Source organism: Hippoglossus stenolepis, chromosome 12 (assembly GCF_022539355.2).
Source record: "Hippoglossus stenolepis isolate QCI-W04-F060 chromosome 12, HSTE1.2, whole genome shotgun sequence".
NCBI lineage: Eukaryota > Metazoa > Chordata > Actinopteri > Pleuronectiformes > Pleuronectidae > Hippoglossus > Hippoglossus stenolepis.
In genome coordinates, this window is record NC_061494.1 from 595756 (window position 1) to 653520 (window position 57765).

General features: G+C 39.3%; 4 protein-coding genes across 7 annotated transcripts; 2 read left to right on the top strand and 2 right to left on the bottom strand.

Annotated features, from left to right (window-relative positions):
- Positions 1–5327: 5327 nt before the first annotated feature.
- borcs7 (BLOC-1 related complex subunit 7) lies at positions 5328–6825 on the bottom strand. Of its 3 annotated transcripts, none has more exons than XM_035172936.1 (5): positions 6652–6825; positions 6160–6222; positions 5983–6026; positions 5758–5774; positions 5328–5629 (listed from the first exon to the last, which is right to left on the bottom strand). In XM_035172936.1, the coding sequence occupies exons 1-5, from the start codon at positions 6781–6783 to the stop codon at positions 5595–5597; spliced, it is 291 nt and encodes a 96-aa protein (XP_035028827.1). In that variant the 5' UTR covers positions 6784–6825; the 3' UTR covers positions 5328–5594. The 3 variants fall into 3 exon arrangements, with proteins under 3 accessions (XP_035028827.1, XP_035028824.1, XP_035028826.1); XM_035172933.2 differs by having other exon boundaries at positions 5758–5778; positions 6652–6824; XM_035172935.1 differs by lacking the exon at positions 5758–5774 and having other exon boundaries at positions 6652–6824.
- A 1332-nt stretch (positions 6826–8157) lies between these two features.
- Positions 8158–15809, top strand: LOC118119196 (steroid 17-alpha-hydroxylase/17,20 lyase). The gene is made up of 8 exons (XM_035172926.2): positions 8158–8588; positions 8684–8822; positions 9626–9861; positions 10325–10411; positions 11158–11376; positions 12123–12292; positions 14047–14150; positions 14955–15809. The coding sequence occupies exons 1-8, from the start codon at positions 8193–8195 to the stop codon at positions 15233–15235; spliced, it is 1632 nt and encodes a 543-aa protein (XP_035028817.2). The 5' UTR covers positions 8158–8192; the 3' UTR covers positions 15236–15809.
- Positions 15810–21944: 6135 nt separating this feature from the next.
- On the bottom strand, positions 21945–32445 carry LOC118119199 (E3 ubiquitin-protein ligase RNF166). 2 transcript variants are annotated; one of them, XM_035172932.2, is made up of 6 exons: positions 31844–32445; positions 29487–29643; positions 28210–28322; positions 27793–27859; positions 26595–26702; positions 21945–24113 (listed from the first exon to the last, which is right to left on the bottom strand). In XM_035172932.2, exons 1-6 carry the CDS (start codon positions 32032–32034, stop codon positions 24048–24050), a joined length of 702 nt encoding a protein of 233 aa, XP_035028823.1. In that variant the 5' UTR covers positions 32035–32445; the 3' UTR covers positions 21945–24047. The 2 variants fall into 2 exon arrangements, with proteins under 2 accessions (XP_035028823.1, XP_035028822.1); XM_035172931.2 differs by having other exon boundaries at positions 27793–27907.
- A 5889-nt stretch (positions 32446–38334) lies between these two features.
- ctu2 (cytosolic thiouridylase subunit 2 homolog (S. pombe)) lies at positions 38335–52518 on the top strand. Its single transcript, XM_035172975.2, has 16 exons — positions 38335–38562; positions 39471–39545; positions 41561–41639; positions 42384–42443; positions 43469–43529; positions 43764–43873; positions 44121–44362; positions 44817–44952; positions 45114–45245; positions 47534–47625; positions 47856–47953; positions 49974–50066; positions 50394–50499; positions 50990–51056; positions 51811–51869; positions 52285–52518. The coding sequence occupies exons 1-16, from the start codon at positions 38507–38509 to the stop codon at positions 52343–52345; spliced, it is 1527 nt and encodes a 508-aa protein (XP_035028866.1). The 5' UTR covers positions 38335–38506; the 3' UTR covers positions 52346–52518.
- The last annotated feature ends 5247 nt before the right edge of the window (positions 52519–57765 follow it).

Here is a 57765-nt window from a genome sequence, read left to right on the forward strand (position 1 = left end):
TCTACTCCTCAGCCACAGTCGCAGCTAGAGTATGTGCACACTAAAGCAGAACGTGGCGTGTGCTGTTGGATTTATAAAACTACGCAAGCACACCTGAACGCAATGTTCCCTTTATAAATCACAGTCCACGCGGAAATTTGTCTGGGTTGAGTCAGATCCTGAAATGGAAGTTTGAAGGCAAACACTTTTTTTTTTTTTTTATATGTATATAAGTTTATTATGTGCACTCTGTGTGCCTGACAGCAGTGTCGACTTTACTGCACCAATTTCACACACACAAACTATATGATTGTTAAAGTCGTATACGTACTTGGTGATACAGGCACTGTTAGAAGATATTGTTTAAAACAATTAATCACTTGGTTCTGCAACTCAGCCAATTTATTGTATCTTTGCGTGATTTGCTTTAAGTTGTTTTATATATTTTACAATTGAAGGGTCTTATGGAACAGTTGACTACTGATTTAATGTTAATGATGAAGTGGATTTATAATCTGGCTCTTGTGAAGCACTTCATTCTGGTGAAATTCGCCTAAAAGGCATACCCAAAGTAAATTGAAAGCTGTTCTTGAACCATTTGGAGTACATGCATGGTTTTGGTCTTTTTTGAAAGGTAACACTCTGAATTTTGTCCCCCAACATTTATTTCCGCCTGAATATTTTTTGTTAAACAGATGCCTGCAGATGACTCTAGCTGGGACTTATGAGCTGGAAAACACAATGGGACCACAGCATGAAGCCTTACCTAGCCCATGTTCAAATTTGATAACAATACCACATAAAATGAATATTTTACACATGTTTTTCTAAGGGTATGTCTAGGCGTTTTCCAAAAAAGGCCATTTGGAGACTCCAAAGGACCCTTGGTAACCATGGTCACACACATACACAGTGAAAGAAAAGGGGCACTCACACACACACACACACCACCCCCAGATCAGAAGTAACACCTAAAGAGACACACACAGTGAAACAGAGGGCCATACACAAAAACAACAAAAACAACACTTTTTTGCCTTTTACGCACAGCTGTTCGTCTTTACAGTGATTTCCTCGCTGTGGCTTTAACTTTATCCCCTGAAGCGTCATATGTGCGTGTTCGAAATTTCATTGGCTATACGAAGTGCCAGTCATCAGAACAATTGGTTGCAATTGGCTCAGTCTTTACACGACAGAAGAGGCGCAGGCACATTTTGTTATTGTTTCGTTTTTGTTGGTGGTCTGACAGAGGCGTTGATTGTACCTGCTGTGGTGCTCGTATCTTGAATGATTTGCTTCAATCGAATCACAAGAATCGTAGCTTTCCAAAGATATGTCGCATCAGCGGGCGGGCCTTCAGACTTCAACTGGTTTTAAGGTGTAAGAATGAAATATTTCAACTGTACGGTAAAGAGGAGGAAATGCAGAGGGTAACAACAAAATAAATTTCATTGATACAATTTCATAAGTTACAGCACACAGCCTAGGCTCTAAGCCTTCCCTCAGTCACTCACAAGGGCGGAAAAAGGTGAATGGGCATTTGCCAATCCAGATCCCCCACCCCAACACCCTGCATCTTTAAGGCACTGCAATCCAATAACAGCGCATTTTATAAGCTCTCATATCTTTCTTTTTTTGTGACCAATTAATCCGTTAAAATCGATAACAGATGCACAATTTCGTGGCACTAGAAATTGTTGGGAGTGACCGATCAATTATAGGCCAATAAACAATTTAACAAAAGCCCAAACTGTTACATTTCAATATGTACATTCTCATATACTCTTTTGTAAAGTAAGTCAACTATCTCAACTGGTATATTGAGGATTTAAATTATGACGGAAAATTATGAGGATGAAAGGGTGTCAATTTCATGGTTATTTAATACATTTGGTCAATGCATTAGTAAATTAAATTATTGTTGTCTATTAAAGTTTTTTTTAATTTAAATAAATTGAGTTTTAATTTAATGTACTATGCATTTAGTTAAAAGGGTGTTTGTTTATATTTTCTAGGACAGGCGGGCCTTCATCACTTGTGCGTACGCATGGTCTGAGGAAGTTCTAAATTTGTTTCTACAGTATGAACAAATTTAGATAAGAAATCATCACTGGACCCTCTACAGTTTGCCTACCAGCCTCATCTGGGAGTGGATTGATGCAATTATCTACCTGCTGCAGAGAGCCCACTCTCATCTGGATCAGGCTGGTCACACGGTGAGAATCACATTCTTTGATTTTTCCAGTGCGTTCAACACCATCCAGCCAGTTCTTATGAGAGAGAAGCTGCAAACGATGGGGGTGGACACATCCACCGTCTCCTGGATTACTGACTATCTGACAGGCAGACCAAAGTTTGTCCAACTGGGCAGTGTTGGTGGTGGTGGTGGTGAGTACTATAGGAGCTCCGCAGGGGACTTTACTGTCGCCCTTCCTCTTCACACTGTACACCTCTGACTTCCAGTACAACTCAGAGTCATGCCACTTGCAGAAGTTCTCTGATGACTCTGCAGTGGTTGGGTGTATAAGTGATGAGAGGGAGGGTGAGTACAGAGCACTGGTGGACGGTTTTGTGGAGTGAGCTGGTAGAAATCATCTGCATCTGAATGTGGCCAAGTCCATGATGCTGGTGATTGACTTCAGGAGGAAGAGGACGGTTTCACAGCCACTGTGTATCCTGGAAGAGGATGTTGTCACAGTGAAGGATTATAAGTTCCTGGGCGTCCACATCGACAATGGAATGAAGTGGAAAACCAACACTGACGCTGTGTACAAGGAAGGGATGAGCAGACTCTATTTCCTGAGGAAGCTGAGATCTTTCAACATGTGCAGCAAGATGTTGGAAATCTCTATCAGTCTGTTGTAGCCAGTTCACTGTACTTTGCTGTGGTCTACTGGGGGAGCAGCATTGGAGCCAGTGACACCAACTGTGGTGGAGAGGAGGGCTTTGAACAAACTGTTATCAATCATGGACAATCACCCTCTCCACCACCTAGTGGACAGACAGCGTAGCACTTTCTCCAACAGACTGGTTCAGCTGTCTGCAAGGACAGATACAGGAAGTCTTTCCTGCACGCAGCAATAACACTGTACAACTCCTCACCTCTGCCAAAAGATAAACTCTCACAACCCTGAGCCGTATAGTTTCTGTTCACACCAAAACTCTCTGCTTACTCCTGTAATAACTGAAGTTATTTTTTTGCACATATTATAAAATAATATTCATATTTTACTACACATCGTATAATAATATTTATTTATTTGAGTAATGTTCATAACTTTACCTTTCAAACAACTACTGAATTTTCAAACAACTATTGGAATTTTTTTTTCACGCTTGTCTGTTTTGTCGTCTTTGTATTTAGTCTTTTGTTTTTTGCTCTTTGTGCAATGCCCTTGACATGCTGCTGTGACACAATAATTTCCCAAATTGGGATCAATAAAGTACATCTATCCATCTATATATCTATCTATATATCTATTGATGAATCCCAGATTTGTGCATCAAATGTTCGTGCGCACGGCTTAATCACAGATTTGTGTGTATACGCACTGTTTGTGAATGAGATCCATTATCTTGTTATTTGAGTACGGGAACAATAGAAGACGTTATTATGCTGCTACTGTTGAAAAGCTTGAAAAGGGGATTTGTAAGCTAGCTTCACCTGTAATTATCAGATATATCAGTTGCAGGTTTTTTTTGCCAACAGCAGTTCATACATGTTTTCTTAAAGATGTTGCCTTTTTGTTGAAAAATGTTGGAAAGATGATTTGAGTCAAGCTAGATGTTTGTAATTTTTGCTGGCCTGATATTTTAATTTAGATTTTTCAGTAAATGTTACTTAGAAAATCCCACATTCTGTTTTACCATTTATATCCGTGGTATCATTGTTGTTCTATTATGTTACTCGATAATGTGCTGAGAATTGCATCAGATAATATGATATATTCTATTAAGACTGAAGCAGTAGATAAAGAGGCTCATGGAGGATCAACTAATTTAAAGCTCTATTTTCCTTTCAGCAGTCTCCTGCCAGGAGAACACAGTTTTCATGAGATTTAAATGAAAGTCTGTGGAGGCAGGGAGAAGCACCATTGTGTGAACTGAGCAAAAACAACTTCAAAGTCAAAACAGATTCCCAGGTTAAGCTAACCTGCATGACAAGTGCTCATGTTAAATTATCAAAAGCACCAGAGAAATGTTCAATTTAAGTGTTTAATGATGACATAAATCTCACAGTCCATTCCCCATTCAGTTCAATGTTTTCATGTACCTTTCATGTAACCCTAACCCTACCTGATTTAAGGATGATACAAACCAGATCAGATGTGTTGTCTAAAGTAACTTGGAACAAATTTGGTAAAAAGAAACCGCCATGTGTCTTATCTGTGGATTGTTGGAACTCAATAACAGCCCTGGAGCTCTCAGCCAGCTCATCAGCTGCAAACTCTCCATGTCTTGGTGTGGAACACGTGCAGGATTAGGTTACAAGAGTCAGCAGCACAGAATCAGGGATATTGTCAGGGTCAAGCAGCTGTTCAGCCTTCAGACTGCAGATAAGTTTGTCCCTTTGCTCCTTATCATGAGTCTGAGGTGATGCTGCATCCAAATACTGGCTGCACGAGAAGGACTCTTCATTGTAAGGCCATGCGAGACTGTCTTCCTTTTCAACTACTTACAAAATGAAAACTGTAACTGTTAAAACAACAATCTTTTAATGCCTCATTTAAATTTAAATCAAACTACTTTGGCAAGCATGGATATTTGGATCAAAGCATCTTTTGCATCTCTGAACAGGGGATGTGTTGACCTGCGGAGACCCTATTAGGTGATGTCACCACACAGTTCTGAAGCAGTGTGTTGAACACATTTGCAGTTTGGATAGTGATGAACTCCAGCAGTGCAGTTCACCAGGATCTGCTATATCTTTGAACCACAAGAACATTTGATTTGTCCCTACCAAAACTTTGTACAATTAATCATTTTTCACCTCATTCAAAAAGAGAAATTTCCTCTTGTTCAATTGGATTTTCTGAGAACCTGAAAAGAAAAAACGATTTTCCCATGTGTGAATCAAACTCTAGTGTAATGAAAAGAAATATTGAACATGGTCACAATTATAGTAAGAATTTCATATACTTGTTCCACCGAAGCTTTAGATGCAGCAAGAAGACAGTCTTAACCTCCACCACTGGAGTTAAGTGTTAGACTCATACAATTAAAGGAAAGACAAGTCTTATTAAAGATATATAGCTGTTCTTTTTAACAGGTGTGTATTTGATCCTTGCCCATTTTATAGAGTTTGATGCAGTGTGTGTCATTTGGACACGCAAAGATGATACAGAATAGGTCGTCAAAACAATACTTTAATACAACTGTTGAAAATATTTTACAAATGATCAATGGCTGTTGCTTTGCAGAGCAATTCTTACAACACAGTACTGTATCTGATACAGAGCCGTACTTATTGGTGAGTCCCACTCCCTGCTGAACCAGTCAGCCCACAGTTTTAAGGTATAAATATGGTAATAAATCCTGTGGATGTTTCAGTCCTGCTCAGACAGTGTTGACTTGGGTTGAGGTTGGCCTGCGTCATTGTCACTTCAGCAGGTGTCTCAGCTGGTCTTGCAGGTTTTTAGAGTGCTCGACACTGGAGGACAGAAATAAGCGTGCACAGAAGAGGCAGTTCATGTCATCAATTTATGTTATGGCTCACGAAGGAGACAATGACGTCAGCTTGAGCCACTAAAGCATAAACAGGGTGGTGTTAAGACTTACTTCTTCTGGATAGCCTCCTGCCTTAACGACACACACACACACACACACACACACACACACACACACACACACACACACACACACACACACACACACACACACACACACACACACACACACACACACACACACACACACACACACACACACACACACACACACACACACTTCAATATTCAGTTTGAACAAAAGTCAGTGAGCTTCAAGTTTGTGACTGATACTCACTGGTACTGTAAATGTGTGGTAATGATGGACATTTTTCTCAGACTCTGGAAGACAAGAATAAATCACTTTACCTCTTGTTACTTCACTGAGTTGTCACAAGCACTCGTTGAAGACTAACACTGAGAAACTCCTGTGTTCTTTCATCTCTGTTCAGTTGAGTGTAGGTTCGATACTCACATCCTCAGCGTGAAGAATGGCGTCCTCCTGAATCACCATATTTCTTGCTGCTTGACCAAGAAGCTGAAAGACACACCAACAACAATCAGGTGTGTGTAGGACTAAAAATGTACAAGTTAACAGTTATTCAGTATTTTTGTTGTTTCGTCAGACAAACATGTCCAAGACACAAGTTACAGAAAGGCACTCCAACTTCAGAATGGGCTTTGTCTTTGTATTATACAAACGCTGACAGTCAGATGCATTTTAACAGCACAACTAATCGTTATTAATTTAGTTCATAGTAGCCTTCAATCACTTTAACAAGTTTACGGACACAAAACCTTTAATGCAGCTTTCAAAATAGAATTCACGCCGCTGGGCTCGGTACTGGGTGTAGTTGCGGTGCTTTTATTTTGAACACACTCGCAGCTCTGGTGGTGTTTCCGGTTGCTCTCTCCATGTAGCTACGTCCTGATGAAGCTTGTGATCAAATCACTGGTTTCACTTTACCTCCTGACTTCGGGATCCTTTCAGCACCTGGCGGGTCAGCGCTATCACATCACCGCTACAGGAGCCCACCTTGTCGGATAATAAACCTTTGACAGACTGCCCGAACCGCGGCTGCGACTCAGCTGACGCCATTTTAAGTTGTTGTTAGCGACGGTGCGCAGGCAGGTCCAAAATACTCGGGTTCAAGAAGCAAATGAAAAAACTAAGCAGTTTCAGTATAGTCTCATATTGTTTTAGTCAAATTGTCTTTTTGAATGTAAAATGATTCATAAATTAAAAACAATCATTGTCTATTGTTATTCATTATCACATGCATGTAAGGTTGATATCTTACAAAATGATAGAGAAATCCAGCCGTTTCCTCAGAGAGCAAATACTGGCCACTTTTTAACAGGAAAAAACCTCTCACAAAACCAGACTCAATGAGGGCAGCCATCTGCCCCGCCGGCTGGGGTGAGGGGAGACAACTGGGGAAGAGGAGAGAGGAGAAAGAGATCTGGAACAGTTGTGTGAACAACATATTTAAGCTCTGTCCGACTGGTTGAAATAATAAGAGTGATATTTATAGATGTAAATATGTTATTAATGATAGCAGCACCAGTTATTTATAATAATAATAATAATAATAATAATAATTATTATTATTATTATTATTATTATTATTGTTTTTGTTCTTGAGTAGTTACAGTTCTAGATTCAGCAGCAGTCAGTGAATATGAGCAGAATATGAGCGAGAGCGCGGAAAGTATGGGACAGAAAAAACACAAAGTTAGTGACACGTAGTAAAATAAATGGGGGTGCACAGAGAGAGGCAGAGAGAGAAGTGCTAACCATCAGCTTTATCAAAAAGGAATGTTTGAAGTGTGACCTTAGAGATGGTGTCTGCCTCCTGAACTCAGAGTGGGAGCTGTAGACATATTTAGATCCTTTACCTCAGTTAAAGTAAAAACACAGTGTAACAAATACTCCACCATAAATTGTACAACTAATCCTTTGAAGGTAAAGGGCGTATACCCAATCTATCAAATGGCTGACATGGAGCTCACCTTCAACCTACTGTGCTGTGAGGAACAGGCAAATCATGGAAGAACACAGGGAGAACATGCAAACCCCACACAGAAAGGCGCCAAGTCATACCCACCAACAGCCCTCTTGCTGTGGGGTGACAGTTAGGCAACTAACCACTCCAATGTGCTTGATATTAGAGACACTTAAAAGTACTCAAGGAAAACTGCCCAGGTAATAGTGTGACATATTCTTGTGTCAAGATTTAAGGAGTTCTTTAATAACAGCTGTTAGTCAGAAGTAGCTAACTTGTCGAAATTGAATAGTCCACTAAAGTTCCTAAAATTGTACTCCAATTACAGCAGTGTGGTTACTTTCCACCACTGTTGAACACACTTTCACAGTTTTATGTGGATAAGTTTTGTCATTGTTTTCTGCAAGGATTGAATAAATCAAGTGTTGTCTTATCTTGTTTAAATTGGCACAGTGTTACATATTCAGAGTCAAGGATTTGGCATTGAAGTAACTGCATAAAAATGTGGCTCAGCCGTCCTGCACAGCTCCTCTGTGATGCTTGGTCGCCGCTGAACCAGACCCCTCTGTCAGGGCCTTTATCTACGCATATGGCTTGGTTTCTGTGTCTGTGTGCATTTTTGGCTCTGGCTTTGTTAGCAGTGCACTTAAAACTCAGATTGTCCATGCATGGCCCCCAGGAGCCCCCCCACCTTCCCACACTACCCCTGATCGGCAGTTTGATGAGCCTGCGAAGCCCACAACCTCCTCATGTGCTTTTCAAAGGACTTCAAGGGAAATATGGACAGACGTACTCTCTAAAGATGGGCTCCCAGAGTGTCATTGTTGTCAACCAGCACAGACACGCTAGAGAAGTCCTGTTGAAGAAGGGAAAGACATTTGCAGGGAGACCCAGAACTGTGGGTATACCTCCTCTTTAACGTCTTCTTCTTGTGCTAGTCAGCAGTTGTCATTTATGTTTTTTCCTTCTCTATCTTTGCCCTGTGTGATGAAGGTGACCACTGATGTTCTGACCAGAAATGGGAAAGATATTGCATTTGGAGACTACAGTGCTACTTGGAGGTTCCACAGGAAAATAGTCCACGGAGCTCTCTGCATGTTTGGAGAGGGCTCTGCATCCATTGAGAAGATCAGTGAGTACACTTCCCTCTACACTCCTTTCAAATTCCTCTCACTCAACATCAAGTTAATTTAAATTAATATTTATTTAATATTATTTTACTGACCGGCATTCATGTAAAAGCTTTAGTTATTGGTTCATTTGAAGATTAGGTTAACATTGGTTATTTTTCATTAAAAAAAACAATCAGTTTAGACATATCACAAATATGATGCATTGTTTTACTATAAACTATCCAACAGTATACAAAGTAATTACACCAGCCCCAACATCAAATAGTGCATGCACAGTCATTTCTCTCTCTCATAATCTACTCATGTTACCCTGAGAGTGTAGAGTCATTCTACATAATGTGTACTTTTACTTTTGACATTTAAAGCACTTTTTGTAGGGGGTTTGAATTACCATGTTGTATTTTTAAATTTACTTAAGTAAATGATCTGAGTATGTATTCCACCATGGTTGACAGCATTGGAAGGTGGCTGCATAAAAAATTACAGAATTTCAATCTCTAATGGGTTTGCTTAAAACAGTAGGAAATATGCTACCGATTTTTTTATCATTTATATATTCACAAGTTCATAAAACTTTCAAACACCTCTCAATCACACACACACACATGCGCCGACACCCATATTTTGAGTTAGTAGTTTTTGTACAACAACGGTGCTCTGTATATCGAGCAACATTACATCGGGATAAATGTGTTGTAAAAATAAGTGAACATTTCTATACGATTTTTTTTAAACTAAGCATTGTGAACATGTCAGTAAATAAAGACGCTCTGTCCCCTTCACCCACTGCATCCTGCCTCAGTCTGTGCAGAGGCCCAGTCTTTGTGCTCTGTCCTGTCTGAGGCAGCAGCTGCTGGACTAGCTCTGGATCTGTCTCCTGAACTGACTCGTGCTGTCACCAACGTCATCTGTTCGCTCTGCTTCAACTCCTCCTACCACCGTGGAGACCCAGAGTTTGAGGCCATGCTGGACTACAGCCAGGGCATTGTTGACACTGTGGCAAAGGACAGCCTAGTTGACATCTTCCCGTGGTTACAGGTAGTCAACATGAACACTGAGGAAAAACTTTGGCACACAATATTAATATAGGGATATAAATTAGAGTATACATAGGGACATACAGGAGAAAAACAGATACATGATTAAAGGTGCTTTCTAAGTATTTTTAGACATCAGTGTGTTTCACCATCAGTATGCGAGTAAGAACTTCTCTTAATGTGGACTTGTGGGTACACAGTTGTGTCAAATTGTATGTTTTTTACAGCAGTTATACTGATTCAAATTAATGTAGTTATTTGTTCATGTTGAATAAAATGTTCCTTACTGCTTCAACACTGAAGCAACACTAATTTCAAAGATGAAGGATGGAAGAATACCCAGTTTCTTGAGATTTTAGTCATATTTACATTAAAATATCTACAATAATACACACACACTAATCATATACTATATCATAATGTATGTAAAACCTAGTCCATGTCGGTCTCTTTGTCTGTCACAGATGTTTCCCAATGCAGACCTGTGCCTTCTAAAGCAGTGTGTTTCAATCCGAGACAAACTTCTACAGAAGAAATATGATGAACATAAAGTAAAGTATCCCATTTTAAAACGATACCGTATTATCTGTGTTATCACTAACCACATGGAGATGGTTTATGGATGATATACTACAGTAGGCAAAGAGCAATAAATGCACACAATATGCTCTAGAAATTACTACTGGGATGTAATTTGTCAGTGACTGAAGGGAAAGTGGAAGAAGTGTTCAATTAATTCTGTTTACTTGGCAGTACATGCCTCTTCTATCTGAGATAGAAAAAAAATATGTGCAGCACAACTAGCGAACATATAAAACTTACTTTTTAAAAACAACTTAGATACTTGTCTTTGTGTATCAAGTCAGTCACAGGCCAGCCGACTACACAATTCAAAAGATATGAAGAATAAGGTTAGCAATAAGTACATTTTATTATATTAACTTGGGTTTAAATGGGTCTTTTTAGTTTGTGATTTGTAAGGTTATAGAAGTTTTATCAGGATGTTTCTCTATAAATCAACAGCTGTGTAATTGTTATGTGTCATTACCTGGTTCTTTTTTAAGGCAGAAAAATACTGGATAGGAACTTGTAATATTATGTATAGGCCATCAGTAACCCATTCAACCAATCTAACTCAACATACTCTAACATCTATTTGACATGTTTTTGCTCCAAATGATTGTTATTGTGAAAAATACTGTGGATAGTGATATAACTCACCGTAGCAGTATCAAGTCAATGTATCTGTTAAATGAAATACAATTAACAACGAGACAATACATGGTGACCCCTTCAGGCAGATTACAGTGACCATGTGCAGAGAGACCTACTGGACGCTCTGCTAAGAGCCAAACGCAGCGCTGAGAACAACAACACAGCAGAGGTCAGTGCAGAATCTGTGGGCCTCAGTGAAGACCACCTCCTCATGACTGTGGGAGACATCTTTGGAGCCGGAGTGGAAACCACAACCACTGTACTCAAATGGGCTGTCACCTACCTCATCCATCACCCACAAGTAAGGTTTAATCAGCAGCAAGGTGCCATCCACTTATGATGATCTATGTAAATAAACTCATTCAGTCGGAGTTTGGTATATTGTAAATGTTTTTTTGTTTTTGTTTTCAGATTCCTTTTTTTTACTTTACAAATTGGAGAAAACTGTCGAGTGATTTAAGTTGTAGTTCCTCTGAAATCCACTAGATGGCCCTCTAACTCTACTATAGTTAAGGGACGAAGGTTTAATTTCCACAATTGAGGATTTTGATTTTATAGTTGATGTAATATGAAGTAATATCTTTAAGAGATAATAAAGCTAAAAGAGAGGTATTTTATCTGAGTGACAGATACTTCAATCTATCACAGTTAGCCATTGTGGTTGCCATCCCCAAATCAGTGGATGGTAATCTAGACTTCAGAAACCTGTGGGTGAACTCACAGATGCTAAAACTCAGCATAGTAACTCACAAGATGTTCAAGCTGATATATTTCATGAAAGTGATCATTAACTTTTGTTAGAGAGACACAGCTACAGGAAAGATTGACATTTGAGTAAATGAAGTGTGAAATTCATGCAGGGCTGCCTGAATCTTCACTACATGTCACAGCACTCCGTCTCCCCTTTTAATAGCCACTATCCATTAAAGGTTGAAAATAACAAAGCATATTTGTTTGTTTTTTAAGTGTAACATTCTATGAACCAAAGCTTTTCAAAACCATGACTTAGGGCTATGGATCCTTCTGACTGTGTTTCTGTGAGTGTAGGTGCAGAGACGTATCCAGGAGGAGCTGGACAGTAAGGTGGGACGGGGGCGGTCACCCCAGCTCAGTGACAGAGGCAGTCTACCCTACCTGGAGGCCACCATAAGGGAGGTGTTACGCATCCGCCCTGTGGCCCCTCTTCTCATCCCCCATGTGGCCCTCAGTGACACCAGGTACACTTAACACTGCCAATGAATAATAAATGATCTGGGTGACAGATGTGTTTCAATAGTGAATCATGGCATCAAGCGATGAGGTGAAGAAAGTAGGATGACTTGGTGGCCACAGCAGTGGTATCACTAATTTAAAAAAAATGCACTTAGTGGTAACATTGGTGTGTCAGGGAACTTGTTGTATGCCTATATGCATTTCAATAATCCTCTTAAAATGGCATGCATTATTAAATTCAGAGACAGCTACAATATCCCCAATCTATGAGATTTAATATCAATCAATCAATCAAATTTTATTTGTATAGCCCATATTCACAAATCACAATTTGTCTCATAGGGCTTTAGCAGGGTGTGACCTCCTCTGCCCTTAACCCTCAACAAGAGTAAGGAAAAACTACTTAAAAACCCTTTTAACAGGGTAAAAAGAAGGTAGAAACCTCAGAGAGAGCCACATGTGAGGGATCCCTCTCCCAGGACGGACAGAAGTGCAATGGATGTCAAGTGTAAAGGAGAACATCAAGATAAAGGTTTTAGCAGCATTGATTAGGGTAAACATTTTGAAGTATAACTGAAGGTCAGTGATTTGGTGGATTAATGTCATTAATGGTCAAGTGTCTGTGGAGAAATACTATGTATCGAGCAGTCCTGCTGCAATCATAGTCTATGGTCAGCAGCCAGCAAGATCATGATCCACCATCAAGATCGGATGCCACTATAGTCCACAGTCATTGTCCACTGCCGCCATTAGGATCCATCATCAGCTGCCACCTCGGTTGTGGTCCACTACCAGTATCTGATGCCAACACGATACAATTATTGTATTCCCAAAAGGAGCTCTAAGGAGAGTGGCTATCAGTGTTAATCATATCACACAAATACCTGTCGGCTAAGTCAACCAGAGTGGTCAGTGCTTGTGTTTGTACTGGGATGGTTTGTTTTTGACAGTCTGTGTAATACTGGACTCAGTTCAGCACAAAGATAAATCAAAGATAAACAAAGATAATCTAAATCAGCTGATGAGTCAGTCATTGTCATGGGACAATAAATCTTTGTGGTCACTTTACACTTGTTTTCTCCTAATCTTCTATCTGCTTATACTCCTCCAGCAGTGCATCCAGCACGCAGCATTACACACTGAAGTATTTATGTTTACAGCAATTGCACTGATTTCTTCACACAGTGGTATCCTAACCTCCACCCTCGTTTTGAAATTGAAATTTGAAGGTGAACACAGTTTATTTATTTTTTGTGTGGTCTCCAGTGTGCTCTGTATTCCTGACAGCACAGTCGAGTTCACTGCAGTGATTTTACACACACACACTCACTTTATGAAAACTTAAGCCGTACATGTTGATACAAAGTAGTAGACGATATTAAAAACTACTAATCTCTTTTTTCTTTATGGAACACTTATGTTGCAGGAGCACAAATAACACTGCTGGTTTAATGGTGAGTTTATGAACAAGTGCACACATTCCCTCATCAAGTTAGTTTTTATAGATCCCAACTTTTGCGTGTGGTGTAGATACAAATAGGGTCTGAAAGGTGTGCAGGCTATAGTCATAAATGAGGCCCCTGATCATAAACCAATTAATACAGCATGAAATGTTATGTTGTAGTGACATGAGGCCGATTCTGGAAGATTTTGCCCATGACCTTGTTCCCATGAACATTTTTTTTCAAAAATGTTGACATTCATTCTGAGAGAACTCTGTTAATATTAGCTTGTCCTCTATCTCTGTGCTGCTCTGTAGCATTGGGGACTTCACTGTGAGGAAAGGAACTCGAGTCATCATCAACCTGTGGTCTCTGCACCATGATGAGAAGGAATGGAAAAACCCTGAGCTCTTTGACCCTGGTGAGAGGAATCTTCTGTGTACTATGCCATATTTGTTTTTACCCTGCAATATGATGAACTTAAGTCAACTGTCATATTTGGAGCCAGTAGCTCTTGCTATTCTGACCTTTGACAGATAATTTAGTCTGTTTGGTGTTTTACGGAAGTCAATAAAGAATCAAATTAATGGTGACACAAACAAAGAAGCAATATCCACTGTTATTGATGTTAAGGACATGCTGTCATCCTTATGACCCTCCTGAGATATTTTTTATTATACTGGGATTATGGTCTAAATGCAGTAAAACATATATGAATCCTGAGAAGATTAAAATTCTGGGTGAAAAGCAGAATATGTTGAGGACCCCTCAAACTTAACTAAAAGTTGAGTTAAGTTTGATAGTGTTTCCCAATACAATTTAAGAGAATGACATTTTATCTGTGATGCTCACAACGCTGAAAAACAGCAATAGCCATGTGTCTTTATAAACAAAAAATCGTAATTTCTCAAGACAATCCAAACCTTACCTACTGGAGCCATTGTCTCTGGAAAAACAAGTTGATGTCTTAGTTCCATTCATCTGGACTGTTGGGGTGAAGGCAGATGTCAAATCCTGGACAAATAAAACCAACTATGAATACCTAGATGCCTTTAATAACTGGCCCTGCAAGATGGCACGGTTGCATGATTCTTAGACAATTAAGTATTTCTTACACATACCCAAAATATGATCACCCAAGAACATCAACACTGCTGTTGGTAGCATCAGTTAAACCCTGCCTATGAGGTATGTTGATTCTAACCCCAGAATTCTCCCTTTGCAGGTCGGTTCTTAAACAATGAAGGCACAAGTCTGATCATTCCGTCGTCCAGCTACCTGCCATTTGGTGCAGGGGTCAGAGTCTGTCTGGGCGAGGCCTTGGCCAAGATGGAGCTCTTCCTCTTCCTGTCTTGGATCCTACAGCACTTCACCCTCTCTGTCCCATCAGGCCACTCTCTGCCCAGTCTGGAAGGCAAGTTTGGTGTGGTCCTCCAGCCAGCCAAGTTCAAGGTGAACGCCACACCTAGAGCAGGGTCGGAGAGAAACAAGTGCCAGGCATGTTAAGACATGGCTTCATGTTCTGGACAGCAATTGCTCTCAGTTGCGAAATGAACATCCCACAGTACATCAATCATGCAATGGTGAACTTGACATATCAGAACATCTCTTTGTAATGCATGAAATTTATTATGTGTCAACTAACTGTTCCCAAAATTATTTATACATACGGTTCTGTCTGATGCTGCGAGAAACCTGAAATATTGGCTAGACAAGGGCCTACTTATCAACATTTAACAGAACACCACAGTCTTTCAATTCTAGAGTCGAAAACTAAATATATTGATTCTGCAGGTAAGAGTCATATGACCAGTGTCCATTAAGCAGCACTGATTCTAAGCAGCCACATATATACAGTATGATGTACTGACATTATTATTCACTCCACCTCCACAGCAAGGTATGACATCTGTACCTATTCTTAAAATATATTTCTTACTGTTTATCCATTAAAATGACATTGTAAATCATAATAAAAGAGCTGTTGCATGGCTGGCGTGGCTGTTTGGAGAAACATATTTTTTCACCATATACTTAATAATATAACTCATATATGCAACTATTAAAAAGAAAACATGTTGTGAATTGTCCAGTTTACCTCTTTGGCAAAAGTTAATATTCACATTTAAGACCCTCTGTTTTCAATATGTCAACAAACATTCAGTCTACAGAATCATTTCCTTTTTATAAAGTTCCACCTCCTGTAACATCTTTTAGAATCAGTGGGTCATGTGAAGAACTTATCAGTCTGGGTTGTGTGAGCCTGATTCTCCAGCTTTAGCTGTGTTTCTGTGCCTCTATAGCTCTATCCATTCAAACACCTTGTCTTGACTGACACACAGAGCTCGCCTCATTGTAATTGGTTCGACATTGAAAATAGAAACAAGAAACAATAACAGCCTGAAGTGAGTACTTTTCATTGCTCTGCAGAGCTAATATTATAAAAGCTGATAACTAACTCAGTCCCACATGCGAATATAGAAACTGATACATTGTTATTGTATTCGACAACAAACCAATTACCCCTGCTAAATACAAACAGTATCAAATAATCAATCAATCAATTTTACTACTTAAAAGAGTGACTGTAGGATTTAAACTTACACTGAAAAAGATTTGGAGTGACATTTACTTGACAGAAGCTCGGTAACAATTCTCACGCAGAAATTCTTTGTAATTTTTACTTGGGAAATCCTCAAGTAAAGTTTACTTACTAGTAAGACTTGGTAGATAAAGAATACTTAAGTAGATTTTACTGGCAATTTTAACCAGTAGGTATAAAATATACTCACATTTTGCTAGTAAATTGTACTTAAACTTATATATATATATATAAGAAATCGCCTGTGTGCCAATGATTATGGCGCGCGTGCCAATAGTGGCATGCGTGTTTAAGGTTGCTGACCCCTGGTCTAACCTATTGTGTGAAAGGAGCGCAAACTGTCCTCTGACGTTACTGGCTGAGCAGGAAGAGGGTTTCGAATTTCACTCCCGTTACCCAAGTAAACTTTACTTCATTGTGTCGGTTCGTGCAGTCAATACAGAAGGGTAGTTAATATTTCTGGCGTGAATGATAAAATTACTTATCAAAATGATGATTCATAATTACTAACAAACTTCAAGTAGCAGATTAAATATCACACAGCATTTTGAGGTAAAAGCACTTAAATAATATGTTATTGTAGAATTTAAACAAACAAGCCACATAAACATTACAGGGCCAAAAAAATAACTTTTCTCAGTGTATAAGTAAAATGTCTCCCTATATTTATAATGTTAAAATTGTTAAATTGTAATAATCACATTTCTACCCTATATAGATTTGATATAGGGTAGACTAGGCCCTGGTCATCTCACGCCTAGACTATTGTAACTCCCTCCTGGCAGGTCTACCTGCTAGTGCCATCCGACCTCTGCAGCTCATTCAGAATGCAGCAGCTCGACTGGTCTTCAACCTACCTAAGTTCACTCACACTACTCTGCTCCTCCGCTCCCTTCATTGGTTACCGGTGGCTGCCCACAACCGTTTCAAAACATTAGTACTTGCGTACCGTGCTGCGTACGGATCAGGTCCAGTCTACATCCAGGACATGGTCAAACGTTACACCCCAGCCCGTTCACTCCGCTCTGCTTCGGCCAATCGGCTTGTTGCTCCCTCACTGCGAGCTAAACACTCATCAAAATCACGACTGTTTGCTGTCCTGGCTCCTAAATGGTGGAATGAGCTCCCCAATGACATCCGGACATCAGAAAGTTTACACATCAAACTAAAAACACACCTCTTCCGACTATACCTTGAATAACATTTTTAAAACTAACAATTTAGTAGCACTTAAAATGGCACTTACTTATAGCACTTTGTAGTTTTGCTTTTTTGAAGAAATTGTACTTTCTCTATTCTTGTTGTTCTGGGTTTGTACCCTCATGGTTGAATGCACTTATTGTAAGTCGCTTTGGATAAAAGCGTCAGCTAAATGAAATGTAATGTAATATAGAGGCACTTTTTGTTCTAAATACTCTGTGGCTCACAGGCAATTACAAATATTGTTTCATGGAGATAAAAATGCCACAGTTTGAGCACACTTTGGAAGTAGTAGTAGAAGTCTTTGGAAGAGTTCTTTACTCATTCTGCCTCATGTTATAAATCAGCACATAGTTTAATAGTTTAATATGGCTATTTTCTTCTGCTCTTTGCAGATAACATAAACAAATGAATGCTGCACAAAGGATTTTTATTTTGTCCCCAGGTCCTGAAGAGACCAGAGAGGCCCCATCAAACAGCTCCAAGTGGCTCTGTAGTTGTCCTCCATGCTCCTCTCACCAAATCCCTCTTCTTCATTTAGTTCATTGGCGGGTGGCAACCAACGTCAAACCCTTCCTTCAACCTTTGTATTTGTTTCCATATAACTTTTTAAAGCAAGCTTGAGCCTCCCCCTCCGTCTGTATTGACTTCAATAACCATCAGAATAGGACCAAGACAGAAGAGCTGGTAACACGGAAATCATCTTCAGTTTGTGTGTGTGTGAAAACATTTCTTGTTTTTATCTCGACCTTGAGTGCCTTTAAAGGTACCTATAAATAAAATGTTATATTATTATTATTATTACAGCTCTTTGAGACACTTTTACTCTGTCTGGTTCTATCAGCTCCACTGCAGCAACAATGCTCATTCACAAGTTCTCCTTGTAAATAAGATTTCAGCTTTTTAGCTATTATCCCACTCACCCCTACAAGTTGCCAGTGTAAAAAGTTGCTTGTTGGGCACCAATCTTTAATAAAGAGCATTAACTTTATACAAGGGCATTTGTGTTTGTTCTTCATCCAGTTTAGCTGAATGTTTCCAGCTGTAAAGATCCACAGCTTGACTCAGGCTTGTCTTCAATTGTTTGTCCATTTATCTTGATATTACCTGCATACAGCTAAAATGGACCGCCTTGAATGACATGTTAGTGGACTGTTTTGTTATGTATAAAATTAAGTATTTATGTTCTATTGCAGAAACAATTACTTTCCTAATAGTTTTGTACCATCTTACTATGAATTTACTTGATTTTGGTCCAGTCCGTCAGTGACAATCTGTTATCTGGTGACTTCAAGTAGGCTACAGTTTATCAAGGAGGCTCTAAGCTAGTGACAGGCTTTGGGCAACAGCGGTTTAAATAATGTAACTAGCATGTTGGTGCTAAAGAGCCTACTGTAGAGTTAGTCATTTTCTAGGGTTAGTTTTGGATTTTTTCTATCACAAAATAATATACTCACATGTCATATATACATGTACACACAGTTTGTGGTCGCTGTGATCACTGTAAGGCTCTTCTCTATAGTAGACATGTAGCATCCACTAAGAACATTTGATAATATCCAACAGAGCTTTTTCCATTTTCCATGCCTCTTAAAACTAATATGAAGCTTGGGTTTAAGTTCGCCAACTAATGTAGGGATCTTCCAAAGTCTTTTTTTTGTATGTGTCCACAGGCAGTGTTTCCTTGTTGAGGAAACCTAGATAATAAACCAACAAGTGAATCACCAGAACAAAGATGCCCACTTTATTTGGTTAACACAGACTGTTGGAGCCTCTTACCTTTAATTGACCTTGAAATGCATGTCAGCGATGTAGCAAATTGTTACTGCTACAAGTATGTGAGTATTGTTTTGAACGTAAATTTCAACCACTCCTTTACAGATTTCATGTTATTCTGTTGTTTGTATTTTATATGGTTGAGAAAATCTTTGCAATCCTTGTGCAAAACACCCACTATTACACTTAGCTCTTGTCCTTCAGTCTTCCTCTGCATATGTGATGGCTGAGCAGTCCAGGTGCCTTTAAACGTCAGTAGAACCAGTTTCACAAGATATAAAATGCAAGTTCACAAAAACAGATTGCTGACATTTCTCCGGGAAAAATATTTAACTGGGGAGTTGAGAAAGACACTGGTAAATAGTACACAAACAGAACAAAATAAGAATGCAAGAGTTCTTCTATAGAGGTAAGAGTGCTGTGAACAAGCATTAGGTAACAAACATTTAGAAAAGATTGCTTTTATAGCATGAATGTAAAAAAATGAATGGAAGAAATAATTGTGTTTTGAGACCTACTCGATTATTCAATTTTATGCAGTTTATGGAAGAGGAATACTAACGAGTAGTGTACAGTGAATGTTTTCACTGTGTACTGTATGTGCTAAAAGTATGAGTTTCTTTATCTGAACCGTATGATGGTTTTAATTTTGAAGAGAAAAGGTCAGATTTTAAGTAAATAAATAAATAAAACCTAATCAGATCCCGTAATTATGACTTTTTTCACCAGAATTCTTCAATATTTAAATGTGTGTTCAGGCTGAACATGAAGTTGTTGTTTTTTAGTTTTTTAGCAAAGATGTGATAATTCACAGATTTGTCCTGGTGGCTCAAATTCAAGTGAAAAAAATGCATCCATGTGAATAAAAACATTAACAGATGATATTTTCTGGCTTATCCCCACATTATCTTTGATAATATTATTCTTATTTTATTATCCATGCACTTACAGAGATGAGAAACTGAGGGAAGTATGTGTGTACATTTTCATCTTTTTGGGGTGAAAAAAAAAACAGTTTGCATCAATAATGAAAAGAGTATCAGCTTCATGTTCAGTCTGAAGACAAGTCAGTCATACCGTAATCCTTGCATTTATATAGAATAATAGAGATAATGCTGCAATCATGTTATATTAGTTTAGTTTCAGATGTGGCATTCACGTCAACACTGAAGGTAACATTACAACTTAGAAATTGTTTTAACTATTTTTGAAGTTTGGATCTTTCGCACGTGATATGTTTGTCCCATTAATTAACCATGCAGATAGACCCCTGTTGTCAGCCAAAGTCCATTGTTCAAAGAAATGAAATCCAATTTTAAAGAACAGGAATCTATGTTGTCACACAAACTCATTCATCAGTTGAATGCTCACAACATTGGAATCTTCCCCACCTTCAACATAGAAGGACGTGAATGTGGGAAAACAGGGATTCTTCACATAGCCTCCATTGCAGAACTTGTCCTGTTTTTAGTGTTGGTGCATGTCAGCTCTGTTGATGCATAGCGAGCATTCCCAGTAATTTCTAACTATTTTGATCACAAAAACATTATTGGAAAAAAAAAATGGCACATGCTGCCAATTTAAATTCAAGAAATATTTGAAAATGTTATCATACATAAAAACAATGGTACATTTTCTATCATCCAAACTAACCCCTGATGCTTTTTTAAATTTAAAAGATCGTTGTCAACTTTTTTTAAACAAAACAATTCTGCAGTTACATTTTATAGTAAAAACATCAAACAAGGGTAAATATTATACAAAAATATTATTTAAAAACTGAATGAATTAAAGTGCAAATGATGAATGCATCCTTCTGTGGAAACATTACCCAAATTTCGCCTTTCCATTTTGTCCACAACCTGGCTCTATAAGAAAAGAGCCACATCAACATGTGTGTCAGCTTCAGTGTAGCTCAGCATGCTCTGTGGGTCTGGAGAAGGAATGACATCTGTTGGTTAAACTTCAGGAAACATCTCTGTTCAACTCGTCCTTTTCTATCTAATTATGTGTGTGTGTGCGCGTGCGTGCGTGCGTGCATTAACAGCAATTCAGATTTGTAAATTTACTGCAGAGTCCCACAAAGTTTATAGACACATATCTGACACACGTCTTACATTAGTCTGCAAATATTTTCAAAAAATATATCTTCCTACACTCATCTATCTTGGCAGCTGCGTCATAAAAATATTCCTTTCAGCAAGAGTTGAAGAAGCAGGTAACATTGAAATGGAAGTTAGACCTCAATCCATCTTTTCAGATTTTTTCCAGATAATATCTACAGATCAGTCTGTTAGAAAAAAATGTGTGACATGAATGGGCTGCTTATATCTGTTATTGTAAGCTTTAACCTACTATGGAGATGATGATGGTATTTTCATTCTGAGCTGTTAGGAATATGACAAGTTATATTTCCTTCATCAGTGCAGCGTAATGTGTTCAAGCTACACATGCAGTCTGTCAATTCGCCCGTTGTCCTCAGTGAAGCTGGGATGGGCAGTAATGGATAAACTAAGGCTCAGCTTCCAGGATTTGTATCAGATGACCTGTGAAACTTCATTTAGGTTTTGCTGTGTCGGAATTGTGAATAAAATAAATATCAATTTATAATGGAAAAACTTTCAAACAAGCTCAACATTACATTTCATTTAGCTGACGCTTTTATCCAAAGTGACTTACAATAAGTGCATTCAACCATGAGGGTACAAATCCAGAACAAAAAAACTGCTAAATTCAACACTCCCATATTTTGCTCTTGGGGTTACTTTACTTTTCTTGGTTCTAGTTAGAGGACCCTTACATTTCTTAAAGCTCTTGATGCCAACTGCTGCAGTTCACTGTCAAAGAGACTTAAGTGTGTTGTAATGAATGTTGTAATGAATTCAGTTTTTAATCACAGTAATAAATGATTATAGAAAACCTGATTAGTCTGACAGTGCTGGTCCGTTTGGAAAAGCTTTTCTTTTTCTCTCTTTTGTATAAATACTTTAACAACCACTTCTCCATTTATGGGTTAGGGTTAGGGGGGTTAACTTTTTTTCCAGTTGCTGAGGTTTAAGGGCAGAGAAGGGCACATTGTTAAGCCCTATAAGACAAATTATAATTTGTGAATATGGGCCATACAAATAAAATTAGATTTTAATTTTATCTTTCCAAGTTTGCTAACCTGCCTTTAGCAAATAACATCAAGACTGACCAATCACATGAATGTGACAAGTGAACTCTCTACACTGATATAAGGCATTTTTTACTTCTTTTTTCTACATATATGCATAAGCTTCCAGTTAAAGCAGAGATGACTACACTACACTCAGCACTACAAGACTAAAAGATTTAATATAGTCAAAAACAGACGTGGACGTGGATGCATTTCTCTTACTACTTTGAACTACATTTAGTGTCTGCATACACAGTTCGACATTTATTGGGAGGAACTAGCTAGAACTAATGTTTAATCCTCCAATGTGTTGTTGGAGGATGGAGTTTGTGGTGTTGTCAAATGATATTGTGTAAAACGGAGAGGTGTTTATCCACAGTTGAATCAACACCTCTCTAAAAACAGTTTCTTAACAAATTGAACATTTAAATCTTCATTAAGAAGGAGTTATTACTGTTCTTCTGATTTAGACTGGACTTAAGTTTAGCTGGTGTTCCTAATAAATTGCCAGCTGAGTGAATATGTACGTTGGCACAGACTGTACATGCAGACCCTCTTTGACTTTCTATCAGGCAGATGTAGGAAGTATAAACTGGGCTTGAGTCTGCCCTAACTGGCAATATTACGTAATTTAATTGATTTTCAGATCATTATTTTTTATTCAGTAGTGAAATATTATTTTGAAGGGAGAGGGAGCAAGCAAGAGAAACAACAGAGACAGAGGCCTTCAGTAACACAACAGTGTGGTACAGCAGTACATGCAAAGCTGGCAAGCACAAACAGGGAAATTCCCTTCGTTTGTCTGTTCTACCAGATACTTTGAGGCAAGAGTATGGGAGGAGAAGACAGTATGATTTTGAAATTATGAAATGTTATTTTTCTGTCTTAAAGAAAATTTGCATGTCCAAACTTTATCACTGCAGACTTCTCAGTAGAAGAAACTGGAGCCTGCGCTCCTGCTCAATGTTTCTCAGACTGAACATAAACAAAGTCACTCAGAGTGAGTAGCAGCAGTCAGTCTGGACTTTGTAGCAAGATACTAGTGGTCAGGGACCTGAATCACTCCTGAGAGTTTCAGGTAGTTTAAAACTAATTTCCATGAAGGTAGCCTACCATGCGGTGGAGATCCAGATGATAGTTGACAAGAGAACAGAGGCTCGGAGAGGATGGACTGATTCCAAGCAGGTCGCCATTTTTATAGCCAGTGGATGATGGGTTTTGTTTAGGTCCAAACAAGTAAACATAACTTATGTTGATAGTCACTGAATCCATTGCAAACCCAACAGTTATTTTTTTCTTCAATGATCAGATCCAAATGAAGCCAAACTGCCTAAGTTCTCTAACAAAGCAAACTAGAATAAAGAATAGAGCCAGTCTTTGAGTAAAAAGAACATAATCTCATGCTGGCTGGACTTCTATGTTGTGTGGATCCCTGCAGACAGTGTGTGAACTTGGCTGGGTCACGTTGGGTCGATGATACCTTGAAAGCCAGGGAGGAACAGCAGCCGTGAGGTGGGATCAGGTACAGAGCTGTTATGGTGGAGTTTGTGATAACAGTGACGGGATAGTGGTGGTGTGACATGTCAGTTTTCAGCCAGTGACAGTGCCAGAGCTGCCCGCAGTGCTGCCTCTTCATCAATGCTGTAGTCCTGATGAAAGGCAAAAAGAAAATCTGCAAGTCAATGCAAACCATATGATGCAACCTTCATCTAATACACTCATATATATAATCCATTATTTAAGGAGGCTGCTCACCGTCAGTTTGTGTGAATAATTGTGTAAACAACCTAATATGCTTTATTATAGTCAGTGAAGCCCAGGTGATCCAAATCTTACATTTACATTAATCAAAGATATATGCCCTGATTCTCTGATTCCCTAATTCAAAGTCCCAATAGTTTCTTTGAAAAAGTAAAACTTATCTGTCTCTTAAGTGAAATGTTAAACTTCACATATCAACTTGTGTCGGAATATTGCCAACAACTTGTTATTCATGAGAGGTGGTACCCCATTGTTCTTTTGTCAGTTTACAGACTTCAAGCCCTGAAGGGGCAGAACTAACTCATAATGTTCATAAAACAAAATCAGCTTAAGCAAACTTAACCAAACTTGGTACAGGAGTTAAAATTCAAGTTCACTACAACATCTTGAGATATTCTGCAACGAGGGGCTTATATATATATATTTTTAACGGTAATTCCTTAGTCAATGCATAAAAGTAGATAATGGTTGCTTGATGTGGTAATTATATTTACAACAAATCTAAAGTTATAGACCTCACATTCCATATTTCAAAAATGGAAATAAATCCCCTGTCTCTCATTATATATTTTTAAATATGATAAATCAGTTACCTGCCATAACACGACAAGTCTTCATTCAAATGCTACCAAAATTAACACAGATTTGGATACTTGATCACGTGTTTCAAATAATGTTCAGATGTGTCAAACAATGACGGTGGTGACATTTAAGTGTATTTTGTATTGTATGCCTAGCATTTTCTATTTCACCAATTTTTGATCAAACTATTTGACAATACAAAAGAAGCCAGCAGAATGATGTCTTTTTTTTTTTTACATTTTATCAATAACATTTTGAATGTTTGAGAATTGACAAATACAAATGAAATTAAATAAAAAACAACATATTTTGCACATGTCATGTCATTGCCTCAAGACTTTGGAAGATGTGAAACTGTGGCTCCCCCAGTGATGCCCTCAGTGCAAGGAAAGAGAGATGTTCGATACCAGACTGGAAATGCCTACACAATTACTCTGTGAGTATGCAAGTACCGATCTGTTCACACATCTTTAAAGTATATTTATTTCACACAGATAGAACTGCACTTTTCTTTTTGCAGAAATCTTCCAGCTCCAAAAAAGCAGTTGTGCTGTACTACCACTGGCAATAACTGGTTTTTGAGCGGTGAAAACGAAGTGATTTCCAGTAGCATAGCATTAGCCAGCGCTAATAATGTCAGCAATTTGGCAATATTTCATGCTGGAAAGGCTCACAAGTAGAGAGGCTATGTAAAGGAAGTAATAAGTGTGAATTCCTATATTTATTTATTTGTGTACTTTTTTGGTTATGACATTTTAACAGCCCATTTTAATAGATGTCAGTCTTTCAACCTTTTAAAGCTTTGTTCTGCTTCAGAATTTAACATTATATATGTCATTGATTATCATTTCATTTATAGATAGATAAATAGATAGATGATAGATCATATATCATATATCATATATCATAGATCCTGATATTAACATGAGAATTTGCTTTGACTCTATATCAAAACATCAATATCTATGTTTTGTGTAAATAATTGTGTATCTTCTTCACTCATCTAACATCCTCATTTCTTGTTCTGCATGAGATGCCACACAGGGAGGCAAGGAAAGGCCAAGGAGCGAGAGGGGGAGACAAGTAGAAGAGGAAAAGTTGATTATCTTAGTTACATTAACCGTGTACATAGTAGTAAAATACAAGTTTGAGTAAAGATCTTCTATCATGATGCTCCTACATGGAACCTGATGCTTTATCAGGTTTTCAAATTACTGTATATGGGAGCATATAATTAGCCAAATTATGGCTGTATATTATTGGCATCATGATCATTTTAAAAGATTGAGTGTTGATTTTATAAAATGCATAAATAATTACTGAAAGGTTACCTGAAGAGTTCTCCCCCATTTCTCTCCGCTTAACCCAACCAATCAAGACAGACATGCCTCAATTGGCCCCGCTACTCACCAACCCACCCTGAGTCTAGTTCTGTAGGAAGCTCCTTCAAGTTGAAAGGGAGTTTTCGGAAGGTCAGTGGTTTGATCCCCTGCTCCTTTAGTCTACGTTTTGAAGTGTCGAGACAATGCACCCAAAATTGACAAAAGTGTAAAAATGACATGTTTGAGGGATAGAGAAGCACTAGCCTATATATTGAAGCACCAGAAGAGAGTGTGTGTGTGTGTGTGTGTGTGTGTGTGTGTGTGTGTGTGTGTGTGTGTGTGTGTGTGTGTGTGTGTGTGAGAGAGAGAGACAGGGACTTGTCAGTGGTGACAACTAAAAGTAGACATGGAGAGATACAGCTCGAGATGCGATACTAAGAAAAATCACAACAGCCAGGGACTTACAACAAAGGTGTCATAGGAGAACTTGTGTCTGTGGAGGAGATGCTGGAGGAAGTTGGAGCTCTTATAGCTGGGGTCTCCCCACGGCATGGCTGAACACACCGGACACACCTGTAGATAGAAACACTGAGCTTAGCTCATTTAATGTCAAGTTACTGCCTCATATCCTCACGTGCAAGTGTATTAGACAGTGTACTAAACATCACACATGTCCATTTGTTTGTTGGATTTTTGTTTGTTTGTTTGAAAGCAAGATTACACAAAACCAACTGAATGAATTTCCAGTAAACTTGATGGAAGGATGTGGTATGGGTAATGAAAGAACTTTTGCTGCAGATCCAGTTGAGGGGGCGGATTGTGTACATTATGAGAAGGGCGTTTTTTCAACATTTTCCCAGGGAATACTGCTTGGATCTTGATGAAATACATGGGCACAGATAGGGAAATAATATACGAGTTTGTGAAATTTGGTCCAGCTTGATTGAATTTGAGGAGACTGTGGCCTTGGGTGAGGTATATGCTCCACTGAGTGTCATTATAGTTTGGTTCTGTTCGTCAAGGATCCAAATCTGGGTGTTTAAAGTAGAAGTAGCATCTGTCTTTCTTTCAGTCATAGTTTACACTCATACATGGTCACGGACCTGAGGAAACTGAACTGCAGTCCATGGCAGAACGAGAGGGTTTAAGTGAGAAGATGAGGGTCAACACGCTAATCAATGATAACGCTTAACTACACTGCAATAGTCCTTTTCAACAAGTCAGCCACTGATTTCGGGATTAAATACACCACCTTTAACTGTAAGTATGCAAGTGTGTGAGCACTTGTGTAAGGTGTGTTTCCGTCGGGTTGATCTATCTAATACTGAACTCGGTTCAACACATAGATCCAAGATCACAGCTCTGGGGAATCTAAATTGGGTAATGAGTGGGTCATTATTATGGGCCAGAAAATCTTCATGGTCCCTGAACACTTGTTCCCTCCTAATCCTTCCATTCGGATAGGCCTCTATTCCTGCCAGTGCATCCATCATGCAGCATTACGCACAGTGTCATCGAAGTATTTATTTTTACAGCAATCAGATTGATTGATTCACACCGTGTGAAATTGATCTTGACAATCAGTGGCTTCAGCCAAGGACACTTCAGACGAGGACCCACCTAAATTACTCCAGATATACGAAATGAGTGAGAAGTCTCTTACCACTTTATTAGGGTCATTACGGTGGTTGTCCATACAGTGCTTCACCAGTTCCTGCTGATCCAGGTTTCTGGCCCCACAGAATGGACACACAAATGTTGATCGATTTGGAATATTGCTACATAAGGGAAGAGAGAATTATCACACCCCTAGAGACTCATACTGTACACTTTGAACACATGTATATGTGAAAATATGAAATGTTTTATCATCTATAATGGGTTTATATCATTGTTCTACACAGGGTAGTAACAGCCTGTGTGCACTGCATGTGGTATGTACTGTAGGTTTCTCACAATAACATGAGCCTTTCTGTCCAGATAAGATAAAAGATAAAGGAGGATGTAATAGCACTCCTTATGGCTGGGACTCAAAGAAGGTGTAGTTTCAAATGTGAACATGTCTTGTTTTGCAGTGTACCTTGGTATAGGCTGGGAGGTGGGTACCACAGGGACAAACTTGGGACAATTGGCTATCTGCTCCTGTACTTTGGAACAGGAAGCAATATGGGACCTCATCTTTACCAGAGCCACCTGAGAAAAGTTATGACTGTATTTCAATAACAATTATTGAAAAATAACAGTTAGTAGTTTTTAGCAAGATCTTTCATTCCAGCACTCAGAATTGTACTAGTGTTCATAAAAAAGCGTATAAAAAGATTCCTATCTCTCAGCAAACATAAACAACAAAACAAAGAAGTCACCTAAGCTGCTTTCAGACATGCACTGAACTCGACAGATCCTCCGTATTTTCGAGGTGCATGTGAAGGCATTATTATGGAGTAGCCGGAAGTTGATCTGAGGGGGGGGATGACAGTTCTAACAGGCAACAGATGCAAAACTGAATAAAACTAAAAGAAAACAAACATCTCCCAGTGAAAAAGCGGTGACACATACGTAGAAGACAACGACGAAGGCATTAAGAGAGTTTGTGGTGATAAGAGTTGACAACTGTGTTGGGGTGCTGTAAATATCACATGATCTCCACAGCAGATAAAAGGGATGTTTTGAGGCGGAGTTTGAGTCCAGAGGTTCAGGGGTAAACAGTGTTGCAGACAAATTCAATACAAATGAAGTTGAAGCTTGTGCAGTGTGTTCTCACGAACATGATCGCAGTTCCGGGCTAGGAAGATAACAAGTGGATATTTAGGCTAAAAACATACAGACACTTGGATGACACCACAGGAGCAGTATGGAGGCATTTTATGTTTTTTTTCCTGTTGGTTTTTCACACTTGAAGAAATGGTCTCCATTTACTTAAATTGTATTGGATTTGGATGCAAAACTGTTTACCCCTGAGACACCTGAAGTGTTTAATCGACACTTCACCCACCCCTCCATCTGCATAGTGGTGAGTAGATAATGAGGGAATTTTCCTTTTTGGGTGAACTATCCCTTTAATACGTTACTACCTGCCTCTGTCTGCTGCACCGGCTGCTCCCCATCTCGCCTGAATAATGGGGGATTTGTTGCTGTTGTGAACGCGTCTGTGCAGAGACCCTTCCTCTGTGTTGTGCATGTGTAAAAGGCAATGTCCGGATGAAGCGAGTACCTAATTCTCCTGAACATTATGTACAGTACCATTTTGTTTTACTGTATATAATGGAAAATAAAATGTTTCTTCTTGTACCTTCTAATATTTTGGAGCAAAGTCAGTGACAAAATGATTTACTTATAGGTAAGTAATTAATCGTCTACCTTCTTGTTACAACCCCTGCAGGGTGCTTTGTATGAGGCCAGCTGCTTCTCCACACTGGAGGAGCGCTCCACTTTCTTGGGATCAAAGGGCACACGACACAGAGGGCAGAGGGGTGAGGTCACCTGAAGACATGGCTGCAGACACTCCCCACAAAACCTGGAAGGGCAGACAACAGACAGCAGGGGAGGAAATGTTAAGTCATTACTCCACAAATGCAGCTTGTTGGATGGTTGGACATCTGAGACCCCCTTCAAAAGTTCCATTCCATCAAAAGTTACCAGTAGCCTAAAGATGTATTTCGCTATCTCATCCACAATAAAAAAAAAAGTTCAAGAGCGAAAAACACAGGAGCAAAACAAACAACAATAACAAACTTTGGAGATGCTGTTACTGACAAATGTTTAGGTCTTTATGTTGAATAATTAACAATTAATCAGTTGTGAAATATTAAATGGTGTTTCTTGCTGTTAATTAATGGTTGAATAGTTTTATAATCTGGGCACTAAATGGTGATAGGTTATTTTATGGCTATCATTTACAAAGAAGAGACAACACACACAGAAAATGATCTATTCTATGGGTCGATTAAACACACACACACACACACACACACACACACACACACACACACACACACACACACACACACACACACACACTATAGAGGTGAGACTGTCAATAGCCTGTACAGTTGTGTGTAAACCAAATGTATGGGCTGGCATCAAGAAAGCATTTGACACACAAGTTTCATTATGGTTTCATCTCAGCGCATATGCAGCAGAAGAGAAGAAATAGCTGCATTTTCCCTTTAACCAGAAATAGAACTAAGGCTTCCTGAGATCTGGTTTCCTTTTCCTTGTCTTCAATTCCAGAATGAGAAAGATAAGAAATACACCTCTCTGACACATTAGAGATTAAGCAACAGGGCTCAGTTGATAATGTCACTACTCTGCCATTTACAATCGATAGTTACATATTTCACAAGTCACCATTAACTTGATTGTAAATGGTCAAAGATGACCTCGGTTTTTGGTATGTTGTAGCCTGATGTCTGCCATAGGAACTTGAAGAGTTTTGATCTGTGTGCTGACTGTCAGCTTGTTTTCTGGACACTTTTGCAGAACTGTGCCCTTGGGTTGACTGGGGAGACTTGTGGAGGGCCACACAGACAGACCACCTCCTCAACACATGATGTCATGATCCGTGAGGACATTCTCACTATTGGTATAAACACCAGGAGTAAGGATGGAGCCCAGGTCTCTGTGTATGTGGGTGGCATCTTTACCCCAGCACTCCCCCAAATCTGTGTCTGACTAAATGTTTGTCTCATACCCAGTAAATGACAAACTGTTTGGACAACTGAGTATTTTGAATTATCAGTAATAGAAATAATTAAATACTTCACTCGCTCTCTCATTTTCATTAGCACGCTGCACCACTCCCACTGACTGCTACAGAGCGCTGGCCACCGGTTTATTACATTTTTATTCATATTGAACGTATTGCATGTCCAAACCAAACCATATTTGACACGGCATTTCCCTACGCCCCAAAGAATACATATACCAAGCCGATAAGTTGAATGGTTTGCGAAATATGAGTTCCACATACAGACAGACAAATAGAAAGACATTTGTGGAATTAGTAGGTAGATAAATATGAAGTTTACATTGATTAAGTAAGACTCACTGTCACCATGTATGTTTTTGTATTTTATTATTAACTATTGTTTTCTGAACAATCCAAGCATCATGAAGGACTTACATTACTTTTTTTCACCTTTACACTGCCACATATTTTTTGATACAGAATACTTTCATGAGTTTCCCCTTTAAAATTCTATATCAGTTCATAAAAGCTGCAGCAACTGATACTTGTTGAGAGCTCTAGCTGAAAGATAATGTAAAGAAATCCACAGGTAAATCTGACTTCAGACATTTAAAGGTCAAGATTATAACTGGCATCAACACAACATTACTGATTTAAATTCCACGTAAAAATCTACTGTACACTGTTAGACACCGTTTCTAAATTACATCAGATACATCTACAGTACTGTTAATATGATTTAATTCAATTATTATATTACGATTGAATTATTAAACTTACATGTTAGATGTCACTGAACATCTGAATACAGGAGTCTACTGCTGCTTCAGAAAACTTACTACGTGCTTATAACCAGAGAATATACGTGAGTGAAGTACAGTCACAGCTGTATGACAGCAGTGCTACAGGTTCTATAGCAATAACAAACAGCGTGGCTCTTACACACAGCACATCGTAGATCTTGATGAAAGGAAACCCTGCTGCATGTCTGCACACAGTAACACATACAAACAAGTAGCTACTTTACGTGTGAGCACAGCTGGCGATGCTGACGGGTTTATGGTAGACCTCGAGGCAGATGGGACATGAGAACTGGCTCTCGATGCCCTCAGCCGGGGATGCCGGTGAGCAGGAGCCGCTGGTGGGCGGCTGCTGCTGCTGCTGCTGCTGGCGGAGCTGGGTGCTCGCTGAGACAAAGCTCCGAAACATCGCCATCATGGAGCCGGAGAGGACCCGCAGCTGTCGATAACAGCTCGTTTCCCGAGAGAAGAAGCTGTCCAACTGTTCAAACTGCAGGTAGCTGGTGCATTATTCGCAAACCATTTTCAATATATGTCGAATAAACATGATGGCTACTCAGTGTACTCACTATTAAACCATTTTCACTACAACAAAGCGTTAGGATACCCTCCCCTGGAAGACATGCCGGAGAAGTAAACATTGGGCGCAGGCTTGTTGACGAGTGTCAGCTTGGTGCTACGACGGTGACCTGAATAAAAGCATCGATTTATAACCTCATGCAGAGCATGTGAGGCCACATCCACTTGGTTGTCAGATTAGCGCGTATGAAAACGCCAGTGAACACTTACGAATAGCACGAGAGGCTACAACAAAATCCCCCTACGCGCTTAGCTTTATGGGGATTGTAGTCCAAATATTCCTCAGGACTCTACCTTGAACTACAAAACTTCAATTCCAGAGTCCACTTCTCAGGTATCAGGTGAAGAGGAAAGAAAGGATGCAACAACTACGCAAAACAGGACCAGTAGAGAACACTGTTAAAAGCATATTAGAACATGGAGTGTCAGTGACTTCAAAATAAATGGAAACTGAGAAAGAATTATAAACTGAAGGGGGCAATAATAAAGAACTTTGAATGCCAGCTGCCGTAAAACCTCATAGAAGAAGAAGAACACTTAACAGGTGTATGGTAATTTACCATAGTCAGAATTCCTGAGCTTCTTGTCGTCAATATTTTAATTAAGTCTTGATAACAAATTAAAGCCCAATACTCAAATGCTAGATGGATCAGCTGTGCATGTGTGAAAGGCAAACTCCAGAGAAAGTCTTGACCCAATTCTCGACCCAATTCTCCATACATCCACCGGAGGTAATTACTTTTATTTAAATAAAAATAATAAACATAATATGAAAAGGATCTCACAGTGATTTTGACCCAGTTCGACCACTGCAGTAGTTTATCTGAGGATGTAGAAGAAGCCATGTTCAAATTGGTCTGTGTGTGAGTGTAAGCACACTGCCCCGCCCCCACTGACTCCTGCAGAGCGCTGGTCACCTGTTTATTCAATTCTTATTAATATTGATGGTACTGCGTGTCCAAATCGCACCAAACTCACCATTGCACTTTCTCTGGCAATTCACAATGGACATGCACAATGTGAAACCGAAATTAGATTAATGTTTGCGAGAGTTTGTGGCATTATGTTGATACTTCAATGGAATGGCAAATGCTCAAGAGTTAAATACATACATTAAAAACAAAACCACATGCATGTATACAACAAAAGTAGCTTAAACTAGCTCTAAATTTTACTTTTGAAGGATATTCCTGTTTTCTTATAGAACTAAATGGTGGCAGGTGTGAAATATTTATCAAACAAGGACTGAAGTACAGACAACTAACAACAGTACAAGAGTTAGAACTAATAGTTATCGAAGTACGGACCAAAGAAGGAAAATAATTAATTTCTATAACCCACGTAATTAATTAGAGAAAAATAAATTAGAATGAACATTTTAAAATTGGACAGCGAGATGTACACAGCACAAATTGGGGAACCTAGCTGGAAGAAGTTGGAAGGTGTTTAAAGGTAGCACTGTGGGTAGTGATTACTATCCAGTGTTAATCAATATAAAGTGAAATGGAACAAGAGGAAAGAGAAGGCAGAGGGAAATTTGGTAGCAAGTTTAAAGTAAAAAGTGAGGGGAAATTAAAAAATATAAATTTGAATCAGCCAGTCTGATGACTTGGACACGGGAATCAGTAAAAATAGTAGCAGCAAAAGACTCAAACCTAATGAGAAGTGGTAGTAAGAAGGAAATGTTGGTACTGTGGTGAAAAAAAGTGTACAGAGTGGAAATAAGCCTTTCAAAGTTTTGACTAAAACATCAAAACTTTACTTTCGTAAATAAGTTACTTGAGTTAACTTCCGCTGCGATCTGACTGGCAAATATATGGCGACTTTAAGTGGAACTGTGGCAAATCTGGTAATTTCTTTACAAAAAAAACCCAACAATAAAAAAAAAAGATGTCGGCACAGGGGTACTGTGGTCAACCACAGGGGTGCAAGACCTAAAACCTGCAGCAAAACTAGACTGTCTTCTCTGTACTAGCACTGTCCAGGTTGTTAACAAAAGAGGAAAACTATCCTACAACTTGTTTCCTTTTGCTGAGTTATCATAAGAGGCATTGTGTATCATTCCTGCTACTGATTAGAAAGTGAAAGGTCCATGTTTAGTGATATTTACAGAATTTTTTAATGGTTATACTCTGGTCTCTTAGTGTTCTTAGGCCGACACAAGAGGCACTTGTTTATTCTGTTGTGTTGGTTCTTTGTTGTCCCTAGAAGTTCAGATGCACTAGTCCAATACTATTTGAACCTCAGCATCTGGGGTTCAAAATTTGTAAAATTATACAGTATATGTATATTTTTGTTATAATTTTTCAGTCAGTTGAAATAAATCCTGAAGAGAACAATTTTGGGTTGTTTTGTGTCTGTATAGGCCTACTATAAAAAGCACTTTGCATTTTTATTTTGGTACTTGTACTTTTACTTTTGATACTTAAGTACATTTCAACACCAGATACTTTTGATACTTAAGTACATTTAATATGAGCTACTTTAAGACTTTGACTCAAGTCATTTTCTTACAGGTGACTTTAACTTTTACCGGAGTCACTTTCAGGTAAGATATCTGTACTTTTACTCAAGTATGGCTTTCAAGTACTTTATACACCACTGCTGATATCTGACGGACTCGGATACTGACTCAATGGACTCAGAAGTGAATCCATGACAGACTTGGCAGCAGTGGTAAAGTGGCCAAATGTGATATTCTGTGGGTTTTTTAGCTTAGTTTGCCAATCTGGTGGGTCCGGTGGTCCTGGTTTTGTATTTGATTTCTATTTTTAGACTCTCCAGACATGATAGGAGACAGGGTAAAACATGGGTACCCGGTTACGACGGCCCATTCTGGGTTGGACTGGTGTATCTTCCCATCTTTTGTTTCATGCCTTTGATTGATGTCTATGATATAAAATAGTTTCGGATTAGGTGAATCATGTATACTTAATACGCAAATTTAAACTTTAACCAACTACATTGATTTGATAATATGTTTTGTGTAAAGTTTAAGTAAACAATAAAATATGTTGGTGAGATTTTGTTGAAAGTATTGAAAGTATTGTGGAGTGATTTGTTGACAGATAGTTTTGGGGTCTAAGGATCCCAAAAGGGGGGAATTATGTGTGTAGCTGGACATCTAAATGATAAGTGCTTTTTGACAAGATATATAACTGTTAGCTTAACCTAACTTGTGTTGATCAAACTTGGCTGTAGTCACAAAACAAACACATACAAGGATGCACACACCAACGTCAACTGGCAGCAATATTTCCTCCCAAATGCATCCCTCCTTGTGTCCAGTTGACATTGTTCCAACCTCTCTTTTTAAAGATGTTTATAGCTCCTTTGGACCCGTTTTACTCTCCATCATAAATTACTCTCTAAGATCTGGCTATATGCCTAATTATTTTAAACATGCAATAATCCAACCAAAAAAACAAAGCCTCGACCCTGTGCTTCGCAGTAACTACAGACCTATTTCCAAACATTTATTTCCAAGTTTTAGAAAAATTGGTTTATAAGCAACTCGTACAGGTCTTGGACAGCAACAAAATCTTCAATATATTCCAGTGTGGTTTTTGTTTGAGACATAGCATTGAAACTGCCAAGGGTTACAAATGATTTTTTGATGCATTCCGATGCTGGGGAATGTCCACTTCTGTTGCTGCTTGATCTTAGTGCATGTTAGACACTGTAGACCACTCTATCCCCCCTTACTAGGCTTCAGCAATGGGCTGGTGTAATAATTTTGTGTCCTCATCAGCTAGGCTGACGTGCGGTGTACCTCAGAGCTCAATTCTTGGCCCTTTATTTGCCCCCTGCACATGCTCCCCCTCTGTCACTTAATCAGTCAATTCAAGTATATTCTTATCATTGTTATGCAGATGATACACAGCTGTACTTTTCCTTCAAACCCAACGAACTCTGTAAGCTCTCCACCATTCTAGATTCCCCGATAGCTTTCAAAGACTGATGTCTCACAATTTCGTCCAACTTAACCAGGATAAAATAGAAGTCCTCATCATAGGCCCTGAGTGTGTGTCTGACAAAAGTAAACAATGTTTCAGCCCTTTAGCTGGAAATGTTCAGCCTGCCTCTAAAAACATAGGTGTTTTATTTGACCAACATATGAAGTTTAAGGGTCACATAAAGAAAGTGGTTCAGTCCAGTTTCTTCCAATTAAAAAACACTGCTAAAATAAAGTGTCTTATTCTTCCGAGATCTGGAGAAAATCATTAATTTTGTTTCTTCTTGTCTTGATTATTGTTATTTGTTATTCACAAATTTAAAAATCACTCTTCGGTGTCTCAGCTGCAACCATTGGCCAATCTTCATTGGTTACCCATACAATGTAATATTGATTTTAAATTCTTCCGTGCTTTATAAATAAAATGTACTTACTTAAAATTATGGATTAACAGGGTGTGGCAATGCTCCTTGCCACGGGGCTCTCCCACACACAGCCAGAGACACACAGGTTGCTTTTAAGCATCTTTTATTAAAGCACCAAACATAAACTGAAATCAAACATAAGCTCAGTCCGGGCGTCTCTCCGGGCATCTCCCCAGTGTCCCAGTGTCCCTGTGTCCCTGTGTCCCAGTGTCCCTGTGTCCCTGTGTCTCTGAGTTCCGCGTTCCTCCGTGAGGCAGCGCAGACGCTGCCTTTTAAGCACGAGGACCAATCAGCTAACAGCTCTCACCTGCGCTGATTGATCCTCTATGAGCAGGTGAGGGTGCTCTCCCAGCCCCCTCACCTCCACACAGGGTTTTAAATGATATGATGATTTCAGCAAGCGTAGGTACAGATTTTAGTAATAATTACTTGGTAGAAAATGGAACCCCTTAACGTAGCATAGTAAGTCCAATATTGTTCTCAATATATATTTCCATAACTTATTTAATAAATGAATTATGATATATGAAATGTAGATCAGACTACTGGCATGTCATTATTAGCAGGTGATGAGGTGATGTGGAAAAGAGAAGTATATAACAAAGAAGTTGGAGCAGGCAAATGACAAAAGTGGGGCATGGACACTTGAATGGGTTTTAAATTTTGAGGTGAAATGACAAAGGTCGTATTTTTTTACAAAAAACAAAGTAGATATTGAAATCAATACAAAACTACATGCAGAGAACTTATTTATATTTCTTGGGTATTTGGTTCAACAAGAAGCTTACATGGAAAATACACATTGTAAGAATGACAGGGAAATGTAAAAAGATATTGAATATTATGAGACATGAATATTATCAGATGTTTAAGGGGCAGAGTGGGAACCAAATAGGTTTGCTCTGAAAACTATTTACATTGTTCTGATCAGGTCAGTTCTTGATTGTGTATGTATGAATTGACATAAAAAAACATCATGCTAAATGGATTTTTTTATATAATGCTTTTCTAATCTTATCAACCACTCAAAGCACTTTCCAGTACAACTCACATTCACCCATTCACACATACATTCATAGAGCACTTTTCATGCAGTTAAACTTCGTCATACAAACTGGAGGAGCTGGGGTTCGTACCTTCTGGTCAGTGCTCTACCTCCTGAGCAAATTTCGTGCATTGTGGACTAGGCATAGTCCTTTACATTTAGCATTAGCCCAAATGCTAGTTGGAATTAAGAGGGTAAAAAACAAACTTCATTTAACTTTCAGTGAAGTTTTCAGTTTTTACTGGAAATGAGCTGGCAGATAAATACACATAAGGAGCAACTAGGATAAGAGATGTAAATATGATAATATTGCAAAACATTGCAAGACTGAGGTTAAAAGTATAATCAGTCAGAAATGAAAAAAGAAATGGCAGGAAGAGTGGGACAGAGAAAATAAGGGCCAATATTATTATAGTAGCCTATTTAAAGAAACATAGGGAACGAGAGAACAAGACTTGACCATAGTGGTCTGAATAGTACATAAAAAGTTATGAACAACCATGCTGAACATGCTACAAACAGAGGACAGCAATTCAAGTCACTAGAAACAGTGGAGCATTAAGTTGTAGGGTACAGGGCAATTATCAGATTTTTAGTAAACGACGGAATGTCTGGTATATACTCCAATCCAGAAGGTGGGGGTAATACACCTAAAAGCTATTGGCCAACCGCCGTCAAACAAGAAGACGAAGAAGAAGAAGAAGAAGAAGAAGACGAAGAAGAAGAAGAAGAAGAAGATAAAGTTCTTCATTTACGTCATCAACAAGTGCCGCGTTGCAGGCACGTGACGTTGGCGCTTGACAACCAAAAGTGAATTTAGTGTAATGACCACCACCTTTTTACAACAACAATTTTCGTGTACGAGCAGCAGATCACGTGCGTCACAATGTGCCAGGTGGATGAAGACTATCATGATGGGCTGGACCGCGCGGAGGTGCCCAGGTAGGGAACTACATTGGGGGACCACTGATCCGCTGTGCTCGTCATGTGTCCCGTTCACTTGTGTTGGTAGTAGCAAGTGGTCTGTATTTATACGGGACTTGTCTCGTGTCTCGTCTGGATAACCACTCAAAGCGCTTTGCAGCACAGTTTGACCATTCTCACTTACATTCATACAGTCCTCACTGACGCTGCTCCAGTATAACTGGTGAGCGCTGTTTATGCCGCGCTCCGTTACACCTTCGAGCTCGTAAGGACGCCCCCCCCCGAATTACCAGAGTTGATAGCATTCCAGTTGCACAGGAACAATGTATACGTTATCCAGCCAGCCATTGTTAGCTAAACCAGTTCATAATAACACATTATGGGCCACTTTACTTTCACTGTTTCCATTCTCAGATGACTCAACCCTACTGATCATCGGGAACATCCACCTTTATTTAATATAGAAGCAATGAGTGGAGGATACATGAAAGCTCCCCGCATCCAATAAAAAACATGTTCGCTTACTTTAGTCACAAAAACTCTGGGCCAATGATAAAGCTGTCATGTGTAATCACATGTATGCACAAGACTCAATAACAATCTGGAAATAATAGAGGCTCAATACATGTGTGCTATAAATCTGGCTGTGGCTAAATGTCACGTCCTATCTTGGTTTAAACAAAACATAAAAAAGACAATAAGATAATGACTAAAAAGAAAGACCTACAGCATTAAAAGTAAAAGCAATCTAAACCTTGAGATGAAATGCTCATTGTAGATGCTTCCCATTACTGCTGTTGTGTAGCTACTGGGGCATCCTTGTCAGTTACACCTACATTTTCATGTTTGTTTATAAATGTCAGCAAAAACATGTCATAACATATGAATGCATGATTAAGATGTCTGTTCTTCTTCCATTTATTCAGTGTTTTCAAGAAATGTGTTAAATGCAAAGAGGCGAGTGCAGCTGTGGTCATCCGAGCAGGAGATACCTTCTGCAGGTAAGGCATCCAGCACTCTGCACTGTTCACCTGCTGTGTAAAGTAACAACTAACAATTGTTGGGTCATGTGACACAAACTCAGGATGCAGTTTTGGAGGCTGTGAGTAAACTGACTGCAAACGGCCAAAAGCACTGTGTCAATTTGTGTAGATTGCCTTTGTGGTTATAGCACAATTCTGAATGTCCTGATGGTACTACATCAGGTGAAATCTCTCTGAGGATTTCATCCCGGTACCTAACAGCAGTCAAGGTACCGTTGGCTTGACATGGAGGTTTGTGCAACCCTCCAAGGATATGCCTCCCCAGACCATCACTGACCCACCGCCAAACCGGTCATGCTGGATGATTTTACAGGCAGCATAACGTTCACCACGACGCCTGTCACATGTGACAGGCATCATCTGTAAAATGCACACCTGCAGCCTGCTGGAGGTCATTTTGTAGAGCTCTGGCAGTGCTCCTCCTGTTCCTCCTTGCACAAAGGAGCAGATACCGGTCCTGCTGCTGGGTTGATGCCCTTCTGCAGCCCGGTCCAGCTCTCCTTGTGTAACTGCTGGTCTCCTGGTATCTCCTCCATGCTCTTGAGACTGTGCTGGGAGACACAGCAAATCTTCTTGCGACCACATGTATGGTTGTGCCTTCCTGGAGGAGCTGGACTACCTGTGCAACCTGATCGGGCTGCAGATACCGCCTCATGCTACCAGTCAAGGACACTAGCAGAACACAAACCTAGAGAAGAATCAGTCAAGAAGCTATAGTGCTCAGTCTATTTCTTGCCTGTTTTGTTAAAATACTTTCATTTATTCTTGTTCCTCCCTACTGACATGTAAAGCGTCCTTGGGTCTCTTGAAAGGTGCTATATAAATTCAAGTTATTATCATTATTATTAAGGATAAGGAGAGAGCAGCTGTCTGTAGCCACAACATGCAGAGCCATTCCCTCTTTGGGGGTTGTCTTGCTTTTGCCTCTCCATTGCTCCTGTTGGTGAAACTGATTCATTATGACTTGTGCTTCCTATGTGGACAGATTGATATCCCTGAGGTTTAACTGACTTGGTGTTAAACTGTAACGATTAAGTGTTCCCTTCATTTGAGTAGTGTATGAGTTTGAATTCTTGATCACCAGTTGCTCTGCTGCAGGAAAATACACCGTACAGGTTTTTGTGTCTTTTGGGGACATAGCATCCTCTTTTCTACAATCAATTATTCAGGGCTGCATGCACATGCCCAACACAAGACTTGCCTGGCTAAAATTAGCCTTGATTAGACCTGGCTGAATTGTGTTAGTTGAACGGATTAAACCTCAAGTGGAAGTTGAAGCTGATTCAAGCGGGACCTTTTCAGTTAAGCCAGGGTTAATTTAGCTACTTTGATAGAATACCCTCCATGTCTGAACTCTGGGCCCTAATTATAACAGGCTGTCTCAAATACAATTTTGTTTTGCTGCAGTAGACTGAATTGAAGAGAATTTACAGTTCTTTAGTCGTTACTAGTCAATGGTTTGAATTCACCCAATATCTTACATTGTGAAACGTTTTTAGACATGTCCTGCGGAGGATCTCCAGAGAATTTGGTCCGGACTTTCTCTGCAGTTTGCCTTTCACAACGCAGGTGCACTGCTCAGACATGTTCACAACAGCAACAAATCCTCCTCAGAATTCAGATGAGGGGTGGTGCAGCAGGCAGAGGCACGACATAACTTATTTATTTTGCTGCGGAGATCATTTGAATTTGTGAATTCGACATTTGCGTTGACACATCTCCTCCGGAGGAAATGAGGAGGATGTCCGGAGTTCAGGTCTGCAAGCAGTTATAGTAATACCAGTGTTCACACAAGAAAAATGTAATGACAGGGTGTGTGGGAGGACTGGTTTTAACTCGGGTATTGCTAGAATTTCCCAGCTGTGTTGTTGGAGCTGGGGCATTGCTGAAAGAGATTATTTTACAACCTTAACATGGCTTTTGAAGATGTTACTGTGTTTACCTGACTCAAATCATTTCTCTGTTTGTGTTAGGGGCTGTTTCAAAGAATACTTCATTCACAAGTTCAGGGCCATGCTGGGAAAAAATAGGATAATTTTCCCTGGAGACAAGGTAAGCAAAAAAGAGACTCCACTGATCTACGCTTGGAAATTTACATTTACATTGCTTTGTATGGTAAGGCATACAGGTGCTGACAGGGACTTCGTGGTCCATTCAAGTGCACCCCTGTAAACTCAGAAATCTGTACTTTAATGGCCACAAAGGTTGCTATGCTACTTTCCCTTTCTTGTGAAGTCTCTGTCCAGAAGAGTGCAGTATAGGAATAGCTAAGATACTGCTCAAGATACTGAGCAGAACCCTCAAACTTCCACACCTTTGATAGAGGACAGAAGCTTTAACTCGGGATATGTATTCACCTCCCCCATGGGCTGGGAGTGAGAGAGAGTTTTTAGGTGCATATCTGTAAAACAAAGAAAGGGAACTGTTGAAGTAACAGTTCAATCTAAATTTTTAATTCCTAATTCACCTTTACAATAATTTAGTACACGTTACCAGTCAGGTAGATAAAGTATTAAAATAAAATGTACAATATATTTAGATCAGTCTATATGATTATTTGAATGCAAAGTTTTTCTTTGCTGCTGGACCCCTCTTGCTGGCTTTTCTATATCGTTGTGTGTTTGTGCTTTATTTGTAGACTTTAATACTTAATCCTCAACTCTGTTCTCTGCTGACACAACATGACAAAGTTCACTGCCTGCAATTAAACTTCTGAATTTGTTACACACAATTATTTTCATAGACTAAGGCAACAACTGTGGGACAGCTCCATAACTGTGTGTCCTCTGCTTGTAGGTGCTGTTGGCTGTATCTGGAGGTTCTTCGTCCTGTTCAATGCTCAGTCAAGTCCTAGAGGTTAATCTATTTTCTCTCTGTCCATCTTTTTGTGTGAACTTGACAGTGCACAGGTGTTACTATAAAATAAATGATTTTTAATAGTTGTGGTAGATTTTCCTTTTTGAAAAGAACTTTGAAACCCCAGTAATTCACATGTCTATAGATGTCGATACTGGCCTGCAGACATCTCTGCAACTAAACAAAACATATGCAAATGGTGAAAATATCTTAATTATTTGACCCATGCATGGCATTTAGAATGAGTTGCAATTTCTCACAACCAAATGCTCACAGCACAACTAAATAATCAAAACACAAGATGTTTCTAAGGGACACTAAAAAGTGATGAACGTGGCTGGGACATGCTTTTTTCTGCCATAGCTTCTGACTCAATTGTTGAAGTTGGCTAATACATACAGGTTAACGGGTTCACAAAAAAATCCATACATCCATTAAACACTATTCCGCTTATTTTCTTGAGGGTTGCAGGGGGAGCTAGAGCCAATCCCAGCTGACTTTGTGCGAGGTACACCCCAGACAGGTCTGTATGTCACTGGGCCAACATACAGACTTTAACAATCATTCACACCTAAATTCACTGAAGACTCCAATTAACCTAACTCCAATCAGCATGTCTTGGGACTGTGGGAGGAAGTAATACCCAGAGAAAACCCACACAGACACAGGAGAACATGCACAGAAAGATCCCTGCTGTGAGGTGCCATTGCAAACCACTTTTTAAAATGGAAATTTATCCATTTAATATTTCTCATCTAGTCCATTTGATTCTGTTGTTTTTAATAACTTGATCCATTTCCTCTCCACTGCTCGTTGCTAAGCTGTGATCCAGTTTTGATTGCTTTCTAGACCTAAACTTTGAATATTGTGTGGGCCTGAAGTTTAAAATGTAATTATAAAACACTTGTCCTTTATTTATTATATATTTGTGTTGCTTAAAGCTTAGATTCATTCCTTTTTTTGTCTACCCTATATTTGTCTTTATTTCAATATTAATTCAACTGAAACTTAATTTTTCCTTCTAGGGACTGAGTCAAAATGCTCACAAGAAGTTGAGATTCTTACCTGGCATTGTCTACATTGATGGTAAATGAAATTAGGAGCATCATTCTCTAACTGTTATTATTTTTATGACTTTTGTCATTTCTGAAATGATTGTGGCCAAAACGTGTGTGTGTGTGTGTGTGTGTGTGTGTGTGTGTGTGTGTGTGTGTGTGTGTGTGTGTGTGTGTGTGTGTGTGTGTGTGTGTGTGTGTGTGTGTGTGTGTGTGTGTGTGTGTGTGTGTGTGTGTGTGTGTGTGTGTGTTTTTTTATTCCTAGAGGGTGGTGTTGTAGGTCAGTCTGTTGATGAGAGACTGAGGACGGTGGCTGAGCTGCAAGCTGTGTTCAGAGCTACTGGTTTCCCCTTTTATGTGGTGCCCCTGGAACAGGTACGTGAAGGCACAGGAAGGTTTGACTTCTCACAGTCTGTTACACCCCTCAGGATGACAGTCATTAAATTCATGATGAATCTAAAGCCCCTTCTCACATGCAATTTGTGACCTAACTGCATTAAAGTCACAAGGACAATCTGAGGTTGAACCTTTTAACACAATACTTATGCTGTAAACATTAACAAAAAGATGAAAAAATGCTATACAAATTCACTGTTGAATGTGTCCTCCTACGTCCACTTAGGTTCTAGACCTTCCCAGTTCAGTCGTTGTGATGGCCCCATCATTATCAGAACAACCAGCCAGTGCCTACAAAGAAGCTGTGGATCAGTTCCTTAAAAGTAACAGTGGCAGCTGTTTGAATCCAAAAGACCAGGACCCAACATCACTGCGAGTGGTTCCAGAGGCCCACACACAGTTACTGCAGCAGCTGATTGTATCAGCTAAGACACTGACGGCCAGACATGACCTGCTGAACACATTAAGGTCAGACAGTTATGAGCTCCTACAGGACTTGACTCCAGACATTCTAGATGGGGCTTCTGTGTTTAGTTTCAGGTTAAACCAAAGATGTTCATCTGGGATAATGCACCAGTCTTGGCTATTTTTTTTGTCATGTTTGTAAAAACAACAGAAGAAAATTAAACACAGACTCTTGTTTATTTTGTACTGACTTTACCCAATTATCCAAGTCGCTTATTCTTTTTCCCCATGGGAACATTATTAACCACTTTACTGAAATAAAAACACAGTCAAAACTAAGTTCTCTGACACAAAAGAGGCCAAGAGAAGTAGTATTGGCAGAAAAAATATGGTGCATATTTTGCATTTATCCTTACTAGTAAAAATGATGTAGTAGAAACACAAAATGAAAGCTCAGTCAGTGCTTTTTAATAGCTCTTTGTCAAACCACTCTAACCCCACAATGTTCTTTTCAAAGGCAGCATTTGCTGGTGCACACAGCTCGTACTGAGGGCTACAGAAAAGTGATGCTCGGAGACAACTGCACCAGACTGGCAATTAAACTCCTCACCAGTATATCACTAGGCAGAGGAGCACAGCTGGCTCAGGACACGGTGTGTATGTGTTTAGGTGACAGATTGTGAGAAAATGAAAATTTTATTGACTGTTAATCACAGTCACGTTCTAGTAATGATGTGTTAAACAGATGATATCAGATGTGTTATAATTGTGTGTGTGTGTGTGTGTGTGCGTGTGTGTGTGTGGTTTTTAACAGGGTTTCTCAGACTCCAGGTATGGTGACATAATATTAGTGAGGCCAATGAGGGACTACTCAGCCAAAGAAATCGCTTACTACAACCATTTGTTCAACGTGGCCTCTGTTTTCATACCAAGCCTGGACACTAAGGTAAGATCAGCCAAGGGCAGGTGATATTACCCTAACAGTAATGTCAGTGCTCTGTACACTGACTATAGGCAAGGTCATTTCTTAAATGGTGGAATGTCAGTGAGCATTGTAGAGCCATAAGCCTACTAACAATTCATACCATCTCTCCGACACCAATTTTTATATGACCGCTTCCATCTGCTCTCAGGAAACACTTTCATTTGGATGACTGGTATTTATTCCTTATTAAAAATCATGCACATCAACAGACTGTAGTCTATGTCAATTGGAGGGCTGACACTTAAAAACTTTTAATTCAAGTTTAAAAGAAATTGAAAAGATATATAATTCATTTCAATATCTGGTCTTATTTCTGGTAGTGATTCTGCCATTAAGACAGAGGTTTGGTGTTATTCAGACATAGCAACACATTTACAGCAAGAACTGTGTATGTGCAATACACGAGTATGAAAGACATTCACCGCCTATGCTGACCATCCAGTGATACATTCTTATATCAGTTCAATCATTTAACTTTTAGTTTGAATGTAAATGTAGTATTTGGTCCAAACTGGGATCCTCTAGGAATGATGAATTAGTTTTTATTTAGGTGATTTCGGGTTGGACTTGGTCTGACTATGTCTGACTTGATCCGCCGATGTGATCTGCCAGCCACTGCAGGGAAGGAGTACAAAAATACAGATGTTAAGTCGGACACTTTTTACCTTCCGTACCATCAGTTAGCTGAGAACAATGGCCGATCTCGCAGCTTTTGTTTGTTTGTTGCAGATAAAACAGATGCTTTGTAAATCCCTGTGTTTTTGCAAGAAGAGAACAATTGACAAAGAAATTGAGTTTCTTCAGCAGAAAATTAAAACTTAAGTGACCATGTGTAAATGCACAGATTAATACACTGACCAACTAATTGTCTTCCTCAAACTCTGTTCGTCTACCAGAGGCCTGGGAGTTTCAGGGTTCTGTGCAGTATCTACTAGCTTTTCTGGACAGAGGCTTCAGATGTTCTACCTGGGATCTGCTTGAACCACACTCCCAGTTTGGGGGTCACAACCCCTAATACTCCAATTACCACAGGGATCACATTGCATTTCACCTTCCATATCTGTTCTAGCTGTTCTTTCATCTTTTGGTACTTCTCCATCTTCTCGTGCTCCTTTTTCCCAATGTAACTGTTCGCAGGGATTGCCACATCTATCACTCCTGCCCTCTTCTGGTCTTTGTCCACCATCACTATGGTTAGCCAGTAATCTGGAATCTGAAGTCCCACAGGATTTTAGCTGGTATTTCCCATCGGGACTTGGGCACCTCTAATCCATACTTGGCACAGATGTTCCTGTACTGCTTTATGTCCTCTGGAGGGACCTGTGCTCACAACCCAGCACCGTGCAGCCCGATTGGCATTCGCCAGACAACACCTGAATTGGCAGGTCCACCACTGGCTTACAATTCTCTTCACAGTTAAGAGCAGGTTCAGACTGAGAACATGTGACAGGCATGAAAGAGTCCAGCCCTGAATGGGTTGGTGAGTTTAGTTTCCATTGACCGTCATTTTGTTCTGATATGGGAAATATCAGTGAACTGACACTTTTAGGTCTTTGCACTGGTGTTTTATGTGGTTTAAGTCTTGTCCTGACGACACTTAATGCTCTGGTCACTGTTGTGTTTAAGATTAACTCTGATACTACCAGTCTTAGGTTGCCTGCAATCTGGTGCAAGGTTTTCTTGAAGGCCTTCTCTACCTCGTTATTAGTAAGGTGATGAGGAGTGCACTCAGTGTTTGGATCTTTACCTAAAGGATTCAAATTTTGTTTCTTCAGACAAGACAATAATTTTCTTCAGGATCCCTGATCCTTCTAAATACTGTATGGCGAACAGCAGGCTGTCATATGACAGTGGCTGAAAGTGGCTTCCATCTAAACTTGTTACTACAAAGTCCTTTTTGGTGGCGGCTATTGAGATGGTCTTCCTTTTTAGCAGACTCTCCCACCTCTGCAGAGGACCGCTGAAGCCCTGTTAGTTTGATTCTTGGTCACCTCCCTGACCAAGGCCCTTCTTGCCCCACAGCTTTCAGCCTCTGTCAGCCTTGCTACATGTGAAGTCCAGTCAAGTTCGACACACAACTCAAGGATATTAAAAGCACAGAAAAAGCCCCTAACCACAATTTGAAGCAAATGCCCACAGCAAAGGTTCTGACTATAAAGGAACAAATCACTGTGATTCCATAAATTCGCGAACATATGTATATCCCCTAACTGTTGTGTTCTCTGTGCATCTGTGTGTGTGTCTTATAGACAACAGAAAAAGCCAGTATACAGCGACTGACGGAGAGCTTTGTCACTAAACTACAGGTAGACTTCCCCTCTACTGTCAGCACCATCTATAGGTCAGTGGGAAACTCTAAACATCATGTATTCTGCAGAAATTACTCAGTGTAAGTGGTTGGACATAATCATAATCACTAGATATTGGATTCTTGGTATTTTGGAAACAGTATACAGTATGAACCACTGCTTATTATTTTATTATTAGGATGCAGTTAATGTACAAATTTCTATACATACAAATCAGCTTTGGAAGCATGAGGTCATTACAAACTGGCTGTTTGTCTCGTAGGACCAGTGAGAAGCTGCAGACGGCATGTAAGAGCTCCTCCACAGCCGACCGCTCTGACAGGTGTCTGCTCTGTGTGTGCGCTCTGGATACTTCGGTTGGTGAGTTTGTTCTGAAACATCTCATCATCTGCTGTAAGGACAATAACAGCAAGCATGCAGTGACTTCTGTATGTACATGTATATGGCTTTAGAAGAAGGAGTTAAGTTAATTTCATTGCTCTTCCAGTAAACATTGTTGGTAACTGCACATGGTGAGTTCATGAAATGCTTTTTTAGCTTTTAAAATTGTGTAGCTTCTTCCTGAATCTCTATGGCTTGTCTGTTTCCATAAAAATAATGTGTAATAAGTAGGGCTGTCAAACGATTACAATTTTTAATCAGATTAATCACAGGATAGCTGTGATTAATTACGATTAATCACCATTTCTAAATGCCCTAAAAATCCCCATTTTCTCTGTATATTTTTGTGGCAACAGAAAGATAAATGACAAATATATAAAAACAAATTATTTATTGATGACAAGTCCAAATGATAGTTATTAAGATTGAAAAAAATAAATAAAATCAAACTAAAACATATCACACCATAATTAATATTTGGCTGTATCTTTGCTATGCCTCTGAGCAAACATAGGATAATGTTATTTAGAACTTTTTTAGTCCTAAACAATTGGGGCATCTTAGCCTTTGCTCTTTTTTTTTTTTTGTGAATATAGGATGGTTGAATACAACTTTTTTCTTTTCTTTTTTAAATCAAACAAACAACCAAACCTTTACACAATTAAATGTGAATGTGAAATCTGAATGTGAGCCCATCTGTAGAAGCAGTGTTGAGCCAGTTCACACTTAAAAAGAACGAGTTCCAAGTTCACTTCATGCAGATGAAAATTAACCAGTTCACGTTCATAGTTCATTTTTGATTGGGATGATTTAGATGACAAACGTACTATCATGTGTTTGGTTATGAATCAATGGTGTCGGATCAAGTCTGCGTTTTGCTCCGCTCATTCCATAACTTGTTGACGAGTAATTTTCATGATGTTTAAATGCAGCCTCATAAAGTCTGGAGTGAATCAAACAAACACTAAGTTACTTCATGTACTGATCAGGTCCTGATAACTAGTGATGAGTGTTTATTAGTTCAAGTGAGAGGAGAGTGGAGGAGGACACAGAAACTCCAGCTTGGTACAAACCAACTGCAGCTTCTGCTCTGATCATGACGCAGCTGATCACTGAGCAGCTGTGACCAGAGAAACTCTGTGTTTCACTGTTCTTCTACAAAGTCACTGACCACCTGCTTCACATGAACGAGCTCTGATCTCACTGCGTGTGTCACTCTGAGCAAGTGAGTGGGGGCGGGTATCGGTACATGGAGCGGGTCATTCTGCGCATGCGTTAATGCGTTAAAAAAATTAACACGTTAATCCCACAAATTCATCATCCCGCTTTAATTTTGAACATCCTAGTAATAAGCCTACCATCAAATTTAGTAAACATTGCTGTCCCATTTTTAAGGTTAGCAGAGATGATGATGCTATTTTGAACTTGTTCTGCGCCTTCCCTCCCTTGAAGTCTATTTTCAGATCTTTATTTTTCCCACTGTGAAGCTGCAGGTTCTGATGATTGTACAGGCACATTTAAACATTGACAACTGCAGTTAAACTTTCAGAGGGTTATTCCTGTGTGAACAGGTTTACCCCCCTTATGTAGATCGTCTCTAAGCTACATGCAATCAATTAACATTCACAGTCATGTATAGTAAACATAACTTAATAATTTCCCCATTTATTCACCTATAATAAGTTTATGTCAGACATCTACAGAATAATCACTCAACCACACAGAAATACTTCCCAAAAGGCCATTTGTTATTGTTCACTAAACAGGATGCAATATGTGCAGACTGTATATAAAACATCTGTGAGCCTGCAAAAGACAAACGGAGTGGGTGTACACAGACGTGTTGATCACTAGTGTGCAGAGAAAGGACTGTCACAGATTCTCTAACAAGCTATTTTTAAACCGGGTAGTGGCACCCTCAGCAGTGAAGACTTGTTTGGCATTCATTTGTTTGTCCTCTCCCTTCTTTTCTCCCCTTTGTTTCCCTCATTTCTTTCAGAGAATGCTTCATCCTTTCAGGCCACACTGACCTCAGAGCAGCTCTCCCAGACTAAATATCCTGCCAGGACTAAGAGCGATCGACTTCACCCTGGTACAGTATACATTTCTGCTTTTGTCTTCCGTGGTACAGTCATTTTCAAAATTCTTAATAAATCCTTCAAACAGAATACTGACAAAGTTTAGATATATGAGCAGACGTCATCGGTAGGGTAGAGAATACAGTGTCATTTTCATTTGAATCAGAACCCTCTCCAGCTGAAGTTATATGATGTACTGCAGCAGTTTTCTGTGTTTCAGCCTTCTGAGTCATGCAGAGGGCAAATGCAGGGTATGAAGGCAGTACAGTAAAAGTCCACAGCTGAATTTCGACCCACAGTTGTCAGTCGTTAAAAATTGGTTTCCTGTGTTTCCATTAAAGCTCCAGTGGAGCTCGAGTCAAGTGTTCCCTCTGGACCGTGCTGTTCCTCTGGAGGAGGAGAGGATTGTGGGGGAGCAGAGAGTGGTGAAGGCTGTTGTTCTGCCAAGTAAGTCTTTAGGGATTTATGTATCTTAGTTGGGCAGTGATTGTCATCAAGCAAATTACAAACATGGTTCTAATCAGGACCTTTACAGGAAGTCTTTTAAAATCTTTGCTGCTGTGCACCTGGTCGCTTCTTAAAGCCCTGCCCTGACTAATACTTTAGGAATCGAATACACAACTGATGAGACCAGGATTAACAACAATGCTAACACATTTGTAAATTAGCCCCTTGCTTAGTTCAGGCTCATTAGAATGTCATGAGTTTTGTAAAGTCATGCTCCTAATTGGTTTCCATCCAGTCATTTAATTTCTGGGGTGCAACAGCAAACAATGTGTTGTAGCAACAGCAAGCGGACTTCCATTGTTTCAGTGACCAGATAAATCCTACTATCTACTTTAAGTCAGACCATTAAACTCATCAAGTCATCTTCTTCTTTACACTCTACCTCTATGACCATCACTTGTTGTATTTTTGTTCTGATCTTTCATTACAGGGAACCAGAGAAAACCAATCTGAAGACTCTGTTGTGTTACAGCTGTCACCTGACCATCAAAGATATGGTGAGTTAAAGCATCTGGACATACTGAATGGGTGTTATCATTTCCACTTGTAATCCAACAATTGTTTTTTTCGTTTTCGTTCATGAGTGTAACATTTTTTTATTGGAAAAACTAGTTTTGTCTTGTACTGCATGTTGTCTCTTTATTACTGTATTTGAAGTTTTTGCTGATGAAGCCTTTCATGTTATTAGTGGTAGCCTCTTCTGCATGACAAAAATGCTAATTATTTTGGCCCTGAAGTATAAATGCTCCAGATACCACAAAAAACTCATAGGTGAACTCTATTATCAACACTAAAACACATGTATTGAACTTTATAAAACTTTTAGTTCAGTGATAAGCTGATGACATTGCTACTGATAAGCGAGGACAGGCCAGGATAATTAGATATTATGGTTAAGATATAGAGAGATGTATGGTTGATGTTTATGATATTTTATATTTAAGTCATGCAGGTCATTGACAGCCAGGGCATAACAGCACCCTTACCCTCCAGTGCATGAATGTATATAAGGGAGAGGGAGCAGTCCTAGTCACCTCAGGCTAGTATTGCAGTCAATGTTTCTGTAAGATATTTATAATAGTGTGAAAGCTGTTTGCCACTTTTGGGCCAGCCAACCTGCTCCCCTCCAAGATGTGCGAGTCTATTCACGGACCCTGCAGGCTTTGGGTCAACATGCACATCTCTACTCAACAATATCAAATTCAGGCATTTCCCAGCTTACTCCTCCTGCTATTGCTTTTCCTTTAACAGTCATCAGTGGAGCATCTCCCTCAGTACATCCTGTTAGAGGCGCAAAGGAGGAAAAGGAGGTGAGGAGAATATTTTGGTTTATTTTCTTTTTTTTTTTAATAAGATTACTCTTCATCCTTGACTCCACTTGTCGTTTACTGAAGCCAAAAATAACTTTCTTTAGGCAACTTGCTTTTTGCTTTGGGAAATACAATTTGTCTGAAACCCACATTCTCACAATTACTGCTCTTGTAATCATTGAGAAATTCTGTACATTTATTGAATGATAAAGATTTTGAGTGCTGTTAAGTCTGTAAAGGTTGATAATCATCCAGGTCAAGAAACGTTTTATATATCTACAACCAAATCCAGATGCCCTTGGATACATTTTTCTTGGATAATTTAACTAAACTAAAAGCTGAATTTCAGTGAAAAGTTCAGGAATCTAACCCTTCTGTCATGCTTGGAACTAAGTTGCTATGCTATTATGTGCAGGTCTAAGATGAGGGAGGAGATCAGCGAGTTCCTGCTGGATGACGGTGAGGGAGGCCATTAGCAGGAGGAGGTTCTGATGCTGAATGTTCACATCCAGCAGTGCACTCTGACAAATTTACATCTTTTCAGCCTTCAGGCAGTCAATGTCTTTAAAATATAAATATTACAATTTTCAACTTTTGGTTTGACATTTTAAATGCATAAAAAATTAAAGTACCAGTTTTTTCCCCATGATGTTAAGTCTTATTTGTCCATTCATACATATATTTGTTTTATTAACTTGTGTATGTGAGTGAGTGAGTGAAGGCTTTAAACAGAATACCATTACTAGTAGTTACTATTAAAGCTAAACTGTGGGACAAAAATATACTCCAGTCCATTGCTTAGTGTTGTAAGGCTTCCTTTGTCCGTCCTTCCACATAAAAACTTAAGGCAGACTTGACCCATTGGTTCTGTCCATCCATGGTGGTGATATTCCTCAGAGACTCCAATAAGGATAGGTTATGCAGCTTCTTCAATGGTAGCTCTAGTTATTGTAATATCATCTGCCTCATTGATCTGTATGGCATCATGTACAGATTATACTGTATGTGGAAGCAGACGTGATGATTTTGCCTTGGGCAGAAAGTGAGGAGCTGGTTGACAAAACAACTGGTTGTTGAGTTTCCCTTGCAAATGCAGAACTGCTACTTTGAGAGAGAGAGAGTGTGGTGATATACGAGTGAAGAAATATTGGTAAATCATTCAAATGTTGATTAAACATTTAGCAGGAGGAGCTATGCATCATCCAAAACAGTTGGGTTATATTATCATCTTGAATCTATATATATCCCCCTTTGTTACCTTACTGGACCTGGCCATGAGACACAGAAAATGCTCCATGATGTATAAAGTAGTTGCTTTATTTGTAGTGTGTTTTCTTCAGGAACCAGCAAAACTTGAATCCTGAGAAAATATATCTTACTTCCCTTATTTTGGAGCAAGTAAATAAAAAATTTAAATAGTTTGATCTCAGATTTGAAGTCAAATTAAATATTGTCAAACACAGAAGAGAGGAAGGGAAAAGGAAGGTGCACAGAGTTATCCGAGCTGGAGCTGCGCATCATTGGAAACAGCACAGCAGGTGAACCCTTAGCTTAGCATCTGTGGCTACTTGATCTGAGCCTCACGGGACCCATTGGGACAGGACAAGCTGGAAAAGGTTCAGAGAAAATGTTTTGGATAATATTCGGGTTCAGGTCCCGCTCTGTGTGCTAACAGGGAGCACCACAGTCCTGGGTGCGGTGTGCATATATTGTATTACTACAGAAGAACAAATCCCCCATAAGAAAATATTGGTGAATGTCAGAATCTTTGTAAAAATGGCATAAGTGGGTTTTAAGAAGAAATTGAATCTTAAGAACGGTTGGTGAATAAGGATCAATGCCCCTGTCCATTTCCTCATTATCCCAGGTTACAAAAAAAGGTTGTTGATGTGATGACTTATTCTTCCTGTTGTAATTCTTATTGTTTCTGCACTTTTTTTGCCATGCTATGCACAAGTGCTTCAAAAATAAAGGTCCTTGGTACTAGTATGGAAGTGCTACACAGACAACTTAAAATTATAAAGGGTTGTCATTGTCTTATAATTAAATGTTTTACTGAAAGTTTTCGGATTTTTTAAGTAAATATTGTGCTTTTACATGACCACTCAAAGCGTTATGATGCATACAATGCATCTATGTGCTGCACTTTCTCCATCATACACAGATACACTGTTATACTGCCGGCACAGCCATCTGGTATCTTCAGTATGTTGCCCAAGGACACTTTGGCTTATTGGGATTGAACCTCCAACTTGATGGTTAGTGGACAACCCGCTCTATCCCTTGAGCCACACCTGCAAGAATGCACCATGAGGTGCCCTGGTATCTGAGCTTACTTTAAGAGTACCTGAATTGGCTTCAAGAAGTTCAGTCTCCTCCTCTCAGTGGAAGGCCATCCTGTGGCTCAGCCTGATTGCACTAATGAAGTGTCTTCTCAAAACCTTTCTGTACTGCACAGCAAATACATCAGTCTATGCTTGGTGCAGTAAAACATCAAATGATTTATACTGTTTGTGTGTGTTAAGCTTCGGTTTTTACTGCTATACAATAGGTTGTTTATTGGGATGGACGAGATGACTGCTCACTAAAACTGAAGCCAATCGCCCCTGGTGGCTGGTTGCAATATAGGTTGTAAATCCCACCCCATCTATGTAAGTGGATGGGACATAAACCAAATGAAAAGTACATGTGAAAAAGATTTTTCTCAAAGATAGTTTTTGTCATTTTAGGTAGTTCTTATTACATTAATGTTTCTCGTGCTATTGAATTTAATTGAAAACAGACTGGTGCACAGTTGGTCGATCGAGTGTAGCAGCATCACCTCGATACAGTTGCTCCAGCCCTGATCGATCCTTAGCAGACTGACTCAAGATGATTGAGATGCTACCATTCCTATCTGGAAAATGTTACTTCATATCTGTATAGTGGAATGAAGTGAAAACGCATTGTCCATCTTTAAGCGCCTATGTGATAAACAGTGACAGTTGGCGTTGATTTGTAATTTGTTATGATTAAGCAAAACATTTAGCTTCTGGTCAATGTACAGTACCAGGAGACGGTTCTGACATTTACTGCCAGAAAAACATCGGCTGTCTCATTGAAAGAATAAATGTATATATTTTTTATAGATATATGAATTTACTCACTCATTTACGCACACAGTAGTTTTCCTTTATTACATTACATTATCACCGCACAATTTTTTATTTCCCTCAATGGCCTTTGTGCTTTGGCATGTGGCATTTGTACCCCAATAATTTTGTTACGCAAAAGGCCAAATGGACCCTAAATTAGGAAATTAGGAAAGAAGTGGTGTCAGGTCTGTCACATCAATAAATCAGCATATAAATTGTCACAAAAGCATACATACAAATAATTCTGGCTGCTCTGAAGTGTATTATAGGCCACTAAGTAAAGAAACTTGTTGGTGTGCTCATTGTAGAAATTATGAAATTCCCAGTTGAAAGTGTACATGTCCCTTATTTTCTTCACACTATAGGCGATGTAGATTTACACAAATAGATACATTTTCTAAATTAATGTCTGGTACGGAAACTAAATTTCTTATGTCCTGCCATCTTTTATTAATTTCATCGGTTCTTGTTTTACCCACAGCATTTACTTTCTCGCAGATACTCTCCCATATCGCGTTTCTTTGAGTTATATTAATATTTCTTTGCAAGCTCAACAATATATTTCTTTGCCTCTTCCACTAACACTTCTAATTCCATGGCATTATATTTCGCTTTGCGCTTGCGGTAACTCTGCTCTCCGTAACGCTCCATGGCAGAAACCTGTAACGCACGCAAAACACTCATTTAAATACTGCTGCCTCTACCATGTTTGCACCTGTTATCATTTGCGCAATCATTTTTAGTAGTTCACCCACAAAACGCCCACCAACCAAACGTGTAATCTGTTATAATGCACATGAAATTTAGCACTCTTTATCTGGGATCTTAGTAGATCAGGCCCTCATTGTGTGACATGGAGTTGACCATAAACTTGATTATGATTCTGATTTCAATGAGGAAAATTACCTCTGCACTGACTTGCTAGCTGGCAGCACTAAAATTCAACAGCTATTTTGCCGTCCGTGTCGTCTTTTTGACAAGGATTCGTGCTCACTGAACAATCCTTGGGCCACTACAGGATTCATCGACCTTGCCAATCTTACACGGGCTGCATGACAAATCAAAAAGTCATATAGATTGTGCTGTGAAAATTAAGCTTTTTGGACACATGAGGATTGACAAGACTCTGAACTTGGCAGTATTAGTGTGAAGATGCACAATAATTATTATTATAATTTCTTCCCCCCTATTCGCGGATGACCCCACCCTCATCTGACTCATCTCTGGCAGGCACGAGTCTGCTTACAGGTGGGAGATTGACCACCTGGTGACCTGGTGCAGTGACAACAACTTGGAGCTCAATGCTCTCAAAACAGTGGAGATGACTGTGGACTTCAGGAAGAGCCAAGTCCTGCCCGCCCCCATCACCCTTTGTTACTCTCCAGTGGACACCGTGGAGTCATTCCGCTTCCTGGGCACTTTCATCACCCAGGACCTGAAGTGGGAGCTGAACATCTGCAATTTTTGATAGTGTGCATAGTGGTTGCATGATGGTTTTGTATGTGTTGGGGGATAAAGGGGTTGTCCTCTAACCAGAACTTTGGCTGTTTGATGCCACTTGTCACGATTCCACATGCCGAAGTGTCCTTGGGCAAGATACTGAACCCCCCTTCTCATAGAGGAAGTACTGAACAAAGATGCACTGTATGAATGTGTGTGTGAATGTGTGAATGGCCAAAACTGTACTGTAAAGTGTTTTGAGTGGTCATCAAGACTAGAACAGCGCTATATAAATACAGCCCATTTACCATTTAAACCATATGGTTAAACCTAATGTATACAACCAAAGAGAATTAACTATCTTGCTAACCTCCCAAGTTTGCTATCTAAAATGGGATAAAGTCCTTTGTTTATTTGAATAAGCCAGCAGAATATTTTAACATTTACAGTTCCCTTTTAATCGTTTCACTAAAGAGGACCTTATTTAGTCAGAGATCACTCAACTCTGTAGTCATCATTTTCTAAAAGCGCTTTGAATTAAATGGTTTGTTGTATGTTTGTTCCTTAGCTGGGTTACGCAAATATAACAGGATGGATTACCACAAAACTTGGCGGAAGGATGTGTCAGGGAAGAACCCAATACATTTTAGTGCTGATCTGTATCAGGGGCTGGATCCCAGCAATTCTTTTCACTTTGTTTGCAGCATTTATTTCTTGAAGTTAATTCAATCTATGGCGGTCTCGGGGGTGCACACAGATAGAGGTCGCTCTCACACAGCAAGAAGTTCTTGTGTGACAGAGAGAACCATGCCACTTGCGGGTAACTGTACAACTGTAACTGTCCACATGTATGGCAACAACAAAAGCTATACTGTGTATGCAGCAACAGAGCAAAAGTTTGAGACTGGGCATTAGTCTTGTCGGAGGCACTCTCACTACTGTTTTTAGTTTCATCTCTGTTTGTTAGCAGGATTATGCGAACTACACAAAAGATAAACGTAACGTGAGATTCTCCACCCCTATCTGAAAGTACATAAATTAAGATCACCAAGAATGAACACATTATGATTAATTAGTAGTGTATTTAATTCAGCCAATTTATTGAGGGCGTCTGTAGACACCAATGACTGTTATTGAATTCTGAGGTTATAGATACATTTATATACATTTGAAGGGAAATACATTTAAAATTAAGTCAGTTAAAGCACAAAGAGAGATGTTACATATTAACATCAGAGTAATTATACGTAATATTTATATATTTATTATTGTTATTATTATTTATATTATATTTATATTCATAATATATATATATATATATA

Excerpts from the sequence above, each read along its gene's own strand:
- borcs7 (XM_035172933.2), bottom strand. The coding sequence starts at position 6,783 with ATGGCGTCAGCTGAGTCGCAGCCGCGGTTCGGGCAGTCTGTCAAAGGT. Across the intron at positions 6,027-6,159 it reads CCATTCTTCACGCTGAGGAT|AGTCTGAGAAAAATGTCCAT; the intron begins GTGAGTATCGAA and ends CTTGTCTTCCAG. Across the intron at positions 5,779-5,982 it reads ACCACACATTTACAGTACCA|GCAGGAGGCTATCCAGAAGA; the intron begins GTGAGTATCAGT and ends TGTGTCGTTAAG.
- LOC118119196 (XM_035172926.2), top strand. The coding sequence starts at position 8,193 with ATGTGGCTCAGCCGTCCTGCACAGCTCCTCTGTGATGCTTGGTCGCCG. Across the intron at positions 12,293-14,046 it reads GTGGCCCTCAGTGACACCAG|CATTGGGGACTTCACTGTGA; the intron begins GTACACTTAACA and ends GCTGCTCTGTAG. Across the intron at positions 14,151-14,954 it reads CCCTGAGCTCTTTGACCCTG|GTCGGTTCTTAAACAATGAA; the intron begins GTGAGAGGAATC and ends CTCCCTTTGCAG.
- LOC118119199 (XM_035172931.2), bottom strand. The coding sequence starts at position 32,034 with ATGATGGCGATGTTTCGGAGCTTTGTCTCAGCGAGCACCCAGCTCCGC. Across the intron at positions 29,644-31,843 it reads ATCGCCAGCTGTGCTCACAC|GTTTTGTGGGGAGTGTCTGC; the intron begins GTAAAGTAGCTA and ends CTGCCCTTCCAG. Across the intron at positions 26,703-27,792 it reads GTAATGACCCTAATAAAGTG|GTGTGTCCGGTGTGTTCAGC; the intron begins GTAAGAGACTTC and ends TTCTATCTACAG.
- ctu2 (XM_035172975.2), top strand. The coding sequence starts at position 38,507 with ATGTGCCAGGTGGATGAAGACTATCATGATGGGCTGGACCGCGCGGAG. Across the intron at positions 38,563-39,470 it reads GACCGCGCGGAGGTGCCCAG|TGTTTTCAAGAAATGTGTTA; the intron begins GTAGGGAACTAC and ends CCATTTATTCAG. Across the intron at positions 43,530-43,763 it reads TGGCATTGTCTACATTGATG|AGGGTGGTGTTGTAGGTCAG; the intron begins GTAAATGAAATT and ends TTTTATTCCTAG.